The sequence below is a fragment of the Brienomyrus brachyistius genome, chromosome 6 (assembly GCF_023856365.1).
Source record: "Brienomyrus brachyistius isolate T26 chromosome 6, BBRACH_0.4, whole genome shotgun sequence".
Classification (NCBI taxonomy): domain Eukaryota; kingdom Metazoa; phylum Chordata; class Actinopteri; order Osteoglossiformes; family Mormyridae; genus Brienomyrus; species Brienomyrus brachyistius.
The window spans coordinates 2,500,397-2,554,851 of NC_064538.1; the positions used below are offsets into that span (position 1 = coordinate 2,500,397).

Here is a 54,455-nt window from a genome sequence, read left to right on the forward strand (position 1 = left end):
TATGCGACTTTTACCCACATTGAACGTAGATGTTTTGTATTAAACTGTATATATAATTTATTGTACAATGATATTCTGTTCAAATTATTAAATTACATTTTATTTACATTTATATACACAGCTGTTTTTGTTTGCAAAGCAAAAAATCAAGACAAGGTTTGTTTCCCCTTTTCCAGTTTAAGCCCAGATTCATTAAGAAAATGTCATGTGCGAAACGGGACATAGTGGAGACGGCATTCAAACAAACAATTCTTGCCTAGAGCTACTGTCAACGAGTACAAAGGGAGCAAAATATAACTGAGTGAAAGGTGGGGAGATTCACATTGTGGGCCTGCCCACACGATGCCAGTCCGATTAAAAAAAAAAAAATAAAGGTTACTGCAGACAAACACTATTGTAATTAGAAAAAAAAAAAAGAAACAGCGTGATGTTTGAGACCAGGCCAGGAGATGAGTTGTCAGGTTTTTCCTTCTCACAAAGGGCTGCCTATTTTTTCGCTTTTCGATTGTACGAAAACAGAGAGCAGTCCGGCAGCTTTGTAGACGGGCAGAGCGGAACCCCAGGTCTGTGCAGAAGCGGCAGTTCGAAGTCCAGCGCGTCCGCGGCCCTCATGTGACTTCAAGGGTCATCGTAAGGAGCAGTGTCAGCAGGCGGACCCCCAGCGTGTCCCTGCGGGATGCGGCGTCTGCAAGAGTAATGCGCGAACAGGCGTGCAGTCAGGAAACGCACAAGGACCTCCACGACCAGGTACGTGAGAATACAGCCTGTCCTGAGTTTGCCGAGTTCGACGTGTCCCTGGGTCAACAAAGGAGGGGCTTGCGTTTTGATTCTGTAACCAATCGACATCCAAACTCGACAAAATCAAGATGTCCGTGGAGGAAAGGGTTCCTAGTGGAAAGGGGTAACTGAGTGGGGGGGGTTGCTTTTAAACTGTTATTTGTATTGAAATTACACCCTTGTATACAAGGGGAGAAAAAGTTATATAGCAAACATGCACTCATATATGACAAAATAATGATGCTGGTCTCTGCAGGGGAAATTAGACATATTAACCGCTGTTGTGGAAACGCTACAGTGACAGAGTACGACCTGCATCCGTCGTCCATGACTGCTTATACACACCATCTCTATGGAGTTATAAAATACTACATTAACACACTGTAAGCGTATGAAGTGGGCGTTTCCTAAGTCACGTCCTTAATTACAACCACGAAGACATCAAACCCACGCAAAACTTCACAAGTTGTTTGATTTCCACGCCAGCTGTCTCCTTGAAATGAAGCAGCATCATTCTGTCAGTGCTACAGCAAACTACAGCTACATCCTTATCGCATCATCTTCCAATTTAGATATGGCTTAATTTTCCTGTTGCAGACGCGGCCGTATTGGGAGCAACCTGTTATGCTTCTGAAAGCCTTCATAGCACTTATACACAACAGTGCATAATTTAATTATATGGCCGTTTATTTTTTATCTTAAGTGAGTTAATTATCTGTGCTGAAGTACACACTTCTAATTTACTGACATCTATGCTCTACCCTAAAGCATTGACCCCTTATAGGTTGTGGAGGTTAATCTTGACTTGTATTCTACAGTTTCTAAATATGAAACAGACCAGCCCAGTGTGTGGCCTGTATCCAGGCCTTAAAGAGGCAGATAGTTACATGCATGGGAATGCAGGGTCACTAGTATACAGCATGTAACCATCACTGGACAAGTTCTCTCTTAAAGCAGTCACCATAATGCATTATAGATACCTTCATTATGCATTCATAAAGTATTATAAACATGACTATAACCATTTATAAGAAGGCATAACACGTTATAGCCATGTTAATTATGCATTATGAATGCTCTATGAAGCTGTCATCTATACTATACTATAGATAACTTCATAATGTGTTACGACTGTCATTATAAGCCATTGTAATGCATTATGAAGGTATCTATAGTACCTTTTTATACATAGTTACAGCCGTGTTAATAATACTTTATAAAATATATAATTTTTAGATATTATGTAACTTCATAAAAGTCAGAACATTCACATATCTTTGTGGAAGTTATAAATAGACCAAATATCATTATTAAAAAAATACTGCAAAGCCAAGCTTCCATCAGAAAACCTCCTAAATCGTCTAGAAATAATATTATGCAATATCTGTGGAAAATGGACCAGTGGATCCATTTTTATTTATTAACTTACCCGTCAACTTTGAATGAGTCAACAACACATGCCCCAGCATTGTTACTTACTGTTTCGATCCTGTGTGCCTTTCATCATACTTGGGTTTTCTGTGGAAGCAAGGTGACAGACTTGCCATCAGGGTATGCAAGGTGTCAAGGCCATGCTATTATTACATTCCACAGATTCAACACAATCCAGACAACCCAACCCCGAGCCTTAGTGTAAGCCCATGCTCAGACACCTCTGTACGCTTCTCCCTGAGCCCCAGTATAAGCTCCACCCAAAATCCCTGAGCCTTCCCATAAGCCCCTCCCTAAGCCTCAGTATGAGCTCCACCCAAAGTCCCTGAGCCTTCCCATAAGCCCCTCCCTAAGCCTCAGTATAAGCTCCACCCAAAATCCCTGAGCCTTCCCATAAGCCCCTCCCTAAGCCTCAATTTAAGCTCCACCCAAAATCCCTGAGCCTTTCCATAAGCCCCTCCCTAAGGCTCAGTATAAGCTCCACCCAAAATCCCTGAGCCTTTCCATAAGCCCCTCCCTAAGGCTCAGTATAAGTTCCTCCCAAAATCCCTGAGCTTTCCCATAAGCCCCTCCCTAAGCCTCAATATAAGCTCCACCCAAAATCCCTGAGCTTTCCCATCAGCCCCTCCCTAAGCCTCAGTATAAGCTCCACCCAAAATCCACGAGCCTTCCCACAAGCCCCTCCCTAAGGCTCAGTATAAGCTCCACCCAAAATCCCTGATTCTTCCTATAAGCCCCTCCCTAAGGCTCAGTATAAGCTCCACCCAAAATCCACGAGCCTTCCCATAAGCCCCTCCCTAAGGCTCAGTATAAGCTCCACCCAAAATCCCTGATTCTTCCTATAAGCCCCTCCCTAAGCCTCAGTATAAGCTCCACCCAAAATCCACGAGCCTTCCCATAAGCCCCTCCCTAAGGCTCAGTATAAGCTCCACCCAAAATCCCTGATTCTTCCTATAAGCCCCTCCCTAAGCCCCATCCTCTGCTTCTCCATAACCCCCTGAGCCATTACCACACCTGCACTAAGGCCCTCCCCCACCTCAGATGCCCAGGGATGCCTTTGCACTCACGGAACAGAACGAGTCTGGCGTGCGTGTCCACGGCGCCCAGCGGGTTTTCCGCCGTGCAGCGGTACATGGAGCCGTTCAGCTCAGCCGGTACCCGCTCTAGTACGAGCTCCCTCCCATCGTGCTGCACGTTCCCATCCAGCAGGAGGCCCCCAACCCGGGTCCAGGTGACCAGGGGCTGAGGGAACACGTCGTTCTGTAGAGGGGGGGAGCTTAGGTCACCCAGGGACGTGCGTTTCTCATGGAGTCATTATTTAAGACAGGAAAGGTAGCTCCCATTCATTTCATACAACAGTCAATTATTATCAATGCATAATTAGGTAATTTTCCAAGACGAATTTTTGGTTAATGTATCAGCCCCTAATATCACAGAAATATGTAGCATATAGCTGTCAGACAGCTTATCGATTGCTGGATTGGCGTTAACTGTCCGTTCCGTTTTGAGACGCCAGTTCACATATGTACTGGTTTTGGAGCGAATCTGCACTTCAGACGCAGAGTGAGGGCCGGAATCAAACCCAGAGCACTGGAGGTGTGAGATCTTCCATACAGCAAATGACTGACTCGAGTAGGAAATGAATGATGCAATTGTGTGAAACTGAGCACCGCCTTTAACGACGTCGCGGTGTTGGGATCGAAGCACTTGTAGCTGTATTAGCAGATGAATAACATCCAGTGCAAATCTCGCTTTATATGCCCTCCCCTCCCCGACTTCTCACGCTGCTACATACTCCCAGTTCGGAGGGTAACCAAGGAGACAATGAAAGTGCGAGGCGTTTGGCAGATTCTCGTAAAAGTCAAGGAGAAGCGAGTTATGGTAAACTGTCAGTCATACTGTGTAACCCGTGGAGCCCCAAGTTATTCATAGTTGTAAACTTTTATCTGAAGATCTTCCGAAAGATACTTCTGAAACAGGCAAGAGGCGCAAAGTGCAAATAGCTAACAGAAAAACAGCCCCAGTTTGAAAGCCCCCCCCAATGCACTTACCCCAAGTCTTCCTACCTGGAAACCCTGGACGGCGATGCGGACTGTATCCCCTACCTTTGCCCTTGATGGGCTCATTAGGAGTTTGGGGCCTTTGGGGGCCGCTAAGGGAGAAAGCAGAGAAGAACATGTCTGAAAGTGAAGCTAGTTTCTATCGACAGGAGGAGTATCACTGTCGGACCCGAGGCCACGATTCACAGTCCAGCTTTCATTAATGTGCTAAAATATATAAAGACACTTTGAGGAGAAACCTTAAGCTCTCGTGTTTGGGGAATATTTCGAGGCAGCTGTCTGGCTGCCATTTCATCTGTGACGGTAGCTGTTTGATTGAAAAGCACTCCTAATGGAGAGAGTAAAACGGGCTGGGCAAATATTTATGAGGACGGAGAATAAAAGCTAGACAGGAGGGGCGCCGGACCAGGCTGGCCTGCCAGGGCTGTGGAAAAGTACACCGAAATCACGGGGCTTCACTTTCGGAAACACTGCCGGTTTTAATAAACACGCTGAATATAAAATTGTCAAGAATGGTTTTCATGTAGATATATAGGGGATGGTGCACAACTGACAAAAAATTCAGCTGCATGCACGTATCCACTCTGAAAGGTAAATGTCAGAGGAGCCTGGGAGATTATGCCGAGTTTGTTCCGCCTCCCCCTGGTTCTCGATGTTCCAGATGTTCTGGTGTTTCCTTCTGTCTTGCCCCGGTAACCTGGGCCGCAGGGCCCTTTGCATTCAGCAGAGTGATACACTCCCTGCTGAACCTTCAATGTTACTTTGTGTCACCCCCCACCCCCCCCCCAAAGCCTTGGTTTATCTGGTCCTGTTCCCTTGTTTCACTGAGAGGGGAACCACAGTATGAAACTCTGTTCAATCCTCCTGTCACAGACCCTCTGAGTATTTTCCTACAATAATGAAGTAATAATACAGAACTCTTCACAAACATGACTTTGGGGGGGAGGGGGGGACACACTTTAAAAATTGAATGAGCAAATCACAAAATGCTTACGAAAGGAATGAAGTATATGATTGGTTCTAGGTAACAAGTCTACATGCCTGTGCCCCATCACTCACAAAGTTGTGATTAAAAAGGTGTCTTTCGTGAACCAGTCTCCACTCAAAATGTAATTATTCTCCTTGTCAGCAGCATCACCGGAGAGCATGTTTGAAGGCACTAATGAATACCAAATATCATCTATAACATCTATAATAAATACCAATAAATCCATCATCTATATGTTTATGAATGACAGGGTCATGGTGACCTTAGGAAGCATGTCTGTCTGTCGCATGGCACAGAACAATGTGAAGCATTTAAAGCTGCGTGTTAGAGAACTGGGAGAATAAGGTAAAGAACGTGTAAAGTTATTGTAAAGAAGTTGTTGGAATGACTATTTCCAAAACCCACTTAGTACATTTTTTTTGTTGTGTTTGAGATGAGATGAGATGAGGCTTCCTCAGTGCATGTCACAAGCATGGAGGGCGTACCCCATGGACTGAGTGAGGTTTGGAAACTCCTGCCTGATAATGAGGACACGCATGTCCCATTGCACAGCGCACGTCAGACAGGCGTGACACTCACCCAGCGTGACTGCGGCCTGCATGGGCACAGACAGGGCGGGATGCTTGACCTCGCAGCTGAACAGGGCCTGGTCGTCCAGCTGGGGGTTCAGCCTCCAGGTCAACAGTGCCTGCACCTCCGTGGTGCCATTGCTGAAGGGAATGTGCGTGTGCTGGTAGTAGTAGAGCGGGTGGCTGGTGGGCATCCAGCGCCGGGGCGCTGTGGCCGGAGCCGGGCTGACCCTCGGTGCCCAGGGGACGTCGCCATGCGGGGGGATCTCCGGGTGCAGCTGGGCCGGCCTACCACCCGGGTGCAGGAGGGGTCGCGAGCCGTGCGGGGCGGTGTCATCGAAGATGCGGGTGACTGGGGGTCTGGACCCTTTGCCGCCTGTTGACCCACCCTCCCCCCCAGCTGCAGGCTGAATATAGGGGATCACGTTGATCGTCTCCCCATCACGTTTGAAAAACACCTGAGAGAGGGGGGGGTGAGTGAGACCAACATTGCTTAGAAGTGCAGGACTAACGGTCACAGCTACTGGTAACAGTACAGCCCCTTTTGACATTTCCTTAGATGTGTTTGCGCCTTTTGATCAGCTGTTAATCGTGCCACTTTGTGTGATGGCGTTTAACGATCTGCACACACTATGACTGACCGACCATCTTTCATCATGGACCCCCCACCCATAATCCAAAACATCAAGCTGAATTTCCTGGTCACTAAAAACTCCAGCTTGTCGGCTTTCCAGTCTTTAATTTCCAAGCTCTTTGCTTCAATGTTTAACTACAAAATGACCCTTTTATATGCATCGAGCAGATGTGTCATTATTAAGGGCCAGTGGAATGCTCGGGTCACTTTAAAAGAATGGGGTGATTACCAATGTGGATGTAGCACCCTTTTGACTACCGTTACTTCTGTGACAAAGTGGTGAAAAATAGTGCTCAGGGGGGCATTTTCAAAATGAAAAAGTATCACCGCAAAATGTAAACAAAGTGGCTGAGGCTCATTCTCGTGTCTCTTGGCGATGTTCTGGAGATCCATAATCTCTTGGTGTATCTGGGTAGCTGGTGTCCACATTACCCACATTCCCTTCAATTTAACACGTTATGTAGCAGACATTTGAAGGTGAGATCTTTCCAGTGACAAGCCTTGCTTCGGCGCAGGCATTTTTAAGGACAGCTAAGCACAGTCATTACAGCTGTATCTGTACTGGCGGACCACCAGGCTTGCACAGCTGCAGCTTCTCTTTTATATCTCGGGCTTAGAAAATTCTCCCAGCCCGTGATCCAGAAGATCAGGGAAATTATTCCTTTTGAGATATACATTAATCACGGCTCTGCGCGAACATGCCGGCGAGGCCGGTGACGAAGCGTGCTGGGAGACGAGCGCGATGCCCGAGCAGAGCCACACGTGACTTGGGCACGGCTCAGCGCGGAGTTTGACGCTCCTGTTGACTCTCGGCTTACCGTCGGGGCGGGTTTTCCTCCAGATACGATGCACTTCAGAGTGAAGTTCTGTGCCTGGTAGCGGCTGAAAGAGGCCGGAGTGTCAGCTTCCACCACCGAGATAAACACAGGAGGCGCTATAGAGCAAAGGAGGGCATTATAGTCACATGGATCAAACCACAATAAAGGTTTTACTTTGGATTTTGTATCACTAAGTACCTTGATTAATGCAATTCTTTTATGTGCATAATTCAGGCAGGTGAATATGAAGAAAACGGCAAAAAAGCATTCAGTTTTTAATCAAATTAAAAAAATCGTAACTTTTTTAGCAATTTATAAACACATCTATGACACATTATAATGCCTTTATAAAGCATTATAAACATGGCTATACATATGTTTATTATGCATTATAAATACTTTATGAAGTCTATAATGAACAATAGATACCTTCATAATGCAGCACAAATCATCCTTAAATCATATATTGACCATTATAAGGCATTATGAAGGTATCTATAGTGCGTTACAGATGATCAATTCATAAACCATTCATAGTGCATAATAAATACAACCATAATGTGTTATGCCTTTTGATAAATATTTGTAGCCATGTTTATAATGCATTATGAATGCATTATAATGTGTTATGAATGTTGTCTTTGTAAATGACTAAAAACTAAACACTAAAAAGTGTTACCAACAGATTTACTGCACATGTATTTGACAAGGAGATAACAGAATTAATCCCATAGCGCGGTATATTTAGGATCTGCTTTAGTGCATTAAATGCTGCTTGTGCACTGGATCCCTTTGGGTGCCCAGAGTCTAGGTGTAATTGTTCTTACCAGCTGGATTTTTAATTAAGTGATAATGAAATATGACAGTGATGCTCTTCTCGTTACCTTTTCTATGAGAAGCTGATCCATGCGGTTCCTCTACAAGCTATCAGCTGCTAAGCTCTTCTGAGTTGATCACTCTAATATGGCTCCCAGTTTTGTTGGCGCATGCGAATGTTGTTGTTTTTTTTCTTTTCAGTATCAACACATGTCATCTGTTTCAACACTTGCAGGAGACTAACGCTCTGCACCATCTTACGCACAAGGTGCTCCACGTCAAACTGGGCTGATTCTCTGGGAATGATCCTGTTCCGAATTCGATATTTCAATGCTGTAACAAGCCTTTCTTTCTCTGTTCAGCATTTGCAAAGATATTTTATCTTTGCAAGGTATTCAATAACAAAATACTAAATCATCCATGAAACAAGTCATTGAGTGAAAGACCTTAAAGTACTAAACAGACTAATGTGTCTATCCCAGCAATGTGTAGGACAGTGTTATTAGCTTAGCTTAGCTAAGGGCTTGGCTAGCAGGGGTAATGGGCTGGTATTGCCCCAAAACACTTATTTGTAACCCTAAGTGTGCATATGATCTTGTATGGTCTTTTTCTGTCAGCTTTATGTAAATATAAACTACACCAGAGGTGACATGACCCACATCTATCTAATCTAGTCCAGCAGGCTTTGCTTACGCTGCGGATTTAATGAAACGCTGCCATTAGTTAGGGTACAGCAGTATCTCCTGACTCCACAGTGGTGGTACTGAATATGCGATAAGGACGACTCTCCCTGCCTGCTGCTGACACCTGTTTAAACATCCCCAGTATACGGTCCCAGTAGATTTGAAGCATTCACTCAGACACGGAGCAGATAAAGTTGAAAGCGAAAACAACACAGACCTCTCTGAATAATAAAAAGTGTGTGAGATTTGGCCTTCACGAAGGTAACTGTAAATCTTCGGCGGATACCTTGTGAATTCAGCACCTCTCGTTCCGACAAGCGGCACGTTCCCCATGGGTAACTTACCCATGACCGTGAGAAAGATGGTCCCTGAAGCCAGGACCACCTTCTCCCGTGTCGAGCGGTCGTAGACGCCCACGTGACACTCGTAGGGCCTGTTGTCAGCGATGCGGACCTCTGGGAGCCTGGGAAGACAGAACCGTCAAAGCCTGAATTAGGCCTGTCACTGTTCTGAGATACTATGGTTTGTTCTGGTAAGAATGTAAACCTCAGAAGTTTTAAATGAAGAACAATGATAACTGTCACAGAATCACAAACATGGATATACATACAGGATATACCCCCCCCCCAAGCCCATATAATTACTGGGGAGGTATGAATATGATGGCTAAGAAGGCACAAAATGTTTGGTCTTTTAGGAAGAACTAACAGACAAATCGCTTCAGAATCATCGCTACAGATTCAAAGCCTTGTTTTCACAGCTGGTAAAATGCAGGATAAAGGCTTTGTGAGACAGGTGGACACCTTTCTGTCATAGTTCCAGTAAAGAAAACCATCATGAAGAATTCCCTAAATGAAAGGGACAAGCTCTAATTCTGCATTAGCAGATGAAAAGAGCTGAGAGGAAACTCCTTTTGACCTAGCAGTAGATTTATAAACCCTCAAAATCTGCCGTTTTTCTTGCACTGACTGTTACTAACGAGACAGTCACACAGCGCCTGTAGATCAGCACCAGTCCAGTTCGAAATAACCTCACATAGTGACAGGAAAAAGGTCTCTGCGGTTCTTCACAGCAAGACCTCACTGGCTTGGAGGGCATTTGAGATCCTGTCTTTCCTGAGCGTGTGTTGACACGGTGAAAGCAGCACGGACACTCCGAGACCAGCGCAATTGGCAGCGTGTAACCAAAAAACCTTTCGGACAAGTGTGAAATGCTTCTGTTTCTCACAACAGTAAACAGATCCACTGGAGATGGGGACAGGGGAGTGAGGTGGGGGCGATTCCATTAGCGCCCTCTGGATACTTCTAGGAGACAAGCCAATCAACTTGCCAACCATGGTTTTTACACAGGAGAACTCGTAAAGCCACAAGATAAGACCCATTGTGCAGGGTCTCTAACACATTGTGAACTCGCTTTATACTCTATATGCTTTATGATGGAATCACTGACAGCTGAATATCCTTCGGCTCCATCCTTAGGCACATCCTTACCCTGGCATGGGGCACTCTGCAGCCAGCGCGTCCAGCGGCCTGGGGCTCCGCACGCCCGTGTGGGGCAGAGGAGACGGAAACTGGCTGGCTGGCACGAAAACCTCGGTTTCTCCTCCGCTAAACGGACACGGGATTGTGACTCACGAACGGCTGGGTGCCTGAGACTATACGCTCTGCTGGGCTCTCAGCGCTAAAGGAGCTCAGTAAATATGTCCTGAGTGCATCAATTATGCGTTCATTATATGAAAAACAGCAGAGACACCCTTCAGACAGAGAGAGACCCATCACAGCCATATTGGGGGAGAGTTTATAAATGACTTCAGGCTTCATGGAAATGTCACATCTTTCTTCTCTGGCTCTTAATAAGCCCTAACCCACTCATTTAGCTTTTTGTAGGAGTGATTCTGCATTATTCACAACATCCGCGCACTTTAGAGTTCTCCTAGTGATCACTTATACAACATTACTGGCTTTTTCTGCTAACCAGTTTACGTCGCCTCTCAGTGTCTAACGAGCCAGAGCTGCGTCATGGAGCGCGATCACAGTTCTTAGTGGGCGACATTGCAGTCCCATACCATCATGCCTGGGGATGTGAATCCCCCTCTGCTCTGAACGTAATAGATCTTCTTCCCATGGTCCATCTGAAGTGCCTGGAAGGGCTGCTTCCCTGCTAGTCCAAAGGTTCACTAATACACAAACAGTTTCCCTTTTGCCCGTAGTGTGTGTATGTCTGGGATCTGCAATTGACTGGCATCATATTTGGGACTGTGCCAGCCTTCTGCCCCAACGTCGCCCTCTATTGGATCAGTGGTTAGAAGATGGATAGATGGATGATTTATTTCATTGATCGGTCCATAGTAAAGCAGGAGAACAGCTTATAGTACAACCCAATTACACCACTGCATATATGCTGAAGAAATTCAGAAAGTTTACAACTTTTTTTCTCTTATGCACAACATCCAAAGGCTTCTCTGTGATTTCAGCCAGCGACCCTCAGGTCACAAATATGTGTCCTTGGCTAGCAGGGAGCCACACGGCCTATATCATCTGCCCTTAGAAGGTCAAGCAGACGACTGTAAGCTTTGTACATCCTCCCCCTCCCCTGTTTTGCCCCCCACACCCCGAATGCGACAGCCGTTAAGCGGCTTTTTCGTGCCTTGGCGTGACCTACAGCGCGTGGGGGGGTTAGGAGGTTACGTCTCATGTGCCACGGCAGGTGATGCCATGGAATTATTAGCGTGGGGAGGGTGCTCACAGCTGGAGGTGCCGTAGGCCCGGAAATCATCTGTGACAACCCCCCCCCCCCCCCAAAAAAAAAAAAAAGCCTGAATCCACATTACTAATCAAAGAGCATTTATAAAAAGCACACATGCCGTTTGCAGGCAGCTTAGTGCTTATTTAAGACAGACAGCTGAGCCACCTCCCCATCGATGAACAAAGAAAGACAAGCGACACCTATGTTACTGTGACGATACTCACTGTCCCGCCTGTCTCTAATTACCCATGTTGCTTAACATAGCTAATTATCGCACCCGGGTAAAAGGAATATTACAAACAGCAAATCCAACAGACGGACACAGGCAGAATGTTTCCATTTTTTCATCTCGCTCAGGTTGTCTCCGGCCTCATACCCAGAGTTCCCTGGCATAGACGCCTAGCTGACTGTCATCCTGTACCGGATAAAGGAAAATGGATGCGATGGATGGATGGATGAAGGGGAGACATGGCGGTGCAGTGATTAGCATCCTCACCTCACACCTCTGGTGCCATGGCTCCATGTGTGTGGAGTTTGCATCTTCGCCCCATGTCGCTGTGGGGTTTCCCCCTGCGTCGCCCCAAGAGTATTGTCTAAAAATATACTAAGGTGAGCTGGGGTCACCAAATCCCCTGTAGGTGTGAGCGTGCCCTGCGATGTGTTGGCACCCCATCCTGGGTTTTCCCTTGCCTTTGTTCCTGAAGCCTCCAGGATAAACTCTGCCCCCCCCCCCCCCCCCCCCCCCATGACCCTGAACAGGAAAATGAATGACGGAATGTGACTGCTGCCTCATCAAAGATCACGTCAGTCCCTTTGGCCATTTTCACCAGCAGCTAACGCTCTCTTTGATTTTGTCGCCCGTTAAAACTTAAAAAGACTGATTTTGTGTTTTGTTTTCTCAGTTTACCTGTTGAATTACAGCACAGTAAAGGTCGCTGTCTGTCTGCCGTTCCCAAGTCCGTGGGCTTGTGACAGCGGCCAACACATTATGAGAGACTTTACTTTGACGGGATAAAAGCACTTCAGTGGCAGCCTGGGAGATGCAGCTACAGCCTGAGCCGCGATGCACCACACTGGCTGTTCTCTGTTCTCTTCTCCTTGAAGCTACTGACCTTCCTACCGTCTTTCAATGAAGGAAAACTATACATGTATAAGTATATATGAAATTCATGACTTCTTAGCTGGTATTGATATTGTGAAAATGTATTCTTTGGGGATTATACAGTTACGGTCGACATTATTGGCATCTCTGAATTTTTATGTACAATATCTCTACAGAACTAATTGGAAATGTACCAGCTTTGTATCAGCAGAAAATTTTAAGAGTGTGTTCAAAGTTATTCAAGAAAAAGATGCCTTTGCAATTTAAATGTCGTGATTTCACATAAAAAGTATGAGCTGGCTGGCATTAAGGGTCTCCAAACATTCCTCGTGGCCAAACGCACTCGCTTGCAGGTGATTCCTCCCACTCTTCAATTGCAATTCGTTCCAGCTCTTGAATTTTGCAAGATTCCTTTTTCCCAATGGCAGCATTCAGCTCTTTCCGAAGATTTTCACTCAGATTGAGATGAGGGCTCATTGCCACCCAGTTTCAAACAGACCTCTTCCAACCATTCTTGTTTATGGATGAGTACTTTGCATGGTTGCCCTACAACAGGACCCAAGATCTTTAACTCAACCATAGTTTTCTGACACTGGGTAGCACAACTCTCTCTAAAGTGCCTCATGATTCTTTTAATACAGTGTTTCCCAACATTATTGCTCTCTCCCAGCTGGGAAGGGAGCAAAAATATGGACTGCTGTGGATCCCCAAGGACCAGTTTGGGAAATAGTGCTCTAATATGTTCAAGGTCTCCAGCACCAGAGGCAGTAAAACAGCCCCACAGCATTACAGATCCTCCGCCATATTTACCTGTAGGTATGATGTTCCTTCCCTTATGAGCTTCACCCCATCCCCAATAAACAAGCCATCGGCCTGCATTGCCCAAGAGATTTACTTTGGTTGCAGTTGTCCTTAGAATATTCTCCCTGAAGGACAGGCAAACACCAGTTCTGCCTTTTTTAGCTTTTGCTTATAAAGTGCTGTCTTTCCTGGCCTTCTCCCTTAAAGCCTGTCTTGGTTTAGTGTGCCACCTCCCATACGGGTTGAAACTATCCCTCCATATTGCTCCGGGTCAGTCGTAAGCTCTGTGAATGTTTACTGCGGTGTACTGCTCCAAACCTCAAAACCTCCACTGATCAATTTCCCTATTCCCACCATATCCCACGAAGTTCTTGACAGTTTCTATGAACAGCAAACTTCTTAATATCATTGTGAATTGTTGAAACAGGAATGCCAAGGTCTTTGGAGATGGCTGCGTAGCCTTTCAGAATTCCTTTGCTTGGCGCTATAATAGCATTTCTGACGCACTGAGACAGCTCTCTCGAATGTACCATTGTGGAACAGTGAGGAAGTAAAAATACTCCATGTAAGCATTACAGTCATCATTCATTGGGTATCTCAAGTCATGTGAATGTTGATAATTTATCACAGGTGAGTCTGATTTGACTGCAATGACAGTCTTGTTCTGTTTTTTCAAACTAATTTGAATTCTCCAAACAGATGCTAATAATTGTCGATGTATTGTTACTGTTTTTTTATACTTCTTCATCCTATTCAATTTTTTTAATTGTTTTATCCTGTGCTGTTCCGTAACCAAACATACGAGTGTGTTTAGAGCTAAGCTTTCCCACCACACTTTGTTTTTGCAGGAGATATCGTACACGATGGCCATAATTTTGGTCAGAACGATATTTACGATTTTTGTATTATAATGCATTTGCAGGTATATATACGAGTATGGAGCATCATCGGTGTTAGGAAAGCGGCCTTATCTCTGTTGGATGTAAGTGGAGGTCAAATCCAGAGGCTGCCTGCATCTCAGAGCACACAGCCTGTGGCTCCCCTACAGCTTCTGTCCCCAAGCAATCTCCCCTATTCCATTCGTGGTTTCCATATTTGCCTTTACTCATCAGAATGCATTAGGGCAGCTCATGAAACACTTAATAATAATCAGCTATTTGTATCATTATATGTAATTACTGAAAAAGATAAACCGCATCTGCATTCATTTTATACAAACAAATTAATCTGTCAAGTCTACTTAGGTTGCACAGGAAGGCAGTCAGTGTTGTCAGTGATTTTTTTTTTTTTCTTAAACCATGTTTATATAAGCAGAAAGACAGAAACTGGCTAAACTAAACTAAACAAAACAGGATTAGCCTGCCAAACATTTCTGATTATCTTCGACACCAAATGACTGCATAATAAGGAAAATGTGGATCTGTGATTCAACAGCAGTTTAAGTTTCCCTTGTAGCGTCCACACATTTAAACAGATAAAACGTTTACACTCACTGGCCACTTTATTAGGTACACCTGTCCAACTGCTCGTCGAAGCCCATATCTAACCAGCCAGTCTTATATCCGCAGCACAGTGAATGAAATCATGCAGATGTAGGTCATTAGCATCAAACATCAGAATGGGCAGGAAAGGTGATTTAAGCGACTTTGAATATTGACTTTGTCTTTGAGTATTTCAGAAACTGCTGACGTACTGGGATTTTCACACACACCCATCTCTAGGGTTTACTGGGAATGGGCTGAAAAAGAAAAAGCATCCAGTGAGCGGCAGTTATATGAGCAGAAATGCCTTATTTATGCCAGGGGTCAGAGAAGACTGGTCAGACTGGTTCAAGCTGAAAGAAAGGCAGTGCGTCAAATATGCACTTGTTACAGCCAAGGTATGCAGGAGAGCATCACTGCATCTACAACACGTTAAGCCTTGATGCTGACAGGCTGCAGCAGCAGAAGCCTGCACTGGGTGCCACTCCTGTCAGCTAAGAACTGGAAACTGAGGCTACAGTGGGCACAGGCTCACCATCACTGGACAATGGAAGGTTGCAAAAAGGTTGTCAGATAATTCCTGATTTTTGCAGTGGCATTCAGATGGTCGGGTCAGAATTTGGCATAAACAAGATGAAAGCACAGATCCATCCTGCCCTGTTTCAAAAATTTCTAGCTGGTGGTGTTGGTGGTGTAATGATGTGGGGGATACACTTTGGGCCCCTTACTACCCAGTGAGCACATAACCACATGCCACAACCTACCAGAGTATTAATATTTTGTACTGAATTAGAAAAATGGCGATAGTATGTTATAGAGCTGGGCGATGTGCGATATCAATACCAGCATTGCAGGTCAGGTGTTTTTCACATGGCAAGGACAGTGATATTAAGAACATAAGAAATTTACGAAGGAGAGGAGGCCATTCGACCCATCAAGCTCGTTTGGGGAGAACTTAACTAATAACTCAGAGTTGATAAAATCTTATCTAGCTCTGATTTAAAGGAACCCAGGGTTTTAGCTTGCACTACACTAGCAGGAAGACTATTCCATACTCTAACTACATGCTGTGTAAAGAAGTGCTTCCTCAAATTCATTTTAAAATGTTCTCCCGCTAATTTAGACCTGTGGAACCGAGTTCAGCTTTGTTGAGATCAGGGTTTTTCTTATCGTCATACTATACAGATATTGTAGCGCGGTGGGTTTAATTTTCACGAACATTTTTTTGCTTTGTTAAACGACAGAAAACTTGTATTGCAATTTCAGTGATTGTTCCTTTTCAAGATTATAATGAATACATCTGCTTCATTTGTCATTTGCACATAGGAAACGCTTATTTTCCCGGATCCCGTCTCGCTCGCCATAGCTGGGGGGTCACAGCTAACATGCAGCACCCCTATGTTTAAAAAATCAGTTTAGTTTCCTGCCACTGCTTTTGCATGAGCTCTGCATTCTGATCATTTTCATCGTTCCAAGTAAAAATCACTCCTAGGTTTGTGAGAAATGTATTTATTTTGAACTAGTTTTTTGCTTTAGAAATAGCCCAATATTTATTACAACAAAATCACATTGCGATATTTTTATTTTTTCCAATAACACTTTTTAATTCCTTGTCACGGCACCTGATCGTCTTCTTGCTCTTCCAGCCAGATCGCAGTTAAATCCTGGCTCTCGTTTGTCCACATATACATTATTATTACTTTCCTTTTTTTTAACTTTGTTTTTTGAGCTCATAACTGTGTCCAAGCCAGTGTTTGTATAGTGTATAGTCCCACCCCAAAGTACCGAAGTACCAAAAAAGTACTTCAGCGGGTCTGGTACTCTGGGTACTGGTACTCTGGGTACTGGTACTCGATCAGAGTTCAATGCATAAGGGAAAATACCAAAAGTATAGTACCCGGTGCAGTGGAAAAGCGCTCTATGACTACACTGTACCCAGCTGCTAATGGCTGCTCCTGGCAAAATAACTTACATGTCACGAAGGTCACATCATCTCAGACTCGTTACTTGAACATGACAATGAGGTCGCTATGCTCAAACGGCCTCCACAGTTACCAGAGAGATCCAACAGAGCGGCTATGGGATGTGGTGGAATGGGAGGTTTGCGTCGCGAAGGTTAACGATGTTCCCCAGAAGCAGCGGAATGAGTCAGACTGCCGTCGTGACCTTGGGGTGAGACGTCAACATCTACAGCGTCTTCCTCCATGCCTGTAACACCACTGATACCAAAACTGTCAGCCCCAAATACTGTAGTTCCAGAATGAACCCAGACTTAGAACAGTGTCCTAAAAGTAGGACAGTGACCCTGTTACGCAAAAATGTGCTTATTACGAAACCTCATAGTAACTGCAAGTACAGCTCTTGTCTCGACTCTAGACGGGGAAAAAGTAAGTAGAGCATAAGGCGGCACTAAGCTGTATTTGTAATTGAATTTAATTAGAACTTAAGTGGAACACAAGTGCATTTTCATAAACACAACAGAAGATGAAATACATTGACGCCTAGAGATTAAAGGAAAGCTCTGCTATTAGACTTCAGACCTACCAAATTATAATTCCTACCGGCTGATTCTGTCATGGGTCCTACCCGCATGTGCTATTACCTACCGTTAACAAAGTGACTTTAAATGAATCGGTGTAGTATTTTATGTGATTGACAGTAGCATGTCCCCACATAAAAGAAGACAAGGAGGCAGTAGTATTAGAAAATGTAATTTTGTATGTTCTCATATTTTGCTATCCACAATATAATAGATAGTCTTTCTAACACTGACTACAATTTGTATTGTACACAGTCGATTATCTGATTCACACGTTTTTTGTTTATCCACTCAAGCCACCTAAAGGTAAAGGTACAACAGCAGTTTCCTGCATGGGAACACATCCACCTCCATTCCTCCCACCCCATCTGTAGCTTTGATTCAATCATTTAAAATGTTTCTGTGTGGTACCATCAGTATTGCCCTTCATGTCGGAATGCCTTAGGAATCTCCGTAAGAGCACGCAATCCTTCTGGCAAGGAGGTAACACTGAACGTCTGCTGTCATAGCCAGAACATTGACTTAGACAGATACCAGTATGTCTGGAAACTCTTGAACATGAATGAAAAGTTACAGAAGTGTGTTAGTTTCCAGTTCTTAGCTATTCTTGCTGTTTCAAGGTATCAAGTTGCGAGGACTGGAGGGAGCATGATTACTTCAGCTCCTGCAGTTACATATTATTTAACACCAAGGGGCAGGGATTTTTGAAATGGGGGAACAGGGGGGACGCACCCCCCCAATATCGGCAGAACCCCACCCCAAAAAACGAATCAATAAATAACAGGATGTTTCTTATCTTTCATTATGAAATCTGTGTGTTACCGAGCCCAGTTGACAGTGCACGCCAAGCACGAAGACAGGACATGTACCCAATGAAGATTGTAATCCTATATCATCATTTTGTCATGTGGATTAGTGATTTTTTTTTGCAACTAAACAGTTTTAGTCTCATTAAGAATGACGAAATTTTTATTATTATAAAATTATTTTAAACCTTACATCGCCTCCTTTCGTGATAGCAATGCTGAGAGGGCTACGCCGACCGAACCAGAACATCTGTTTGTCACTGTGGTGGGCGTCTACCTGATCGTTGACTGATAGACGAGGTCCTCGCGCCTCCTGTAGTCCTCCATGTGTGAGTAATTGGTGTTGAACATGGCGTCATACGTGAAGATTTTCTGCTTCATGCTGCCCCCATCTGTAACCTTCGAGTGGAAAAAGAGAAACGATGAATCTTCTGGTGTGGAACTTCGCACTGGCTGAAGGTACGACGCCGAATACGGCACTGCTGTCGCCTGCCCTTCCGACCGAGATCGGGAGACAACACGCGACTGTCTCAGCAAACACAACCTGCACTGCGCTTAAAGCTTTTCAGTTATGTGTGAGAAATTATACACAGGGCTTGAGCTGCCTTGGGACATGCATGGATGCCATTTCCCATCGCCTTTGAAAACATACGCCCCCCTTTGACTGCGCTGTTTAATTGTCACTCAAGTAAAAGTAAATCTAACGATTATATCAGGAGGACATGTCAGGCCGACGGTGCAATCGTTGGGGACCCACTCCTGCGCTCCTACGTCCGACAAGGCACTTAACAAACCATTCTAAGAGGGAAAAAGTCTTTGGAACGTAATTGTGGATATTTCCTTTTGATTCTTAGATTGGTGAGGAAGGCGATTTAGCCTAAATGTTCATAATCCCCACTGGACTCTTGGTTCTCCACATGAATATGCTGCACACCATGAATGAAAGAGTTTTGGACTTCTCACTAATTCCAAGGGCCATGTGCCTTTGAAAAAAATGTGGACAGAAAGATTAAAGCACTGGGTTCATTCTTACTGTGACAAGACAGCTGAAGAATAGTTATATAAAAAGCCCGAGATGTATTTTGGATAGTCACTGAATTGTGCTATTGTTTCCTGATTTTTAATTCAAAATTTTCGTGAAAAATTTATAAAGACCTTCACAAATAATCATAGCAATTAGAGTTAATTATGCTTATCGTGCTAATAATTACATTATGTTTGGTCTATTCTGTCTTACACATTCAATAGACAAATGCTGGTCTAGCTCACATAAATCAAGCACTTTATTAATTTAATTAGTTTTCAGAAGTTAGCTACCAACAGTGAAGTGTGAGACTGGATTCGCTTTTGTATGTGCATAATTGCTTATGCTGAAACGCCTGATAAGCGTTGTTGTGGGTGCATTAAGGACAGCTAAATGGATCTGCTGCTGGTGCTGTACGGATGCTGCTTATTCCAGCACAATTGGAGGCCCATCAATTTGAAACGTCACATGACGACATTAAAATTCTCTTATACAAAACCTGTTATATGGAAAGCAGTCTGTGCCGCTGAACAGGGTGGATGTAAAGGGTGATTTCAAATATAAACAATTTATATAACTTTTCCTTATATAACTATTCCATTTAGGTCACACCAACTTATCAACATTGTGAATTAAGTCATTAGTTCATTAAACAATTCAGTGTTAATTTTTTTATTCACGGTTCCTGAGGATTGCTGAGAATCAAGGCTAAACGTAGGCTTTCATCTCCACCAGAAAGCTTTTTTAATTGCAAAATACATTCAATATGTACCCTAATTTCTCAGGAATAGTGGACAAGTAATGGACAGGCCTAGTTTGCTGGTCTGCAAACACTGTGTTTAATTGACTATTGGTTTTGTTTACATTTGTAAATTTGTGGGCTTTTTAGATGGATTGCTATGCTTCTAACACAAAGGTTGGGACTCGAATACCAGAAGGGTTCCTCCTGAAATATTCTTCAGCAAGACACTCAACTGGAATTGCTTATGTAAGACGCCCAGCTCAAAAATCAAAAATATGAATTACATAAACAATTTTTGAGTGTGTGTCTACTGATCTTCATAATACATCAGCATATACTCAGTGTTTCTGAAAGACTTCTTATTGCTTTTGAAGTATTTGCAGGATTGACGTTAAAAAACCAAGAGTAAAACGCTGTGAAATCAACTGACATCTTGTAAGATAAAATAAAAAATTCTATTTACATTTATTTAGCTGATATTTTCATCCAAAGTGACGTACAATGGAAAAAGTCCCAGGAGTAACTGGAATTAAGGGTCCGGCTCAAGGGATCTGAACCAGCAACCTTCCGTCCACATTTACATGGGTCTAACCCACGGACTCACACACTGACACAAGTGAAGGTTCCGATGGCTGGAAATCAAAGCCAGAATTCTGTCCCGAACCAACAACGTTGCAGATGTACGGCTAAGCTTTGCTTACCCGAAACCAGACGATCTCTCTCAGTCTGCCGTCAGTCTTGAAGTTACACTTCAGAGTCACGGTATCGCCCACAATGACAGGGGGTATGGGTTCGATGGTAACAGTCAGGTACCCTGTGGAACCAGATGGATGCGAAGATCACTGTCACTGTCAAGTGAAACTGGCATTTAGCACCAAAGCCCCTAAACTTGCACTGGAAAGACGGAAAAATGATTTCAGTTAAGCTGGAGCCATTTCCAGGAAGCCCACCAGTTATCCGGGGGGTCTCTGTAACACTACTCTGGCCAGGGTACTTGGGTTTCTCTTGTTACTCTTCATGGAGGTCTCTGCCGGATCAGGCATCTCCACACCCTATCCACCCCAGCAGGCCCAGCTAGGAGCTTCAAACGATATGGCTGCATCTATCCCCACCCCCCCCCCCCCCCATGCTTATGATACTCACAATACTCAGTGCTATCATATTAATGCCACTTACATTGTCTATGATAACTTAAATACTTAACAGAGCCAGAAGAAGGAATTACTTATTTTGTTCCTTATGTGCAGGGCTGGGGGGCATTTGTGGGCTGTGAACCCCCCCCATATACGCCATTATGCCCCCTAATATGCCACCCATCAAGGATGCCGTCTTTTATTTAATTTAATTTACATGTTGTTTTTTAATATAGGCATTCAAAGTAACACAAATAAGGCTGGTCTCTCCCAGGGGTGCGGCTGTAGGTCATCTGCATGCCCAAAGCTTCTACCCCCCCGAACGACAATTTTTACCATCACCAGCCTGCACCCCACCCCCCATGCACCTCCCCCCCCTCCACATTAGTTCTCATGCTGTATTTATGCGCCTGAAACAGTTGAACTTATAGGGGAGAAAACGTGACATTCAACAAGACATCCGCATGTTATTAGTATATTACAAAAGAATGTGACCACCATTTTGCATTTTTACAAACTCAGTTGGCAGTACAGAATGTGGTTTTCATACCTTTCTCTAGGGTACAACAGCCGGGCCATTTATTTATCTAAGGCGGACTGCTTCAGGTCAGTGCCTTCACACATTTCTCTACAGTTCTGTCTCCCTTACTCCTTTAAACCTGTCCAGCTATGTAATACATTCCCCATGCCCAGTACATTCCAATATGATAAGATAACATATCACGTAAGATAGTTGTTTAAAATACACTGTAGGTGTCATATTGGTTGAAGGAGCTGTATAATCACAGATATCATAAAGAAAAGTTTTTTTAATGAAAATGTACGATTTGTATAACATGAGCATTGAAATGACCCTTCAAAGCTCAGCACGGGGGTTTTGTCAGAAGGTATGTTCTGTACGGCACTCATACTGAGGAATGTGCCGCTGAAGCTGCTGCACTGCATGAGTGATAATCAGCTACAGCAATTATTTCACAACTGGACATAAGAGAACAGTTTGATTGGTCTGATTTGTTCGGCAAGCCAATCATATTTCTTGCCAGGAGACCGGGCGCAAAAAAAAATAAAAAAATCACACATTAGAAGTCTGGTTCAGCCAGTCATTTGGGCATTTCGGGACCTGCAGTGAATCACAACCTGCACAGCTTCGGCTAATGATGAATAAAACCTAAAATTTCAATTTGGGGATATAAAAAGATAAGATGCAGGAAATTAGCGATGACCCATTTCTTACTGTTTTGTTGATAACCTGATACTTTTGCCAAAACACTTTTTTTTACCCATTATATAACCAAATGTGCCACTCATTAAATTCAGTTGAAGTAACTGAGCTGAAGTACTTTGCTCAAGGTAGCAACAGCAGGGCTTCAGATAATTATGATGCAGCTTTCAGGTCATTCAGAGGTAACGACAAACTCCTCAAAATGGTAACATTCTCATTGCTCTCAGGCACTAAACAGCAGATCACTGTACTTTGGTCACTTTAATATTTCTGTAAGTCGAACGAAAAGATGTTCAGGTCAAGTTTAAGTGCTGCTGCAATCTTCCTGGAGACATCAGGGGACAAAATGTTGATAAATGAGGTTCAGTTTAACTGACAGGGCATCTACTGTAAAGCCTCCTTTTAGCACAGGTACACTGTACTGTAAGTTACCCATAAACACCGTCAAAGTTTCATCAACATAGATGGAAGTGAAGAACATAGCCCGCAAAGATAATCGGAGTCACATTACATATTGTGGCAGACCGGATCTAAATTTAAACAGATTTTACATTGGAAGAGTTGCAAGACTAGCTAAATGGTAAATGGTGTCGTTTAAATGTGCATATAAAGCCCCTAGCATCTACAGATCAACCCACGCTTTTATTTTCTGCATAAAGCATGAAATGTAACTATATAAGTCTGCAAAGCTGATAGTGGGAAGGAATGATAACAAAAATATGGCATTTTACACTGTAATCCTCCCTGCATCGAGCTCCCCGGAGGCGCATAGAATGAGGCACAGATATTGATTCTTCATTGATAATCTGACACTGAATCTTAAAATAACAGATTGCAACGGTCCTGTATAAAAGATCGCTGGATTGTTTTGCTAGCACTTACTGACTGAACAAGCATTCTTAGGCAGGGGGGCTGACATTTTGCACTTTGATGACTCATGCAGGGAAAATTTCCTGGAGAAATGTGGTTTTCATACCTTTCTCTAGGGTACAACAGCCGGACCATTTATTTATCTAAGGCGGACTGCTTCAGGTCAGTGCCTTCACTTCCGCACAAACCCAGTGTGTCTCCCTGAATTTTGTCTGTGCCAGTCTTGAGATAGATAGTCCTCACATAATCCAGCAGACACCAGACCAAAGACCCCCCCTCCCAATGCAAACAAACATAATCCCTTAAAATGACAAAGGAATTTCATGACAAATATTGTCTCTCTGAAAATCCCAGTCCAGCATGTAGTAACGCAAACATACTTCAAAGCTCAATTTAATACACACCAGGGAGATCTACACCATTTTTTTTTTTTTTTTACTTTGCACACACGTATTTTCCATTTGAATTTAATTTCCAGTATCTTCCCAATATTCAGGTAGTAATGTATGACAACAATGGAAAAAAGAAAAACCATTTCCCCTCTACGTGAAAGCAATATGTAATCACAAATTCACCTTTCATAAGAGAGAAATATTAATCCAGCCAGAGGGTGTTACAGGGGTCTGTAGGAAGACGCTTATACATTTGTCACATCTGACAACAGCCAAAAGTGGGGTGGGGCTGCGCAGTGAGAAGATCCTCCTCACTGCCAGCTGCATCAGTTATTATGTTTATCTGAAAATCTGCTTCTTTTATTATTTGATGACAAGGAGCTTTTAATAGCACCTATCAGATATGTGAAGCTTTAAATTCGGCCGGCAAACCTAATATTCAATGTTGTCCAATGCACTCAATCAGCAGCATTTATTCTTCCAGCAGTGTGACTGCTGCTTTGAGGAGACCAAATTGCGTGACACTTCGCTGTTACTCTCGGTTTCTTACTAAGCTGGGGGTTTTGAACGGAACCAGCCGTCTTCTAAGTACATGGAATATATTAGATATTCACAAACTAAATACCTGCTGGTTGCTGAAGGTGGTTTGCATGAATGAAAGCAGAGCTACTTATCCATCCATCTTCTTCACCCACTAGCCCTATTCAGGGTCATGGGGGATCAGAGTTTATGCTGAGGCTACAGGCACAAGGCAGGGAACAACCCAGGATGGGACACCAACCAATCACAGGGCACAAGGCAGGGGACAACCCAGGATGGGACACCAACCAATCACAGGGCACACACAGGGAACAACCCAGGATGGGACACCAACCAATCACAGGGCACAAGGCAGGGAACAACCCAGGATGGGACACCAACCAATCACAGGGCACAATGCAGGGAACAACCCAGGATGGGACACCAACCAATCACAGGGCTCACACAGGGAACAACCCAGGATGGGACACCAACCAATCACAGGGCACAAGGCAGGGGACAACCCAGGATGGGACACCAACCAATCACAGGGCACGAGGCAGGGAACAACCCAGGATGGGACACCAACCAATCACAGGGCACAATGCAGGGAACAACCCAGGATGGGACACCAACCAATCACATGGCACAAGGCAGGGAACAACCCAGGATGGGACACCAACCAATCACAGGGCACAAGGCAGGGAACAACCCAGGATGGGACACCAACCAATCACAGGGCTCACACAGGGAATTCCAATGAGCCCCACGATGACACAGTAGAGACTCAAACCCAAACTGTGCAGTAACAGTGCTAACCGGTTACACATTCTTAAAATCTAACCCGGTTTATAAAAAATATTCCTATATTTAAGGAGACTCCTTTCCAGTGTAAAGGGTCCTGCTTTGGTTGTGTCGCCAATTTACTGACACCTGGTCATATGTCACTGTCATCAGCATCAGGCTACAACCGCAGTAACAACACTTAGAAACGTGCAGTTTGGGGGGGAGGGGGGGGGGGATCTGTGGGTTAGGAGTGCATCTGGAGGGTTGCTGGTTGAAATCCCGTGGCTGACGAAGTAGGTGTCACTGTAGAAGTTGGGCCCTTGAGCATCTCAAACAAAATCTCCAGGGCTGTAGAAGAAATGGCTAAGCCTGCACTGAGCCCACACCTCACTCTCTGCTGTATGTCTGTGGGTCTCATGATGGAATATGCAGAAAGCAAAGGTATAATCATTAACTGCACAGATACAATTCATATACATCCCCGTTATTTGCATAATTATGTACACAGCAAGCTGAAATTAGCCTTCTAAACGGCTTTATGGTTCTCAGTACACAATAACAAACTTGACTGTGGGCAACATACTAAAATAATGTTCCTGCACTTGGATGACAAGGGGAATTTCTGAGCCGTCTCTATATTTTTCTAAATTAAAATTAAGCCTGCACCCACTAGCGGTGTTAATGCAGCCTCCTGAATCGCACACTAAAGACGTCTAGGTTAAAAATATCTCACTTTATTCTTAAGAAGAACACAGAGCGAAGGATTTAGATTTAGATCAGTCAATGTCATTAGCCTACATAATTGCTGATCACTGTGGCCCTTCTAACTGCATGGTACCGTTGGCAGCCCATTAGACTCACGAAGCACAAAGAATGTAATTATAATGAGCGTTCGTTCAGGAGAGCACCGGCGAACACCAGGCCCTCTTCTATTCCACAATTTCCTCAACAACAGGAAACTGCACAAGGGTCACGCACTTCTGGATGGGAATCATTTGCTACTAATTGACACACCTGAGGCCGGTGAAATCCGAGTCCAGGCAAACAGCTCCACTGAAATTAATGCCTCACAGTGGGAGTAAGGGCAGAAAAATACCCACATGGAGCGAAGCAGAAGAACGTGGGGGAGGGGGAGGGGGGGGTTAACGAGCATAGAGCACGAATGGGCTTCCTCTGCTCATGGGCGTATTATTTACACAAAAACTTTGTGAGGGCCGAATGAAAGATTGGTTGAGAGACCCAAGCAGATTGTAGAATAGGTGGGTCCAAACAACTAGTGGATGCAGGACCAACCAATCAGATGTTCTGATACCGCCTCCTCTAGTTGCTTGGACCCCTCCTCTAAAATCTGATTGGCTATCTCTCTCAACCAATCATTTTTCCTTCTGCCCTCAGAACATTTTTGTGTAAGTAAAACTCCATCGAGCGCTTCATTAGGTATCAAGTGACCCCTCCCCCCCCTACGCAAAAGCAGTTCTTGCACCAAGTGGTAATGGAGTTCCACGTTGAAACAGCAGCACTTTATAATTTGACTTTTGATACGCTGTGTCTTCCCAAGCGTCTGTGCACGACAGTCACATCCCACAACTTTCCACTTATATTATTCAAGGCCCCACCAGGGGATACGGATTGGTTGAGAAATGGTTACAGCCTGTGACCTGAGAGAATGTAAACATTGCAGCTTGTGCTTCCACACTGATTTACTAATGCAAACAAGGCAGGGTATGTAGCCGGTATCACACATGATGTGGCCACTGTACCCCAGCAGGCCTGCCTGTCACAGAAACGCACCCTGAAAATCACTCACTCACTCACTCACTCACTCACTCACTCACTCACTCCCAGTTTCAGGTTCCACTTACTGTTTGAAATTCCATGAATGATTAAAGACTGTTGGAAGAGAATCTTTTGGATAGTCTCCTTAGCTACGTATTCTGGGATGCTGTCCGGCAATTGACTAAATTCCCTAGTAATTTTCTGCTGAGGATAGACAGCAATCGAGTGCTAGATGATGTAATATACACAGCAAGGTGAACATCGATAGCTGTTTACTTTAGAACAAGTCAGAGATCTGGATAAAAATGAACCACTCATGCAAACTTTTCAGTGCTGTGAGGCGGATCAAAACTCTGCTGGCCCCCTACTTATGCTGGAAAGCCGCTGCATGAATGCGTCGCTCAAGGGCTTTTAAGTCCCATTTTCAAAGATTTATTTCATCATTTCCAATAGAAGTGAGTACATGTCCTGCACCAGAAGAGAATGCTGCTCAAGCAGACCGAGCGCGTGCTGTTTGCACGTCTAAATCAACACCACAACGAATCACGTAAATCTGTCAATGTGACAATTTTGAGAATGAAGAAGAGCATGCATATGTGATGGCAGGCTTCCACAGACAGGTGGCGTGCTTGAAGAAATCCTTCAGCTTATTTAACCAGAAAGTGTGAAGTAGAAATCAGGGCATGAGCTGGATGGAGCTGCATGAAGGACATCTAAGCTATTGTACTGTCCTTTACACGAGGCCGTGTGTAACTGGGTGTGCTATCAATGCCTGACAAAGATGGCTGCTTACTACTCTGACACTGGTATCTGTACAACTACTAATGAAATGATACTTGTCATTTTGAGAGGCACGTTGAAATGCTTCCTTCCACATATCCCATCTCGCTCTCCTTTGAGACACACACCATGGCTTCCCTGCAGGAGACGAAGGACCTCGCTCAAGGGCCCAACAAAGATGGAGGTGGCAACCGTCCACTGACAGACACAGAGGCCCAAGCCAGCGAGCCTCATTGTATCACTTCCTACATCGTAAATGAGATGAATTACCAGAGGGGCATTTGGGAAAAACACCCCAGCTCAACACCAGCCGGGATGCGGCCTGCTTTGGACCGGAAACCATGGAGGCGTCAAGCAGCAAGTAAGAAAGTGATCTAACTCATTTTGATGTTCACCTAGGTCACTCAGCTTGGCAAGGATTCCTTATTTATTCTTTCATTCATTTTTGTAATTTTTTTTTCTTTATTTTTCTCCCCTGGGGGAATTTCTTGTTTCAGGGCCCTAAAATTAAGGTAATGCTTATTTCAGTCATGCAGTGGCTTTATGTAAACTACAGTATATGGACAAAAGTACTGACACATCCCAACAGCTGGTTCTGAATTCAAGCGTGGAACTGTCATAGGACGTCACCGTTGCAGTAGGTCAGTTTGTGAAACTTCTTCCCTGCTAGATATTCCACATCAATCGTAAGTGGTATCATTGCGAAAGTGGGATCAACGGAGACTCAGCCATGAAGTGGCAGATCATGTAAAGTAACAGAGTTTAACAGGGTGTGTAAAAGTCGCCAGCGATCTGCTGACTCATTAACTGCAGGGTTCCAAACGTCCTCTGGCATTAACTCCAGCTCAAAAACTGTGTGTCGGGAGCTTCATGGAATGGACTTCCATGGCCGAGCAGCTGCATGCAAGCCTCACGTCACCAAGCGCGATGTGTGAATCACCAAGCGTCGGATGGAGAGGTGTAAAGCACGCCAGCACTGGACTCCCCAGATGAAATAAACAGCATGGTTCATATAAGCCTATCAAGCACTTTTCTTATTTCAATCATATTTAACACATGCTGTTTTTACATTTTACCATACATGATAACACATAACTCTACGTGTTTATTGCTCATTGGTTCATAGTAAAAGTTTACATTGCCTTCATACAGTATTATTTTATTGAAAGACATGTCTGATCTCTCCACATTCATCCATCCATTTTTAGTAACCGCATTGTCACGATAGTCGGAACAGAGAGACGGGGATCCAGGTATGCAAGCCGTCAAGCGCTTTATTTGGATAAACCAAACAGAGGCACTGAAAGGGACGGGCAAGAGGTAAGGTCGAAAGACAAGCAAGGAGGTCGTAAGCCGGGGAGTCAGTCCTACAGGGAAACACGAGACAAGATCACACGGGGGTACGGGAACGAGACGAGCCGGAGCAGGCAGGGTTGACGGGTCAGGTGTGGGGACGGGTCTGGAACGGGGGAGAGAGAGAGGTAAGGAGAGGACACGAGGCAAACAGGCAGGGTTAGGTATCAGGGAGAGACGATCGACAAGAAAGTGCTCGGTATGGCTTCTAAACATCAGCGCAATACTTCGCAGTGGGCAAGTGACTTCCGGCTGGTTTTATCCCTAGACTCATTACGCGTAAAGAGCCGCAGCCGGTGGTATCCGCCTGTGTGGGCGTGACACGCATGTCCTGTTTAGGGTTGCGGGGAGTCCGGAGCCTATGGGAACAAGCCAGAGAAAAACACAGGATGGGGCGCCAACCCATCACAGGGCACACTCACACACCAATGGGCAACTTGGTAATTCCAATTAACCTCAGAATGTTTTTGGACTGTGGGGGGAGGGAAACCAGCGTTCCCAGAGGAAACCTCACAATGACACGAGGAGAACATGCAAACTCCACCCCCATGGAACCCTGGCAGAGACCCAAACCCAGGTCCCAGAGGCGTGAGTGCTAACCACTGCACCAACTGGTTTAATTAGACACATGAAAATTAAGTGAGATTAATTCCATTACGTTATATTCTCAGAAATCAAAGTGGGTGCATCAACGGAAAAAGAACGTTTTCTTTTTCAAAACTGTCATTCTAGAACCCCTGTCCACGATTCATACAAAGAATCATGCATAAAAAAGTAATACTGACAAAACAATCATTTAATATGCATTTGTACATTATATAGGATTTATGTCTGACAGTGCATCCGTTTAAATGTACAGTACATCAGTGTAGAACTTATATGTCTGACACAACATAAGTACACACAAAGTATACATCCTCCTCGGAGGTGGCTCTGCGCGGGCTGCTTTTAACTGGAGTAATTCTTTTAGCAAGTTTCCAGAATATTTGTTTTCTTTGGATAATTATTTTCATTATGCTCAGAAATGTAGTAAGTACCATGTTGTCATAATTTCTGGTGAAACATGGAGTTTCACAAACATCGGTTCCGGTATCATTCTCACTCTGTACGGCAATACTTAGCCTACAAACGACATCAATTTGCAGATGACATTCAAATCTATCTATCAGACATAATGAGCCGCTAAGCAAACTGTCAATAAAGCAAAAAGAACGGATTTTTTTCTTCTGCCTTCATTCCAGAATCAGCCCACAAGTCAGAAATTATAGTGAACCTGATCCTTTAATATTAATGCTATGAAATATAAAGACACATTTCCTCCAGCTCAGAAATAATGCTAAGACTAAAGAGGTTTCTGACTTTTCAAAACAGATTAATTATTGTGGCTATTTAAAGCTTTCTGGTGAGTGAATTCTGGTTATTTTCCAGTCGGACACAACTTAGATGGTACTGATCAGGCACAGATTTGTCACCCTGGGATGTAGCTAGAAATTATGGACCCCCTGGCAAGGTCCCCCCCCCCCCCCCCCCTGGTGGATTTTGCCAGGTCCGGGCGGTGGACCCCGACGGTAGATTTTCCAGGGTTGCTAACTCACACGTATCTGGCGTGACAGTCACACTTTCAGAGTCACGCTCGCTATTATTCCATCATAAACCTAAAATGAGCCACATCAGAAGTAATGGGGTCGTTTGCAAACCCTGTAGACTATCTGCAAGCTAATAAATCTGTTACATGCATGGAAATGCATGTAGCTGTGTGTGCAGGCTTGTCTTGAATTGAAAATCTCATACCAGCCAGCTGACCAAAGTTGACAACCCTGATTTTGGGGCAATTATAAAGTGCTGCCCCCTAAATCTGAAATCTGCCAGCGTCTCTATTTCCCTGTTCAAACACATTTGCACACTCCCCTTTGGACAGTAATCCCCCCCGGGCCATACAGACATGATGTACTTCATTCATTAAGACTGAGCCTGTAAATATTACCGCTGTAGGGACGAGTCCGGACATGCTGACAAAAAGCTCTGGGCACTGCAACCCCGGGAATGTGTTCCGACACGTAGCGTTAGCTTTACACATAAATCGCCTCGAGTTTCTAATTTACCCTAGCTCGTACTTCTTCAGAATAAATATCAGAAAATATTTTATACGTTTAATGCCACTGAGTCCCATTTAAAGTCTCCCCAGAAGATGCCCGTCCTGGCAGCGTTACCTTTCCTCGTGTCGATTTCACTGCGCAGAGAATGGTAATAATTGGGTGCGGGGTGGCTGGTTACTGAAAAATGCGTAAAAATCGTTTCCATTGTGGCTTTTTTAAGATTAAAAATCACTTGAGAATTTACATTCGGCAGCATGAGTGCTGCGCACAGTGAACTGGCTGCACGCTCTACATGCATGCATGCATGCATGCATTCCCCGGTACTGCCGTGAGAGTGAATATACAGGGCGTGGGACTTTGGAAACCCTAAATGCGATGCCAGTAGGATACATGCGCACATATTAAGAGCAATTTACAGACACCCAAATCACCTCAGATACCTCAAAACTGATCTCACCAGGGCGATATGAAAGATCAATGACACTTAAACGGCCAAATATTGCTTCACTTAATATAGTATAAATACACTATTTGATTAAATGATTTGGGTATTTATTTGTTTTTACCAGCCCTGGGACCTGCTTTGCGAAGCAGGATTTCTTGCTTAGCTGGATATCCTATCAGATTTAAGGTAGTCTGGGCTAAATAAACTTTATTTTCATCTGCTTACATTGAGCCCAGACTGTCTTAAATCCGACAAGTTGCCCAGCTAAGCAAGAAATCCTGCTGTGAGGAAAAGGCCCCCGTTCTTCTGTTACACTCAAAGTCCTTTGCTTTTATGTAAAAGCAAAATGAACAGCAAATTAAATCCACTGTGTCTGATCAATTCTGTTGATGTCTACATTGCGCACATAATCAGAATGTGAAGTAAAACGATGGTCGTAAAATGTATCATTTGACCGATTTCTTAATCAGCATAGAAAGCCCCCTGTGCCGAGGTAAACTTTGTTGTATCCATCATTCAAATTGAAATGAAATTGCTGCTTGTAAGCAGCATCGTTTTGAATACTGGCAGTTTTCATTACCCTTCTGATTTGTCTGATGCCCAAATGTAACATTCCTTCCCTGCTAAACAGAGGCCAGTCTGTACGAGAACTGCAGAGATATGGTTGGAATCTGTATTCCTTAACAATTTGTAAGGGAAAATACTTCATTAGAAAGCACAGACTGTTTTACGTTACAAGAATAAGCAAATAGGATACCGGAGAGTATCAGAGAATGGATTGTGGCGTCTGTATCAGCAGTCAGTCTTACAGAGGTCTGTGAGCACCATCGCGGTTCACTATCTGAATGTACATTACTTGTTATATTAGACCTTAATGTGGCATGAATTATAATATCCCCCCATAACTGGTGTGCTTCCATCATACAGGCAAAGTTAAAGGCATAGCAGTCTCTGAGCAAGAACAGACACCCAGCAAAATGCAGAAGACTCATTACACAAGTTTAATGAGGCCTAAGTTATGACATGAAATGCGTATCTACAGTAGTGTGCGTAAATGTATTTATCTGCGCTGTTCATAAAACTTTTAAAAAGTAATAGAGATGCTCCTAAAGGCAAAAAGGGAGGATCGGCGCTTATTTAAAGACATTGTTGCACAGAACAAACAGTATAATGGCATATTTGAAAAATTCAATTAAATATTGCTTATTAGAATTTTGATGTACTTATATTGCTCTAGTCAATTAAATCTAATCACTACAAATGTAATCATCACCTTTGAAATATATCAGGCCTCACACTAGGGGTCAGAGCTGGTTAAAATACCCAGTGTCATGCAAAAAAAAACACCACAGAGTGCGGTTGAGCTATAATTTCTGCATTTATCCATACACCTTCTATAATCTCGGAAGATGGGAGTGAGATGGCAGGCCTTCACCGGCACACACACACACATGGCAGGCCTTCACTGGCACCCACACATGGCAGGCCTTCACCAGCATACACACACACACATGGCAGGCCTTCTCCGGCACACACACGGCAGTCCTTCACTGACACACACACACACGGCAGGCCTTCACCGGTTCACATAAAGGAGGCCTTCACTGGTACACACACGGCAGTCCTTCACTGGCACCCACACACGGCAAGCCTTCACCAGCACACACACATGGCAGCCCTTCATCGGCACACACACACACACACACATGGCAGGCCTTCATTGACACGAACACACACGGCAGGCCTTCACTGGTACACACACACGTGGCAGGCCTTCACCAGCGCACGCGCGCGCACACACACGCACACACACACGCATGGCAGGCCTTCACCAGCACAAACACAAGGCAGGCCTTCACTGGCACACACACACACACATGGCAGGCCTTCACTGGCACACACACAGAAGGCAATTTGCAGGTACCAATCCAGCTTGTGTGCACATCCTTGAACTTTGGCAAGACAGTGGAGAAGCTGGAGGTACCTAGACAAACTCAGAGCACACAAACGCACGAAACTAAAAGCAGGAACTGACAACATGACCCTAGAGACAGGAGGCTGCAGAGCCAGCCACTGAGCCCCTGTATTACACTGTCATTGTTCTGTAATCTTAACAAATCCCCTGTGAACCCAGGCCAGTTGACGTCCCCACAGACCACGTTGCTGTAAGATCTTCCAAGAAAACAAATGTTTCAAAAGCCATTTTGTCTTCTGTATTCATTAATCCCATGATGCATTTGGAACGTAGATTTACTTTATGACAAAAAAGGCATGATTAAGCTGCAAATCTGCCAGTGATTAGGGTGCCATTAACTGAAGGAGCTGTTATTTTTCATTCTGTACCCCAAAGCTATAGTTGCTATACATAGTCGAGAGACATTTTACATGGAGAAGAGTACAACAGGTTTGCAATGCTGTTCATTTTACTCCTTTTACATGGAGAAGAGTACAACAGGTTTGCAATGCTGTTCATTTTACTCATTTTACATGCACATTCTTCTCCCCACAAAGGCAGAATTATCCCCAACCTCTGTGTAACGGACTACTCTTGTCTGTTAAAGCAATTATGCTTATTGTCTTTAAAAAAAAAGAAAGTTGCTTGGTATTAAAATTTGGCACATTCAAGTCATGAAAATGGGTGCAATTAGAGGTTTGAATAGAGTGTTGGTGGCACTGGGCAGAGGGCAGCAAAGCGGCGTGGCACGGGATCGAGCAGATGCCCCCCGGTGAGACTTTTGCCCTTATCCTGGAGGGAGATGGAGAACTCAGTTAAGCTATTTCCTGAAGGAGTGTCAGGTTAGTTTGCACTAGTGTATTTGCCAGTGAAACCCTCCCCCAGGGAGAGCAGCCAATCGGCTTCATCCCTGACAGCTTGCATGAAGTCTAAGGAAATAATATGACTCACACTGTTAAGTACGGTTTATTTCTGCAAGTCTTTTGCAGCTGCTGTCTTATTTTCTGAGTTCCAAGGTCTTAGCGCTTCTGCAATAATGACACTTTTCACTTGATTTTAGTGACTTTTTTAGTGACCATTGCTAACATGCCTGCTCTAATTTAAAGTAATTGCATATTAATTTGAACAATTACTAATGGCAGCATAGACAGTAGGAACCCTGTACATCATAATACTTACCAATCACATGCAGTAATCAGGCAAGTCCCATCATCACCATACAAAACAAATTCCAGACTTGTAGCTCTGGATTTAATGTCCCACAGTTAACGTTTCAGTCTTGTGGCTTGTTAACAGGCTGCAGTCTCATGCTAATTTGCCCGAGTCATTATCAGCTCATCTGTGTATCCAACACATGTCCATAAATCCTTTAAATTAGTTTTAATTTACTCTCAACTAAAAAGAAAAAAAAAATAAACAAGGTATATTATGAATACCAAAACACAAAACATCCTCAGGCTATTAAAAAATCTCATTCTTGTTAAACTCCAATGACTTCTCTTCTGAATTAAATGTCTGTGAAATATTTTTAATGAATCGGGATCTTGCCTTTATGCATTCACAACAAAGAACAGTCCAGTTAATGGTTAAAACCATGAGTCTTGTCTGACAGTTTCTTTCTCAGTTTCATGTTTATTAGCTAACATAAACACTGTACCCATCTTATTTATTGCAGATTGTTGCCTATTTTATTAAAACTCTTAAATCAGTGCAAAACTTATAACAACTTAAGGCAGAAGTTTAGAGCATGAATTTTGCTTAGCAGAGAATATTGTATGTTGTCCAAGTTGAGTGGAAAAATGGAAAATGTAAACTTATGTACATACTGGATGATGTTCTAACCCAACTAACTAAAATACTGAATTATATTCCAATGTGAACGGAACATCAAATATATAAATGGATATATTTATGAGAGATACATGAGAAACATACTTTAAGAAATTATTCAGTTACTCTCAATTTAAAATATGGAGAGAAAATAAAAAGATTTCTGACTTTACCTTGACTGGATGATCAGGTGGTCCGAAGTCAAACAGTGGAATTTAAAATGGAAACAAGAGTGATCCTCCCTGGCACATGTAACGCCTGCATGCGGTCATTTCACTGGGCTGATTACACTGGCTAATTCGTAGCAGGCGTATGCATGTCCAGATGGCCACACCGGTATAAACCGGACATGCAGCAGAACGTGACAAAGCTGTCCTTTGGTACAGACAATCATGCGGAGCAACGGAGATCATTGCATGGGTGGGCCAACAATTCACTGGGTGACAAAATCACACTGCACCCTCAACTGCATATTTTTTTATCAGTTTTCAAATGACCCGTGGCTTTACTAAAAGCAAATGAAAAGAGAAAAAGAAAAATCTATTTGCCTCTTTACAGTACATTTCCTCTGACTGATCTAGGCACACACTGCACATACCTGTCAGACACAATCGTTTTATCGTAACTGTATCGCTCACTGTGAACACTGAATGGGTGGGGCTCTGGGGGGGCCTGAGTTCCATCGGGGTGGGCGCAGGACCAACTGGGCCCAGCCGTGTTGCTGGGGTGTGAGCTGACATTCATTCAGTGCAGTGACGTTAGCTAATGCCCAGGATCTTCTGCATAAAGCACAGAAAATGCTCTTCCATCATGTTCTTCCATGCTAACAGGAAGATAAAATTAACTCTAAGTACAAATTTATTGTCTACAAGAACATATACTCACATTAACTGTAACCGGCTTATCCATAAATTCACACAGCTAACAAAGGTTAACGGGCACAGAATGAAGCTGGACAATGTAATGTCTCTTTCTATCACCCAGTTGTAGAGTCTGGGATATTTGGGAAATTTAATAGCAATATATTTTATTAGAATTTTAGGAATTTCACGCTTTTAATGAAATGTGTAACATCAGCCAAAAAAACAGGAGTGAATTCAGTTTGAGAGGCACTAATACGGTCAGTTTAAATACCAATGTAACAAAATGAGATCTGATTTGTACTTCCGATACTTGTATAAAGAGGGCTTGTAATTTGGCTTTGGTTATGCTATGGTCCCGGTCAACAGGAAGTGCAATTTCCATTTAGTTGATGAAACAGAAATGATTTTAGGGCGACAAGATGTCCCACGTGAGTCGCCACTCCGTGCCTTCCGTGGTGAAAACACCGTGGTATATTTTGGTGTCATCTGTCGGCTATTTCCAAGCTTTATTTCGGGATGTCTGGAGTGTTTCTTAGCAACCTGGCAGGATACCTGTGTGCGCCAGTTAAGATGAGGTGGTTGGGCATCATTACACTGATGTCTGTGCTGTTATTGTGTCTTGTAATCAAGGCCACTATGGCTGAAGAAAGGGGGGGGGGTGGTGGCACCACAGAAACCCCCCAAGTATAAAATCAGCCACTTAGTTTCTGCATCCGTCCCTCAAACTGCAGTTCATTTACGGGCCGAATAAATAATCCGCAGTTTCGCACGGAATGACATCGATGGTTTTCTCACATGACAGCAATAACAGACGCTCATACACGCTGCAAATGCAATTAAAGCTTGTTAAAACTTTTCATTAGCTCCACCAGCAGTTTCTCTTTTTGATTTTGCACCGGTCGTGCGCTAACTCTTCCACCATATGCTCTGATTTCACAGGCTTTTTGCAAGATTCACAGCTTTCAGGCTTTGCTGTAAACCCAGGTTATAACAGTAAGAGCAACACAAAAGAATGATAAAACAAAACAACAATCAAAAGCAGAACATTAAACCCATTTTGATATAGAAATTCTAGGAGTTTTATCTCTTATATCTTTTGCTGACCTGAGTGGCTCTAAAGAGCAGTCGTATTTGCTCAAGATAAAAGAGATTTAGTGCTCGCAAAAGCATTGATGCCTTACACGAAACCACAGGACTCTGAATATATTCAGTTATGAGAATTTTGTTGTTGTGATTTTTTTTTGTCCTAATCTCATAGTTCAGGCCTCCAGAAGTCTGATAAGACCCGTGGATAAAACAAGGACAGGGAAAGGGCCTGAAATTCATCAGACAACATGGCGAGCATGTGAGAGCCAGTGAGAAATAAATAAGGTCATGGAGTGTGGGTGATGATAAGGAAATGACCCGTGTTAAAGGGAGCGATCTGGTCCTCAGCGGGCAGCATGGTGGTTAAACACATGGACTTATATCCCGGAGCCTGCTGGGTCTAGTTCCCATAAGATACTCCGCTGAATTTCCCTTGAGTCTGATCCTTAATCTAACTAGTGAAATATACAGTATGGCTAGTCAATCAGGATGGAGGCTGCAGCCAAATGAAAGCACGCGACCCCCCACTGAGACAAGGCCAATATTGGGGAAATTGCTGGATTTCAGCACACTTACCCACTGGCCTATACTCAACTCTCCATCCGAGCTTCGCAAAAGCTACTGAGGAAGTCCAACACAAGGGCGCTTTCACCACAGGCTCAGCAAGTTATCAGTTCTACATAAACCACCGGAACCACCTAAATATGAAGCCCCTGGAAACGACGCAAGAATAATACATCACACAGGCGATATGCTGTTCTTGGCTCCAGTGTGGCCAACGTTACACAGAGCAGATCCCTTTGAAGCCTCGGGTTCACGCGGCTAAGCTGTGACATGGGAGCGAGCTACACTGATCGCTCACCCTGCCAGCCGCAGAGGTCAGCGGGGCGTGTATCCGAGGCCTTGCCATTTGGAGACAGCAAAGCGGTTAGAAAGCGCCACAGCTGAACTTCCCAGCAGCCTCTCTCTGGGCTGATGAGAGGTATAAACAACATGGTAGGGACCCTTACAGGTTTCAATGGCTCTTTGCTCTCTCTTTGCTTCTCATTTTTATTTCCCGGCTCCCCAAAGACGAGCTCCAGGCATGACAAGTCTCCACAGAGACGGATGCCCCTAGAGATATTCACTCATAATCTCAGCGGCGCTGCATGGCGGAGGAATGAAAGCAGGCTGCTCCCAGCCGAGGAGCGCAGGAAGCTCCCAGGACTGGATTTACTCTGTAGAGTGAACTACCAGCTGTAGGCATTTTATACACTGCAGGTAAATTCCAAGGTCACGTTTGCATTACATCAATGCCACCGAAGACAAACGCATTCTGTCACATGGCAACGCAAGTTTCTTCAGCTTTCCTTTATATGTGTATTTATGCAAACACGCTGAATATGACAGTAGCATCTCGCCATAGATATGCTTGATATTGATTTCTGTATACAGAGACTTCCTGGGTTACGCTGGTTCGCGTTAAGAAATTTGGACTTCACGACGGGTAAATGTTTTTCACTTTCAGTACATTATTCAATGAACTACATGAGATGTTCAACACTTTATTATAAAACAGACTGTGTTAATGATTTTGCCCAGCTGTAGACTAATGTAAGTGTAATCATGTTTGTAATGCAATCATGTTTAAGGTAGGCTAGGCCAGCCTATGATGTCTGTTAGGTCTGGTGTACTGTACTCAGATTCATTTTCGCTCCGGTTTATCGGAACGTAACTCCATCGTAACCTTGCGAGAGGCGGTATAACACATTCACGATTATTATAATAAAACATACTACGGTCCATGTTGATAGGCTTTGTTAATAAGCTTTGTGACCTGTTTTATTTCAGGGTGTGACGCCTTGCTACGCATGACTGTACTTTTAGAGGACAGGTGGCAAATTGGCGTCAGGTGCCGCCATTTTGAACCGAATGACCAGTCCACTTCTGTCCGGGATCAGCTCACCTCGTTATCGCATGAAAATTAGCCTTGAGAATCCACGGCTCATGGAAGAAATAACCCCAAAGCCATTTAAGAGAATAATAAAAAAACACTTGTCTAGGTTGTAACTCCATCTGTGTCCCTTTCTGTCATCATTTCTGATGCTAGTCGCCTACTCAGTGTTAGTCACTGTTTCAAAGTCAGGTGACAAGGACATTCATTCAGTTCCCCCGAGCCTTGTCACAGATCACATAAAATCAACGTCTGTTTTTCCTCTTGGGCTGCAGGATGCATGTCCAGTCCACGACACCACACTCACAAACCCCACTGTACCCCTTTCCGTCTGATTTTATTTGCCCACACCCCTTCTTTTGTTGCTACTCCTCCCCACCATGTTGTTAAACGCTCCTGCTCTCTCCCCTCATCTCCGTGACACACGGTTCACCCTGCTGTCCAGCCCGGAGCAAGTGTTACGGACATGAGCCGAAGACTGTAGCGGAACTGACAAGAATTCAAGGACGAGCTTCCGCGTTTGTTTACTCTGAAGCTTCAGACAGACCCGCCCCCCCCCACCCCCCCCCCCACCCCCACCGCCCCCCCCCGCATTCCGCACACAGCAAAGCAGTAATCCTTAAGCAAAAAGACCCTTCTGTCACATTTCCACAGCATAAGAGGACAAATCTGCATGTGTGCAGGTTAAGAGCAGGAGGATGTAGTGGATGTTGATAGTACTGTAGTTATTAGATGGCATAATGAGGAAATCTGAACCGAGACCTATTCTGTGTGCCCCCAGGTTCCATTCATTCCATTTGAGTCATTACCTCTGTCTTTCAGGGTAATCAGTGTCTTTATTGAATTTCTGATTCTCTATAACGCCATGTCTGTGAGCAAGTCTCTCTCACTTCAGGTGTTGTATGACTGTTTTTTTTTTTGTTCTAAGGAATCATTCCGTTTGTGCTGCATTTCGATGAAGGAGCAAAGCGAAATGGGAGAGACGTGAAAGAAGTAACGGAAGAGATGGAATATGGTATAGAAAAGACCCCAAGAGGCCTGCTCTGTTTCGATGGCACTATCATGCAATATTACGGTAATGGAGGCTGCTTCAGAATGCAAAAGCACAGCTGTCATTTACACACTGTTTCATCTTTTCCGTAACATAGAGTTACGCTTTAAATCAAGCCTATGGCAGTCTTATGTTCTGGAGATTTTTTTTTTGTGATTAGTTTAGTTCAAACAAATTGAATATTATGTATGCATTTATTAAAGATTTGTCTCATCTAACAAGAGCTGTTCAGATCCATTGCCGCTTGTGTGCTGGGAGTTTGATTCGCCACATATGTGTCATAAGAACTCCAATGCAAAGATTATAGGCAAGAACACAAATACATACTCAATGACTTTCATTAATTAAGTCTAATACTTACTACTAGCCAGTCGGCATGGTGGTGCAGTGGTTAGCACTGTTGCCTCACACCTCTGGGACCCGGGTTCGAGTCTCCACCTGGGTTACATGTGTGTGGAGTTTGCATGTTCTCCCCATGTCGTCATGGGGTTTCCTCCAGGTACTCCGGTTTCCCCCCACAGCCCACAAACATGCTGATGTTACTAAGTTGCCCGTAGGTGTGCGTGAATGGTGTGTGAGTGTGCCCTGCAATGGGCTGGCCCCCCATCCTGGGTTGTTCCCTGCCTTGTGCCCATTGCTTCCGGGATAGGCTCCGGACCCCCCGCGACCCAGTAGGATAAGTGGTTTGGAAAATGGGTGGATGGATGGACTTATTACTAGCAGGGAGAAGTTTTTACTCGTTACATTGTATCTCCAGTTTTTACTGATTATATTGTAACTCCAAACATGCTTGGACTGCAGCGTTCAAAGACTTCGCATTTATGGTGCAATTAAAGCAAGCTGAAGTGGCCCAAGGGAGACCGCAGAACGAATTCTGCAACGTGTTGATATGGTGATTTTTAAACAGTAGGAACGATTTATTAATTTGCTAACCCCTGTCAAGTTGTCCTCCATACAGAACATATCCTGTGGAGTTAATTCAACTGGAGATTTTGGAATAAACGGATTATTTGCTGTTACCCAGCAGGTGAAAAGGAAGCATGTAATCTAAATACATGGAGAGACAGATAAGCAGATAGCGGCAGAGGGGCAGAATGCAGAGGAAGCCTAACATCCCGTGATACGCGAAACCTAAAAACAGCAATGCAATAGCATTTTTAATGAAAAATGTCTGATTGAAATACCAAGAGAAATGCCAAAAGACAGCATGTAACTGAATTACATGCAGGTGTACGCATTACTATTTAATATCTGTGGTGATATAATGTTTCTATTAAATAGGAAATATTAAAGTGATGGATCAGTGTTCTGTCGAGGGTCTGAGGCCCCCTGCCTCGCAGCCTGACTCTCCTGGGGATAGGCTTCGGATTCACTGAGACCCTACACTGCATGAGCAGCGGTGGAAAGTGGGTGGATGGACGATGGTGGGTGGGGATCAGGAGGTGATTGGCTACTGTCTTGTCCACTGTCTCGTGTCTAATCCTTTCTAGGTTAGGCTTCCCAGCCCAGTTCTTAGGGTAAAAACATGGACTGTCTGGGGGTCCCTGAGAACCAGGTTGGGAAGCATTGATCTAGATCATGGGTTCTCAGCCAGTGGGGTCTGCGGCCAGTATTCCACCAAGCCGCAGAACGCTGATGGTTTGACGGAGGGGTTGGGTAATTTTCAAAAATAAACGGTATATTTTCATTTATGTTCAAATCTGAAAAAACAGAGATGATTAAGCTTACGACATCGCAGATCGATCCATCGCCCAAACCACCGTACCACAGGAGAGTGGATGGGAATCACCAACATTTCCGTTGTAAAATGGATGAATGGTGCTTTAGAGTTTACACTAAATAATAGGCCCTGTTTCTTATGGCTGAAGAAGCATTGGCTGAGACAGCTGACTTGACAGTCTTTTAGTCTTGGAGAAAACCCCTCCCCCCAGTTGTGGCTGGAACATCTGATATCTGTGTATCTGCTTCACCCCATGATTCTTAGCACAGAACTTGCTTTGTTTTTCTGGCAATAGAGGGAGTCACTTTAAAAGGTACTGTGGTCTATCGGGAATTGCTTCAGGATGGTAGGGGGCTCATACATTCTAGATGTCAGCTCATGGACGGATAACACCGCAGACTCTAGTCCAGGAGTAACCATGGGAGCAGATCTGAACCAGCTCCACTGCAAACCTCCGGCGAGCCTAAAGAACCCTTATGCTGAATCCAGGGATAAGAAGAGAGCAGTTCACCTGCATGATGCAGGAAAAGAAGACAGGAGACAGAGCAGTCAGTCTTAGGTACCTGAGTCACGGCACCAAGGAGTTACTTGTGACATGGCTGGGAATCAATCATGCGTCCCTGATCAACTCGGACAGCTAGAGGTCCACGTCCCTGAGCCCCAGGACCACTTGTGTCGACTCCAGTCATAAAAACGATTTTATATACACTTATATACACTTATCCTATTTCTTATATCCGATTTTATATACACACTTATCCTACCCATATCCTACACCATGTGTTCTGCACTATGTTAGCTATCTTCACACATTTCGTTTCCCTCTATGGTTCTTTCATTAACCCATGATAAGTCCATTAAAAAATGTTCATACTACCCTTAAAATATTGGGAGTTGGTACTTACTTGTTGACCTATGGTGTGTTGGAGTCCGGTTCTTGCCTGCGCCCATTATTCCCGGGATAGGCTCCGGTCTCCCCTGCGACCCCAGTTAGGATTAAGCGGTTTCAAGAGATGGATGGATGGATGGATTTGTGCGGTTTGGTCATCACTCCCACAAATCGTCTTATAGCTCAAATCAAGGCAGTGGTTTCATTTTGTCCTTGACAACTTGACATTAAGTGTCAAAGACGAAACCCCCCCCCCCCATCTTATCCTTTCCGTAGGACTGTCAACACTGTCAACAGTGAGTGGCAGCCATCAAAGCCAGTTCCTGAACGCCAAGTCATGAATGCTAAGCTGTATATACTATTGCTGTCGTCATATAACAAGGAAAGTCATGCACACTGAATAACACCTCAAGTTCTTCATGCGCTCATGTTTCCTATGTGTAGTCGTCTTGCAACACCATTTCACAGCTGCATGATTAACCCCGAAGATTACCCCATGCATTGTCTACGGCTCCCAAGCCGTTAAGATCGATTATTTTGCTGTTACAATAAGTTACTGAATCCCTTCAAGGTTTAGAACTTGCTCCACTTATAAATTAGGCTACAAGTGATACTTTGTCATTTTCCCAGATCATAGAAGTCTATTGTTTTAGATAGAACAGGGAGAAAAATGTTCATTAAACCTTATTTTAAGAAAAGGCTAAGAACATCGTTTGCCATGTATTTTGTGAAGGAAAGGAAAATATTCTAATAAATTGTATTATCAGCATTAGGTAAAACATTCAAAAACTGAGCAGCACCGTGCTGGACTCATATCCTGCTCACGTTCTATGTCACCCAACATCATACGTTTCTCAGGCAAGGCTCCGGATCACCATTTAAAGGGTTATCACCATATAAAGGGTCATAAACTTGCATGGAGATTTAGCCAAAGGCACAGTCTGGAGAAGTTATACATACAAATGTGCAAGAGCAGCTACTGACAACCTACTCTTGTTTGTTAAGGGTGAATGAAATCAATGACAGCTATGGGCCACTTGCTCCTTACAGGCTTATAGTACATTAAAACTCTATAAGTACAGATATATAACGATATATCTGTCCATTCATCTCTCTATAACCTTGTACCCAGACTGGGCAACAGTGAAAATGGGGTTCATCTCAGGAAATACAGCAGTCCAATCTGCAAGAAAACATGGGGACCGAGCGAATTCCTCTCACACAGTCCAGGAGCTGGCCCTGTCGGATGTATGCTAATCGCAAATAATATATTCACAGATGCACCACCTATTTTTGTTATTCAGTAAAATAAAAAGAGGAGGCTGTGTTCACCATTAATATTCTGCCAAATAGAAGGACATTGCAGAGCTTAAACACAGAATAACTGCTCATCAAATTGTTACCGGTATAAAACCTTCTTGAAGAGTTGCACAGCACACGTAGAAAGAAGCTACTGGAAATGAGAAAGGAGCAGCGTTTTCAGAATAAAATGGCCTCTTACAGCCAATCATTTCTAGCTGCTGCTCTCCCCAGTCAACAATCGGCCGCTGTTATTTTGAGAATCACATTATACTGAAAAGCGGCGCTTTTTTTAAGTACAGCAGATAATTCAGATATATGCGTGGGAGGAGAGTTGGGGGGTGGGGGGGGGGTGTTTGGGGTCTAACAGCATCTTCCATCCAACTGATTAATGGACAAATGGCAGCTCTGTACACATCAGCGGAGCACGGCGAACTTGCGGTGGATGGAACCACGTCCAGGCAGGATGACAACTGCAGAAGCAGCTTTAAAGTCTGCTGCTACTCAGCCGGAGCACTCGACATGTCTACTCCGTCCTCAGTGCATGCCAAACTTCAAAGAGGGAGAGAGGTGGGAGAAGAAATACTTTTCTTATCCAAAAGCTGCAAGCTTATTTCCATATCTGCAATCGTGGCTCAGAAAAAAAGAATGAAAGGCACTATAAAAGATGTTTTAAATCTTCCTGCCCTTTATGGTGTCATTTCAGATGCGATAATTACAGTTATTCACCAACCATATCTGAGTCACTTTTGATTACTCATTCAACAAAATAAACAGTATAAAATGAAAGATGATTTTATAATAAAGGACAATAATAAAATTAGACGACAATTGTTTATTACTTTTCATATACAGCGGAATCGCTGCTGGGAGAGTGACACCAGTCTTTTTGGGGCAGCAACAGCGTGTTTCCAGCACTTTACCGCAGTGTAACCAGGAAAGGCTTCGGATCAACTGACCACAACACGCTGTGCACTTCCCATATGCCGCAACACCACTTCGCAATTACATGCAGAAATGACATTTTTAAATAACAGGGGGCCGAATCGCGCCCCCCACCCCAATGCACTAGTTGCAGGATCTCCGATAGAGGACGAGTGCAAACCACATCGTTACATGAATGATTTTACCTTCCTGACAGCAGAACATACGTATTGCAACCCGTCAATCTGGCAGTGAGATTAAAGAACAAGGATAAAAGTTACCTGGAATACATTTCTTATATGCACAGTATACAGCAATTAACAAACGAGTCGTGAGATGACAGGAGGCGAAATTACCGTTATGTTTTTATAACGTGCATCATCGGTTAAACACGTTCACACTGCAGGGAGCCCCGGAGAAATTAATTCAGGAAATAAACCTTTCTTTATTCAGCTATAAAAAGAACTGGCAAGAAACCTATTCTGCGCTACAAATGACACGGAACATCAAGGAAACAGACTCACGTCTGACGAAAACCATTACAAAACTGTGTGACTTACCGACAGCTCTATCCATTAGTTCCACGCACATGAGGAGCCGTAAAGAAAAAGCTATCATCCTCTCCATATTTTGTAATCAATCCTTTAATTGCTCTCCATTCTTTGGCTGCTTGTCGTCCGCCACTTTAAAGGAGGGAAATTAGGTAGTCCGCATAAACTGCTCATTGTACAATTCAAACAGGGGCAAGGCAGTGATATATCGAGATACATAAGTAATCATCTACGTCAAATTAAATTGTTAAAGCGTGGACTGATTTCCCCCCCAACATTTCGGGAGTACTATAGCAGTTCACACCGGCTGCCTCCCTCTCCTTCTCTCTCGCTCTCTCTCTGTTAAACACACACTCGCTGCACTCATACACAATTCATCTAGTGATCTTTAGTTCACTGAATTTATTGTTGTTGGTCATGATTGCAGTCATTTTTTCTTTTTTTTGGTGGGGGGGGGGGGGGCGGGAGTTTGTATCTTACATAGTCTACACGTGAATGGTAGTTGGAGTATTCAACAATAATTGCCCATTGCAATAATAATAAAAAAAAGTCTGATTGCTTGTTCTGTAATTTTCCCACAGAATTATTTTTTTTCAATTCAGATGTGTAAATGTGGGCCTTGTGTATCTTCTGTCTCTGAAAATTATACACGGAATGTGTGGAGAGTTGTCGATTCACCCGGACACGGTTTTGTTGTACCTCGGGAGGGACCCGCGAGACCCTAAAGTCACATTCAAAGCAAGAATATGCCTCCGAAAACAGGGTCACATTCAAACCCCCAACAATGACACTGATGCATTCATGCTTACCTACACAGTGACCGAGTGCTGTTTTAACTCCAGTCAGTGTATATCACACATGATAATACAATATAATAATACACAGGCATTATAAATATTTAATAAAATGTGAGTGCAAATGGAAGGAAGTGTATTTCACAACAGGGTGTTGTTAGTTGTTACTAAAATATTGCACTAGTTCTATTTCCTTAGCACAAGAGGTATAATTTCTCCCTCCTTTGAAAACTTCAGCTTTAACGTCACCATGCTGACAGACAGAAATCTATATATTTTCCAGCATAGGTAATAAAAACGCATTGTGTTCTCACACAAATGGCTCAGCTATTCCTACGTTTACTGAAAACTCAACTAGTTCTAGTAGGTCATCTGAGCTGGGCCGATCAAAAACGGTGGTATATGATAGAAATCACTTTTCTTTGCGTTGGCTTTCCTTCTCCCAGCGGAGTATCAATCACCTGAGAGAACAGCTGCTCTCTGGTTTTTAAACAGCTGAGAAGCTGCCCCTGCACACAGGTGATATTCAAGTTAAGATGATTCTATTGCATGCTTTTGCTTCTTTACCGGAGCTAACAGTGTAGGACAGGGTACATTGACTAGAAAAAAGCCCAAACTCCTGAAAGATGGTGTGGCTTTTGGCAGGAACGCCTCAGCATCTGTCTGAGATTCGTTCCATCCTGTCGCATCTCCTGCACGATGGCCGATTCATGCATGCAACAGCACCCAGTGCTTCACTGAGATGATCTCTATGGCCGTTAAGCTCGTCAGCTTCTTCAGCTCCTCTCCACTAGATGATGCACTTAGTGGTTCCAGTGGATTACTAGGTTCAGAAGACACCACATACCCAGGCCTCAGGATTCAAAGATGAAAAGCAGAAAAAACAACTCGATTTGTAGCTTAGGAAGCTGCTTTCTGTACCCAAGTTGCTGCACCTGTGCAATGTTTGTGCCTTTGATCCTTTTCTTATCTGTGAGCCAAGTTCGTGCCGGTTCATGATTCCCATGGCTAAGAAAAGCGCCCCACACCAATTCAGCTATAACAGTGCATTTGTCTAAAGGAGCTGAAATTGATATACACAGTTAATACAAAGAAATGGATTGAAATCCTGCTGCCACAAAGGCTGCAATGAGGCTCATGGGAGCTTTACATACACTAGAATGTTCTGAGGGTAGAACAAAAAGTGATTGGTTCAGAGAGGTAACCAATCAGATTACAGAGGAGATGGGTCCAAGCAACTAGAGGAGACTGGGCCAACCAATCAGATGTCTTGGTCCCACCTCTTCTACAGTCTGATTGGTTATCTCTCTGAACCAGTCATTTTTCGTTCTGCCCTCTGAACATTTTTGTGTAAGTAAAACTCCCTCAAGCTGGAATGAGGTGCAGGACACATGTTTCACCAAAAGACTTTATTAAGAGAAAGGGGCATTGCACAGGATGCGAGGTTCATGCACTGCAAAGTGAAGAACCAGATACCGAAAGGCAGAACAAGAAAAAACTTCCATAATGCAGACATCCCCAACTACTTCCCGGGGAGCGTGTGTCAAATTCTCTTCTCTCTCTAGGCATGTACATTAGATGACCCTACCATGGCCCACCCAATCCAGCTTAGCTAGATTGTATTACCTAAAGCATCAGCAGGTGCAGGACTGGTGATCAGTCACCATGGTAACTCAAGAACTCACCCAAATTCACCAGCCATTATTCAAGCGGCACTTATTTTCAAAAAGTAGTCTGTGGCAAAGAGTAGATTTTATGAAAGCTAGACAAATATTTCAGATGGAATATGTTTGTGTTGGTCAGCTGTCTTTGTTAATTTTATATAAGACAGTAATAACACAAAAATGTGCACTGTGTGTCTTTTAGAAAAGCTGGCAGACATATGTTCAGTAATTGGTGACCCTAAATTGTCCATTGTGTGCATGTGTGCATCTCCTCAAAGGACCAGCATCTCATTCAGGCTGCTCCCTATCCTGTGACAGGTTCTCTGTCAGGCTGTACTGGATGAACAGAACTGGAAGGCACAGATTAATTGGGATTTTAGCGTTAATTTGTCCTTCCATAAACCAAAAGCATCACATGGTTTCTTACTGCTGCATCTTATGTAATTTCTGTGGGATCTAACAGTTAGGAAACCAAGAGAAACAGTAAAGAATAATGAAAGCTCATGTTTTTTAATAGAGGCTGTATTGCTGTTCCCTGCATATGCCACAGCAGTGCAGCAATGCATTGCAACTGCGTAGATAACAAGCATATTAGCATCTGCTGTGGCTAACACAGGTCAGGAAGCGTTTACGTAATTTGCATGTATTTGTCTTGTAATGTCTGATCCTGCTCAGATTTATGGGGACAGCACAGGGCGTGGAGTTGGGGTTCAGCCTGGATGGGATGCCAGTGCATTGCAGGGCGCACACACATGAACACTAAGCCATGCATCAGTAAGTAATTAAGAGATGCAAATTTGACTAACTGCATGATTTTGGAAAGGGGGGAGAATGAAATTCCTGAGGGAAAAACCCCATGCAACACGGGGAGAAGATGCAAACTGCACTGGAGCAGTGCGGAGACAGGATTCACACGCCCAAATCTTGAGTCGAGAGGCAACAGTATCACCTACCAAACCACAATGCTATTCGCAGTGAACTTTGGGTACAAGGCAGTGGCCACCCTGGACAGGATGTCAGTCCATCAGAGGGTACAAACTCACCCACGATCACACACTGTGAGGAGTCTAGAGACGTGAAACCTAATCACAGGTTTCAGGACTGTGGGAAGAGCACGGAATATGCAGAAGAGACCCAATGAAGCCAGGAAAAAACAAGCAGACATCACACAAACAGTGGAGACATTTACAAAACCCACAACCCTATTGCCAAGCTATGGTGCTACACACTGAGTCAGGTTGTTATCATTTATATTTGTAATTCCCTTTGAGTAAATCAATGTATAAATTGACAAGATGTAACACAGTGTATGCGGACAAATAAGCTGTTAAGCATTATAAGAGGATTTTCAGATGGAAAAAAGATAAACACCCATGAATTCACTAGTGCAGAGAAAATTGAAAATTACTCCCTGACCCCTGTAATTCATGCAATTTTAATTAACCAGCAAAAAAGTATTTACAGTAAAACATTTGCACTGCAGCCATCTGGTGCGTTGCTTAAGGTCTCAGAAGCAGTGATCCGCTATAATTGGACCAACCCGCAACCTTTTTCACAAACAGACTGCTGTCGCTATAACACTGAGAGTGTTATCCAAAGAGTGTTACAGAGCATCTCTCCATACAGCCGCAAATTTTCCAAAGTGATTCAGATTAAGTACCTTGCTAACGACCACAGTACCCCCTCCTGGGATTTCTGCTAGCAAATGTCTGATTATTAGTCTATACCTACTGCTGGCTACAATGTACTGTAAGTGTACCCTTTTAGCAATTTGATCTTGTTTAATTCTCTGGTTAGAGTTTGCAAACATATTTTCATATTCCATCTTCTCAGCAAAGCGCGCATTGCCTATGCTAGTCATGTCTGGCCTTTCTGATGCAAGATACATCCTCAACGACGGTCCTCAGTGTAATCCAATTTGCCATCACTTGCAAATGTGCCCCCAGAAGGATAGATAAGAACCATCACTTGGGAAATCTGTAGATTCCCTTCACTTGTTTCATTTCTAAAATTGGCCTCTGTTCCCCATTGATGACAGGAGGATTTGAAAGTCAACCCAGAGGAGAAGTTATTAAAACAGCGAGGATAAAAATCTGACTTCGCTCACATGAGCCCGACTGGTTGCAGAAAGACCAAATGAAATCAAAACAAGCACAGGGTCTCCTTAATAAAGAGCAACCAAAGTCTTTTTCTTGTGAGAAGACACTGATAGTAGGGCTCTCCGTAAAAGAACACTGACGTGTGCATTTTTTTCTACACCTGCAACCATGTAGCTAATGTGTTAACACCAGGAGACAGTTGGAGGAGATGACAATCGGTTGATTATGATGCATGATCCACGTGCGTACTGTACCTTATCGACGATCCAGCGGTAAAGCGTAAGAATTATCAGATCCCATCTTCGCTACACAGTTCAGTCCTGCAATATCAACTTTCATCATTTACTGGAAAAGATAATAACCCCAATCTTGATCTAAGTATTGACCTGTCCAAGATATTAATTCACCTACATTAATTACCCATCGAGCATGAAATTTAACTACATTTATTTTCAATTTTGCAGCAATTCACCCTGGTGCCAAACAGTATTAACCTAAGGACTTCACCTAAATTACTTTCGATATTGATTAGGCATTAATTTGACACAAAAGTACATGTTAATAAGGACTGTATGAATGACACAGCGAAGCACAGTCTTAAAATTCCTAACAATGATGCCAGCTGCCGCCTGCTTATGAAATATATGAGTTTCCTTCTTCTCTTTCAGTAGAAGGTCACAAGATGTGGGGTCTACATTCCTGGTGGAGACACTCTTCTTTCACACGTGTGTAATTCATGGTGCGGAGCTCAGTGTATTACGTAGAGCAGGGGTCTCCTGGAGAGCTACTATCCAGCAGGTTTTCTGTCCCACTTGGCTTCTGATGAGCCACAGCTGTTCCTGGTATTTACCTGAGAGCAGGTGTGGCTCATCAGAAGCCAGGTAGGATAGAGGACCTACTGGACGGTAGGTCCAGGACCGGAGTTGGAGCCCCTGACATAGGGTGTCAGGATGGTAGCTGCTGGGGCTCCATGCCAAACTAGATGAAACAAAGTACTTAATTTAAACCCCTCTGACACACTGCCCAGCAGAGTTTCTTCAAGTTAGAACCAAAAGTAGTACTACAGCCGATCAACGCTGCAATAATCGGGCCAGAAACAAAAATATAAGTCAAGGTGGGATTTTTTTTTTGGTCTGAAATTAGGCATGTTGACATGCTGTGTTTGATGGTGATTTGTGTTATTTTAGGGATTTGGGGCAGCACTGGTCCAGCATACCGGCAGAGTTATGGGCCCAGGTGACTCAAATTGCCCTTAATGCCTGACCCTAGGACTGAATGTGTCCTCATACCCCATGATGGACTGGCATCCTGCCCCGTGGCCTCCCAGTACATGCCCTGACCATTAGGTCAGGATTATCCTGCTTTAATTGCGTCTCTCATATTTCAATGCAAAAATCTTTGTTGATTTTGCGGTAGTTCCAGATCAGGGCTGATACGACGACGGCCGCACCTGATGGAAATCGCTTCCCCTAACTTTGTTTTTTCTTACACCCAGCAGAATTATCGCTCGTCAGTGAGAACAGCTGTTCTGTGATTCTTATTGGCTGAGAGAGGACCCCGGACTCACATGGCTTTCCAAGATTCTTATACCGAGTGTCTTGCTGCTGGAAGCGATTTCTCACAATCTGCATACAGAAGGCAGAACGAGGGGATGAGCAAGACCTAGAATTTAGCTATCGGCAGGACAACCTAAACACCACTGTGGACCTTGTTCTTTGTCTCGCAGAGTTAAATTGCATTTGAAATTTAATTATATCTACGAAACGTTTGTTTTACTAAGACATCACAATTGCTAGGATTCCAAAGCCTTCCATTACAGAGTACAATTCGCATGTTACTTGAGCAATATGTTTATGGACAGGAATGGTACAAAGTAAGAAGAAACTTCCTTATCATGGATTTGAATTATATTTAAACAGGCAATGCGTTAAGGAGACTCTATCACATATTTCACAATATAATACATTTCACAATACAGTATTCACAATATTCACAATACATAATGATAACATTTTCCTTCTGATGAATGAACACGGCATTTAGTTTATTTTTAAGTAGTGCTACGTGACTATGTGACGCGTTTAGCAGCGTGTTTTAACGCGTTAAGCTGTGCGTTTTGCAGCGGCCCCCTCTCTGTTACTCGACCCCACCTGTCCTTCATTCATTCCTTCTGCTGCATCTTCGTCGCCCCTTGTCTGTGACACCAGCTTCGATTAGGCCGCTCTGACACCCCCGTCCAGACTAATTTGCTCTCCTCTTGCTCATACAGCTGTTCTGTGTTTAACCCTGTTCTCCTGCTGACCCCCCCCCCCACTGTCTGGTAACTGTGAACCCCAGAGTCAGGAAACACAATCCCCTTTAAGCCTGAACTCCAAGCTCACAAGGCTAGATTCGCCATCCCAGCCAGACTATGTCTGCCGTAAATCACCTTCCTGCTGTTTATCATGGCTGAGGCTATTGATCACCACCACACCCCCCCTGAGTGATTTAGGGTTGAATTTACAGAATATTACTTTGTAAGAATCTGTATTAGCATCCATCAGCCTGTGGGTGTCCCACTTAGGCCTCGAGGCGGAGGAAATAGGGACTCTGCCAGGGCTGCAATATGCACAAAAATATTATTAATGTGCCACCCTGAAACCATAAAGTCCAAATTAAACCACTTTCCCAGCTAAAACAAAAATTAATAAATAAAATGGAGGCAATTGTGCTGACTGGCCAATAAACCTGTTTGAAGCAAACATCATTCATAATTTCAGAAGATGATTCTCCACACAAAATATTGTATTTTCAGCCTCACAGAAATCTTAGTGCATCATTATATACAATTGGAAAAAAAAAAAACACACACTTAGGACATAACACACGTTTGGCCTAATAGACTGTTGATTTACGGTGGGAATATTCACTTATATTCACTTTCCTGTATCGACCCATGGTTTTGTGGACACAAATCAATTAAATAAATTTAATTGATTCCCTAATTGAAGAAAGTGGTAGGTCTAATGAAATTGGATATATATCAATGTGACTAAATTCTAAGAAATTTCACCACTGACAATGTCAATGACATTCACTGCTACGAGTTACACTGCCATAAAACAGTAGCAGAATTACAGTATTAATTTTGAAATACCCACCAAAACACAATTCGTACTTAACAGTTAAAAGACGTAGCCTGGTTTAATTTTTCTGGTGTCGTTTCCTTATTAAAGTAATCTTAATTAGCATTTCAGCATCTTCCAAAGTTCTCTGCCATTAACGGCCTCCTCCTGAATGACAGATGTGTCACATTCCATTCAGCGCTGAGCTCTGTAGCTTGGTTCAATAGTGCTGGGATATGAAGCATCAGTTGAGCGGAAATCGGATCTAAAATTACAATATAAACTGAAGTGGATCAAGACTTAGTCGCTGTCTGAAGTGTGTTTTTTTCATGAATTCCACTTTTGATGTTGAAGTGCATTGGCTTAAATTCTGTACGTTGTTACACTGCATGTATATTGGACTGGTTTTGCATGTTGATTAAACCATTTATAATGTTATTCATAGAATTGAACAATTGTGGAACAGTAAAGTCTTTTTAAAGATTGGAATAAGGACTGCAAATGTGCTACATGGTATGGAGCTTAAAGCTTAAAAAACGATGCTCTTCATCCATCCATCCATTCATCCATCATCATCCATCCATCCATCCATCTCTAATACTCTAATCATTTAACCAATATTGGGCCATAGGACATGATGTTCTTGATATATACATTGTGCAATTAGCTCTAACACTACAGACCATCTATAAAAGCAGCCATCTTTATTTAAAAACGTAACTGCTCTAAACCAAGAATCTTGCTTTTAGTTCCTTTACTTAAGAGGCATTGTGGACAGTGTCAGACTACCAAAAGTGCACCTCTAGTAACTGTTTATCTATGCTTTCTTTGGGTGTTGGGGAGGTGGCACAGATCTGGATTTTAATTTAGATTCTAGATTTCCTTTTACCGTTATCGTGTCCCCTGCATACAAGCAGACGTTTAATTTTCTTGGAGTGTCCAAGCCGAACAGTGTGATAACACCTTAGTGATGCACTAATAAATTAAATATATTCATTAAATCCGGAAGTCAAAGACAATTACTGAGGCTACCTACACGTACGCAAAATAGTCGTCAGAAGTCCCCGGAACCCGCTGCTATTTTCTTTGACAGCACTGGCAGAACAGAATAGAGAAATTAGTGCTCATGCTGAAGTGTCTAGAATAGAAAGACAGGAAGTATTTTCAATCTTTGGACTAAGGCATGACAGTGTATGACAACGATTTGATGGCCCCCGTTACAGTTTTACCCACAGTTATATACATTTATATATAGTCATTTAAATGAGGTGAAATTATGGTAACTTGGCAGATTTTCTGAGGTCTT

The 54,455-nt window shown here is 43.5% G+C and overlaps 1 protein-coding gene across 2 annotated transcripts; it reads right to left on the reverse strand.

Moving 5' to 3' along the window:
- Positions 1–554: 554 nt before the first annotated feature.
- igsf21b (immunoglobin superfamily, member 21b) lies at positions 555–45,812 on the reverse strand. 2 transcript variants are annotated; one of them, XM_049016982.1, is made up of 10 exons: positions 45,498–45,812; positions 20,718–20,830; positions 18,528–18,649; positions 9,121–9,239; positions 7,278–7,393; positions 5,836–6,283; positions 4,275–4,360; positions 3,276–3,468; positions 2,257–2,295; positions 555–685 (listed from the first exon to the last, which is right to left on the reverse strand). In XM_049016982.1, exons 1-10 carry the CDS (start codon positions 45,562–45,564, stop codon positions 609–611), a joined length of 1,380 nt encoding a protein of 459 aa, XP_048872939.1. In that variant the 5' UTR covers positions 45,565–45,812; the 3' UTR covers positions 555–608. The 2 variants fall into 2 exon arrangements, with proteins under 2 accessions (XP_048872939.1, XP_048872938.1); XM_049016981.1 differs by having other exon boundaries at positions 4,260–4,360.
- Positions 45,813–54,455: the final 8,643 nt, after the last annotated feature.

Coding starts and splice junctions, on each gene's coding strand:
- igsf21b (XM_049016981.1), bottom strand. CDS start 45,564: ATGGAGAGGATGATAGCTTTTTCTTTACGGCTCCTCATGTGCGTGGAA. Junction 9,240..18,527: donor GTCTATCAGTCAACGATCAG/GTAGACGCCCAC, acceptor CTGTCTTCCCAG/GCTCCCAGAGGTCCGCATCG. Junction 7,394..9,120: donor CATCTTTCTCACGGTCATGG/GTAAGTTACCCA, acceptor TTTGCTCTATAG/CGCCTCCTGTGTTTATCTCG.